Raw genomic sequence first — 72,089 nt, forward strand, 5'->3', positions numbered from 1 at the left:
TGAATAGTGATGCATGTGTGGGTCACGTGTCGCGGAAGCCAGAGTGGTGTCTATGTGGGCCACGTTATATCTTGTGTGGATGATGGCGCCTGTGTGGGCCATATTATATATCCTATATGAATAGTGGTGCTTGTGTAGACCACGTATAGATAAGAAGTACGTAGGTGCCTGTGTGGGCCACATATTAATATGTACGCAACTGCTTTGCATGGGTCACGTACTGAGGACATCAAAAGACGAAGTATGAGATGCATGTTTCCTATGTGGATGTGTTGTGTGCATGTGAATTTAATTATAGCATAAGTATAAGATATTGTGAATGCATGTGTGTGCATGCAGCGAGGTAAACATACCGTCGGGGCTTGCTGAGAAAGGCAAGTGCTCTGATAGGTAGTTTCTTGGTATTAGTGTAAAGGGATGCTACTTGTATGGGCAGGTAATCATCCCGATTATTGAAAACTTTCGCCTTTAAAAATAAAAATAAAGATGTGTATATTGGCGGCGAGATAATTCTTTGCCTGAAGGCTTACTGAGTAAGGTGAGTGCACTGGTAGGTATCTTTTAGGAACTAGAGTAAAGGGAAACTACTTGTATGGATGGGTAATCTTCCCTATCCTCAGGGACTTTCATCTCCATAAAAATTATGTACTTGTGCATATTGGATGTGTGTGCGATATCAGATGTCAGTGATGTTAATAATGATGCATTTTATTAGTTGTTATTGATATTATATGAGAAACAGTTTATTTTGAAACTTATCTACCACGCACTATTATAATTTACTTCTACCCTTACTGAGAAGTGTTTCACCCTAGTGAATTATCAACTTTTTAGGTTCTTCTGGAGATCGGGCTTGAACGAATAGGCTGAGATTGTTTTTGGTAGTTTTCTTTTTAGGGTATTGTGAGATACTAGTAAATATACAAATATATTTGTGTGGGATGATGTTTTAAATGCTGGCTGTAGATACGGATATCTAGATATTGTAGTGTTCATTTTTGAGAAGTTATATAGAACTTTAGTACTTATTTGAGGTTATTTATTTATATTTCGCTGCGTGTATGTTAATTATGGTATCAAAGATGGAGGATTGAACAGCGTGGCACTCGGGTCCCACCTGGTGGGTTTGGGGGCATCACATACTCCGAGATCGAGCGGGACTCTCATTGAATGAGAGTTAACTTCTCCTTAAGTTGCATAACACGAGTGTGTGAATGATTGGCGTACAATCATTGCAACTTGGACCAAGCATCATGAGCAGTGGTGGAAGCGGCAATGAGTGGCATGACTGGCTCGGAGACATATGCAAGGATGGCATGGAGGACTAGCTTATCTTGTCGAAGCCGATGTCAGAAAGTCGGATTGGAGACATCTGCAGAAGATGAGCCGGCAGAGGAGGTGCTAGGAGAAAGGGTTCGTGACGGACAAATGGTTGTACCATCAAGATAGCCCTGAAGGTCATAGACCAATGAGCAATGAGGTCAGTTGGGAGCGCCAAGAAGGGAAGTTGGAAGAGGTAAGCTTTAAGGGAAGCTGGGAACCGGCATTGATGGCAATAAGAGAAGAGTTACCACTGCTGGGATTGTCGAGGGTGGTGACAATAATTGATTCAAAAGAAACAACCATTAGGAAAAAGAGTTAAAAAAAAACTCGTTAGAGAAAGAACTCTTATACCATATAGAAAATGCATGATACTTTCATTGATGTAGAGATGTCCAATATATAGGACTTGTACAATGTGTAGTTGTTACAAATTTAAAAATATTTAAATACTAAATCAAAGGTATTCTAGATTATCAAATACAAATAGATATTCAAGTAATACAATCTGAAAAATCTCAGATCGCTGCATTCAATCGGATATTCATAAATTTTCAACTGTTAGGTTTTCCGATAGTTCGGCAACAAGTGAAACCATCGACGGTTTAATCACAGTAACTATTATGTCTTAATCCGTTAAAACAACCGTCGAATGAATTATTGAAACCATCAATGATTTACTGGAAAACTAAGTAATTTCCTTAATAACATGCACCGCGATATATTCTTCGTAGATGCAAAATCAACTTGAAGGATAGTAATCTTTTTACGCTTCAACTTTTGATAAATGTGTATAATTTATTTGTCTTTAATTTTATTAATATTTATTTCTTCCTTCTACCATTTTTTCCAACATTTCTTATCAGTCTCATCATGTGTGGATGCAGTCGTCAGAGTCTAACCAGGATTTTGGTGTATCCAAGCATCCATGGATAATCAATAGAGAGTGTATGCCTGCCCCACTCAGGCCTCATACTCTTAAGATTAAGCTTGCGTCGATGTCATGTATTCGATATGCATGAATGATACAGTCTATTCATCAAATATTCAGCAGCTTCTTCTTCTTCTTCTTCTTCTTCTTCTTCTTCTTCTTTTTTGTTCTTCCTCTTTCTCTGTTCATTTTGGGCCGCCGCCTATCCATTGAAATTATTGTATGCTGCTTATAATGTTATCTCATGCGATTTTTTTTTCTTTTTATTTTCTTGTAATTTGAATTAAGATCTGTGAATCTAATATAAATTTGAATTAAATTAGAATTTGCAGATTTGATTAATTTCCGTGTTGAAATTAAATTATTGTTGGCAGTGGCAGACCGCCAGACCCACATTCATGTGAGTGGGGGAACCTACGTAACCCCCCCACTAAATTTTAAAAATTAAAAATTGCTTTTAGTAAGAACCTACTTCTTTGTTTCAACTCTTAAGAATAAAACAAAAACTTCAGAATTTTAAATAAAAGAAAATAATAATAGGACATATTAAGAAGTGTTTCTTTTTTCCTTTTTGAAGTATCGATGTTATTTGATACTTATGTGAATTAAAAATATGTGCATTTTAATTACATATTTTGAAAAATATTAAAAAATTTATTTATCTTTATTCTTTATATATTTATTTACCTCCACAAAAGAAAATTTTTGTATCCATTATTTGTTGTCTTGATTCAACATCACTAGGGTTGGTTCTCGTAATTTGAACATTTTATGGTTAAAAAATTTTCGATTCATGCAAAGTCACTTTATTCAATTTTTCAAATTCTTGAATTATTCATTTCCATTGGTTCGCTACTCTTTTTTCTTTGTTATTATTAATTTAAATTTTATTATAATTATTTTATTTTTAAGTATAGAAATTTTAGGAACCAAACGCTACCTAAGCCTTGACTTATTAGTTGATAATTTTAAATTTCCAAGTATGTGGTGTATAAATATCATATCTTCCCATAATTTCTTGACAAGTGAGTGTTATACTTTAATTGGTTGGGATTGATGACTTGATTGAGGGTAATTGGGTAATTTCGAAAGCAAAGTGGACTTATGTTTTTCTATTTCTCTAACAAATTAAGGCTTAATTAAAGTATAGTTTGGTAGTATTAAATGGGTTAATTAACAAGGTGGGTGGACCGTCGGCCCTCGGGGGGCTTGGAGGACCGACCAAAAGCTAAATAAATACATTATAAAATAAAGCAAGCTGGGACCAGAAATTGTTGGAACATTCAAGAAGAATCTCACAAGATAAGAAGGAATAGGCAGTAGGGACACTTGGCAGACCCCTACTGCATATTAAGGTACAGTTTATGAATAATTAATTAGGCATAATTATGATTAATCTACTTAAACTAATCTTAAAATATAAAAGCTTTTTACTTTTTTTCCGGTCAAGTGATACATTGTTCATCTCTAATCTTTTACTCTCGCAAAAAAATACTGACTTTCCTAGGGTTTGGTAAAATGACATTTATCTTTCATAAGATTTTAAAAATTTCAAGAAGTTTCCTTGAGATTTTGAAATTTGTATAAACCTTCATTGACATTTGATATTTGGGATAGTTATATCTCATAAAATATTTATCTTTTTAAAATACAAAGAGATGTTTGTGTCTCTTTAACAAATCTAAGGAAGGTGTCTGGAATTTTATGTAAGATTACATTGTTTTGGTACAAAATTTTTATGTGTTTTTAAGAAAGTTTATGAATACTCAAAACGCGTAATAATGATAATATTTTGTAAATTCTTGTAACTTTCTTATAATAATAACAATAATAATAATAATAATAATAATAATAATAGTTTTATTAATAGAAAAGGCATAACGAAAAATAAATATAGTAATAATTATAACAAAATCCACAGCAATACAACTTTTTTAATTGCAATAATTCAAAGAAATGATGATGATATCTATATAATAAAAAAATTAATTAGAATTACAATTAGAAGAAGTAGATAAAAATATTGGGAAATAATAATAAATAATAAATAAATAATGACAACAAGAAAAGATAAAATTATTATTTTAATATTGAATAATAAAAGTGAACAAGAAGAGGTAATGTCTTGCCAGAGCAATGAGCGTAGTAATAATTTTATCGTATGACATTAGATACCCACCGAGCTTTCTTGAATCATTCAAACAAGGTGTTGTTGTCAAAAGCCTTGTTTACTCGCTCTCTAGCAAGCATCATATGGCTCCTAGTAATCTAATGGGAATTAAAATCCATTTAACTCTAAATCAATTAAGAAACAACTATTAAGAAATTTTTTTAAAAATTTGTGATTCTACGATATATGAATGATTTCGTTATCTACGACCTATTTGATACTTTTATTAAAATCTATAATTAAACATTGTGACATTTTAAATATATACAGTTCTACCTATTAAAGAACTCAAATTCTAGCACTATGTTTAAGTTTTGGTTGTCCATTTACCATATCTAGTAGTAACTTGATGATTATATAAAAATCCACAAATTTTGTATGCAAATACAACTTTTCTCTCAAACAAATCTACAAGCCTCCACTTCTTCATTCTAGTTCAACTCCAAAGCCATTAACAAAATTTACTATCTAGTAATAACTTTTTTTTTTGCCTTTGTCTTCATATATATATATATATATAAGGCCTAATGTTGGCCTAATAAGGTTTAATCTCATTTTGATAATGACAAATCAAGACATCTAATTGTGTCATTAAGTGTGTATACATGTATTAACGTATTAATGCACAATGGAAGAGGCAAAATGGAAAGCCATGAAGCATACAAGACAATCATGTATGACTGTTAACATTAAACTTGGATGAAGACCCGGCTTAAGGACGTGAAGACCTAAATAGTTTGTTATGTGTATTGTAAGATAGGATTCATGTAAGTACATCTCACTTGATTATTGTGACGAAACTCTTAGGTGACCTAGTTGGACCTTAGGTACTTTGAAATACTTGGAAAATATTTTTACAAGGTCAAAAAGTTATTTCGAAAGGTTAAAATCATTTTTGAAATGAAAAATATAAAGGAACTTATATTTCAGGAAGTTCGGGTGCCTGAGGCATGTGCTCAGTCGACCGAAGCAATACTGTATGAACACTGGTCTGGTTCTAGGGAGTTTGAGCGACCGAACCTCAGGGTTCAATCTATCGAAGGGTTAGTTCATGCGACCAAGCTTTAGAGTTCAGTTGATCGAATGACTACTGTCACTTTGGAAATTTCTGATTTAATTGGTTTGGGTGACGGAACATTCAGTTCATTCAACTGAAGCGCTCACGATAAGTTTCACAATGGCATAAAATCTTTAAGATTTCCAAATAATAAGTCATTAAAACATGCACAATGGCTATAATTCAAAAGATGATATAAATAACTAACCCTAAACATGTTTTAGATAAGTGACTACACATTATCAATAGAGATTCATATCGTTCCTCTGAAAAACTTTTTTTGAGTTCATTTTTTCAAGCACACAACTTTTCAAAATCAGAAAACTCTTACTAACTCTTTGAGCTTCGTTGCAATCTTATTTTGAGAGTGTATTAGAGTTTTGATTGTGTACATATTTACTCTATTTAAAAATTTTCTATTTGTACAACTCTGCTGTTACTATTTCTTTATATTTTGACGGTTCTGGTATTAAATCATTGAAAAACAGAAACGGGATTTTCTCTTGAGAGGTGACTTCGCCTATTGAAGGAGAGAGGCTGTTAGATCGTCCCAACCCGGGAGTATATAGTCCAGAGGGGGGTGAATAGACTCTTTCCGCGTAATACGTATTTTTCTCTACTCTTGACAAGATTCAAGCAAATATATCACAATATATGAAATGCAAATCATGCACAAGATAAACAATAAAGAGTAGGGTAGAGAGAAATAAACACCGGTATTTTTACATGGTTCGGCACCAAGCCTATGTCCATGCCTTAGCACCAAATCAAGGATTCCACAATCCACTATGAATACTTCTTCACCGGCGGTGTAAGCTTTACAACTCGGGAACAAATCCCTACATTCAGGACCAAATCCCTACCCACTCACAAAGAGCCTCTGGTTCACCAAGAATGTTCACCAAATGGTTCACAAAGAACCTTTACAACCAAAAAGATGATTTCAAAGAAATGCTCCTCAAATGAGCTAATATGATATACAATCAAATCCTCACTCTTATCTCTCAAGGAATGATTTACACAAGATCAATAGGCAAGAGAGGATTGAGCACTTTGTGAATTAATAACTAAAATGCAAGTGCAAAGTGCTAGGATTAGATTCAAATATATTTTTCACACATATGATCAACAATAATCAAAAACCTTGCTAAATAAGTCTATGAATTTGTATATATAGCCAAAAACCCTTATATCCGTTAACTAGCCGTTAGGAGCAACTCCCAAACAAAACTAGCTATTTTCTAGGCATTTTTTACAGTCTGCACGAAACCGCTAGTCGACCATTCCCTTGTACTGGTCGACCAATCATCTGGCCTGCGAGAAGAAATTAGCTACTGGTTAAGCTGGTCGACCATTCCTATTGGAATTGGTGTATTCCCAAGAGAGGGGGGTGAACCATTCCTGTTGGAATTGGTGTATTCCCAAAAGGAGGGGTGAATTGGGTAATAAAATTTTTTGCCTGCTAGGTTTGACTAACTAGCAGCAGTATAAATGCACAACTTAGGGTTTTTCTAAGCATAGACCAATTCAATAGATATGCAAAATATACAGAAATTAAATTAAGCACAGTAAACCCAATATATCAAGTATAACATATAAGGGTAGGAAATAAAGTGCGGAAATTAAAGAGTATGCACAAGATATGTTATCGGGGTTCGGTCAATACTGCCTACGTCCCCACCTTAAGTCGTAGCTGAAGGATTCCACTAATTGCTCGTTTAACGGATGGAGTGACACCTAATTACAACACCTAATAGGATAGTGCACCTAGTTCTCCTGACCGAGTTTGAACCAATCCAGGACTTTCTTAATCGGGCCTAAGTCTATTCGGTGCTCTCCTAACCGAATCTGAGCAATTCGGGACTATGCATAGGGCTAGCCTCCCTCTTCCGACCATGCGTCGGGAATACAACAAGATAACAATATTTGTGTACAAATATAATGCTTCTAGCACAAGCAGATGTGTTGGCTTAACATGACTTTCAAATCTTATTTTGATGATAACAAATCAAGGTAAATTTAACATGTTATGGTTTAAGTAATGATGTTTCAGGAAATCAAGTATATGAAGTTCAAAAGTTCAAGTATTAAGAGTTCAAGATCACAAAGTGATTATTAAAAGCTCATACTCCAACAACAAGTGAACAAAAGGAAGCTTAAAAGGTCAAATACAGATGAATCTTATGGAAGCTTAAAGGATATTGAGGCTCAAGACAAAATGGACTCAAAGCAAACATATACATGAAGACTTCAAGTTTAGAAAGTTTTAAAGTGTTAAGGAAGCCTTGTGTAAGTACTTCAACTAAATATCAAAATGAATGCTTTGAAGCTCATTAGGGTTAATCATGGACCTAGAGACCTTATTTTGAAAACCCTTGAAAATATCTTTCAAAAGTATTAAAACAAGTTGGCAAGAGTTTTTGGAAACAAGGTTTAAAAAACAATGTTTTAACTGCGCATGCGACTGACCCTTTTCTGGTTAGGCGACTAACAATTTTGCTGAATTAAAATGGGATGATAGTATAGGCACATGCAATTGACCCCTATGAGTTTAGGCATCTGACCCTGTTCTGACTGTGATAATACGCTGTATTTAAAGTCAAGGAGACTGACCCTGATGAGTTCAGGCGCCTGACCTTCGTAATGACTATTTTAAAACAGCTTTTAAATGTTTCCAAATTAAGTTGTTTGTGCCCCAAACTTTGTAAAAACTTGGGCAACACTCCAAGTAACTTGAGCAAAATTAAAATATGACTTTTTAAGCCTATAAATACATAATTCCACAAATCAAATCTCACCAAGAATTCATAACAGCAATCATGAAGTATTCTTAGCTGTGCTATTACTTGTACTAATCTGCTCTTTTTGAGAGTAATTCTTGTACACAAGAAGTTCTTTCTTGTTTTCTTGATGATTCAGGGCTATTAAATCGTTGTACCGAGTGTGGGGTATCGCTTGAAGAGGAGGGCTCCAACCTATTGAAGGAGTATTGTAAGGTTGCTCCTACCCGTTAAGGAGTGGTATAGTGGAATCCTTAGGCGTGTTGCCTAAGGCGAGGATGTAGGTGGGTATAGCCGAACCTCGTAAAAAACTCAGTCTCACTCTCTTCCCTACTCTTTAACTTTCTGCATATATGAATTGTGTGGATGTTTATTTAAGTGCTGGAAATTAAATTGATATTGAGATTGAGGAAAACTTTTAATTAAAAGGAGTACGTTGATTGATCTTTTGCGGAAACCTTAGAGGGAGTACATTGACTAATCATTCGCGAAAACCTTGATTAAAGGAAGAACATTGATCAAGAAACCTAATGGATAACAAAGTTTGAATCTTGAATGCACTGCTGCAATTCATATATTATTTAAGTAACTTGTGGATTGTGTTAGCTTATTGATTGATCGATTGATTGGGTGTGGATTTAAATTGCTGCAAGATCAAGTTAATATACTTTCTAATTAAGATTTAGAAGTAAATTTGGTTTTTAGCTGATATTGTAATTGAAATTCATACTTCATTTAATTGTCTAACTTGTGAATTGAGATTGGCTTATTATTTGGGTATTAAGTTAAAATTGCTGCAAGATCAATATACTCATTCATGAAGTTTTAAAAGTAAATATTGATTCCTGTAAATCAAATCATCCTTGTGTGATTACTAAACTTACTATAAGTTGGGAATTTATAAAAAAGAGTTCAAATAAATTTTTAAAAACCCAATTCACCCCCCTTTTGGGACTACCCCGTACTTTTCAATTGGTATCAAAGTGAGGTTGTAACAAATCTTAACCTAGAATCTACACAAAGATCTTTATGGCACACCTAGGCATAGCTCCCTTTGCTGAAGGTCCATCCTTAACTAGGACTCCTATCTTTTGTGGTCTTAACTATACTTTTTTTAAACGAAAAATAAGAATCTACCTACAAACTATGGATTGAAAAGAATGGAGGGTTATCACACATGGTGATCCTATCCCCACCAAACTTGTAGATGGAAAAGAAGTTCCCAAAGAAGAAAAAGAAATGAGAAAAAATGATCATAAGATGTTGCAAGTAAACTCAAGTGTTATAAATGCATTATATTGTGCCCTTGATATAAATGAATTCAATAGGATCACGGCATGCAAAATAGCCAAAGAAATATGGGATAAATTAGAAGTAACCTATGAAGAAACGGTTGATGTGAGAGACAATAGAATTGACATGCTCACTAGTGAATATGAAGCCTTTAGGATGAACCCAGATGAAACCATTACTAATATGTACACTAGGTTCACTCATATAATAAACTCCCTAAATGTCTTAGGGAAAAACTACTCTACATACGAGACGATCCAAAAAATCCTTAGAGGTCTTCCACCCATTTGGGAACTTAAAGCCACAACAATTACGGAAGGAAGAAATATCAAAACTACCTCCTTAGACGAATTAATTGGATCACTTCTCACCTATGAGATGGCAATGAATGAAAGGAATGCTGAAAGAAAAAACAAGAAATCTATAGCTCTTAAAGCTGTAAAAGAAAGCTCTTGTGAAAAAGAGGAAGATGAAAACAAATTAGATAATGATGAGATAGCACTACTCACCAGAAGACTTGGAAAGTTCTTTAAAATAAGAGAATGATGAGATAGTACTACTCACTAGAAGACTTGGAAAGTTCTTTAAAAGAAATAAGAAATTTGCTAGAAAGTTTAGAGGTTCAAAATCTGAAAAAGGAGAAACAAGTTAAAAGGAAAATAACAATGAACTCCCTAATTGTTAAAATTGTAAAAAGGTTGGACATATTAAATCTGATTGTCCACAGCTGAAGAAAGACAAAAAGACAATGAAAGTTACATGAGATGATACAAGGTCAAGTGAATTAGAGAACGAATCAAGTGAACAATAGATGCCAAACATATGCTTCATGGCTCATAATGTTGAGGTAAACTCCTACTATAGTTCATCTGTAGAATCCAGTGATGAGTCATGTAGTGAATCATGTAATAGATGTGTGACGACCTCAAAATTAAGACATTTTTTTTCCACATAAATTGCTCTGATAACCCTGCTATGAAGTCTCGGACCCCAAAGGACATTAGGGTATTCCTGTATACAATAAACATACATACGTAGTGGAAACATAAATCATATAACCATGTATACTATACAATAACAGAATCCAGTATTTACAGACCATAGTCATACAAAATAATTTCCTCCAGTACCATCTACCCCAAAAGTACAAAACTCTGTCAAAAACTCACCATATAACCAGGATAATCAAATAAACTCCCTATTCGCGAGCTTAATTTGTTCGCCTAGCTGGCTCACCTGAAAAATGATAAAGTAATGGGGTGAGTCGACGCTCAGTAAGTGGAAATATGCTATTACTAGTGTGTGGTGACTGAATTGCATACTGTTAAAATAACAACTGAAATGTAATAAAGTAGTAAATCAGTAAAGCATGTCTTTTATTTTCACAATTTAAAATATAACTGTATCATCTGTATTTTCTACTTTTCATACTGCTAATATCATACTATACTCATCATATACTGTAAAACTGTATACATATACATAACTGTGCTTTATTCCTGAAACTCTGTATGTCATGATTTGACCCCTCGTGACAGGGTTGTGTGGCCCATAGGCGGGACTTAATCTGGTCGGCCCTCCAGATAAGTCAATATACTCTACACTACCTCAGCCCGGCCAAATTGCATACTCTTCTAGGCGCGGGACTGGCTGCTACCTCATCAAACTAGCCCCCTTAACCCATCGAACTGGGGAGCCGCATCTTCTCCAAGCACAGTTTGACGGTACCCACACACTATCTGAGATATGTGGTTGCACTCTATCTGTATATAGCAATGACACCATACTCTATATTCTTTAATTGTATCTATTTGTAATCATTCCTCAAGGATCTGATACTATATATATACATATATACTCTTTTACTGTTTTCATCATGTTTCCAAAATTACCATAACGTTATCTTTTGTACTGTAAATACTGTAATCTCTGTATGTTGTATTTGTAGCATCTTGATGCTATCTCTATATATCTGTCTGTATACTTTGTCTATATACTCTGTCTGTATACTCTGTATGTTATGGTAATAGGAAACATGACATACTGTAAATACTGCATATACTGTTCTGTATAAAGCTATAATATATATACTGATCTGAGTAAAACTGTAATATACTATTCTGGATAAATATCTGTGATATACTGATCTGTATAAAACTATAACATATTGATCTGAGTAAAACTGTAATATACTATTCTGGATAAATATCTGTGATATACTGTCTATATCTATGTATTTAGTATAGTATAATATACTGTTAAAACTATATAAGTTCTTCATCACATAAATATTCACTCAGGCCACACAAACATTTAAAACTCATATTCTGTAAAATTGGGTAATAAATTGGTATATACATATGTGTAAAATCTCTGATAACATTATAAAAATTCCTAGCATAGCATATTTCCTTCACCTTAAATCTGAAAAGCCTTTCACTGAACTCTAGCCTTACACCCATAAGGTCCTCCACTCAACACCTTGAAAACAACATCCCCAATAACAAAAGATTAGTATTTTCTTGCCTACAACATTTCTTATAACTACAAGGAAGACATGATCTGAAAGAATATCTTACCCTGAATTTGGGATGATTTTCAAATCGACTTCCCCCACGATTAGCTCTAGCAGACTTGCAGATAACTTCGCCAGGAGCGTCGTGGTGGCCTCAGATCTTCAATACGGCGAGAAATAGATCTGAAATCGAAGAGAGAAGGGGAGAGGGGCGTAGAGAGAGAAAAAGGAGGTTTCTTGCGCCTACTGCCTCCTTCTGTTTCTGTTTCCATTCTCCCCCCTCCCCCCTCTTCATTATTTAAAACCATAATTTTTTGGGTCATTACAGTATGCCTTCATATAAAGAAATCTAGGCTGAATTATTTACCTTACACAATAGGTTCATAAAAGTAACTAAAAGAAACATTGCCTTGAAGGAACAAAATGAAAAGCTAAAGAATCAACAAGAAACTCCAATATTGACTGAAAAAGAAAAAGACTCACATATTGATGATCTTATGAAGAAAATAAATGAGATGTCTCAAGATTTAGTTAAATTACAAGTGAATGGTGAAAGTAAGAAGGACCTAGAAATAAAAGATTTTAAAAGTAAAATTGAGGATAAGGATAGAATCATCTATAATTTTACAAAAGAAAAAGAGAACTTTGAAAAGTTGATTGGAACTCAAAGAATGTCTTTAGACAAAGAACGAATAGGATACAATGGAATTGAGAACAAAAAGAAAAAGAATTTATGTATGAGATACTTTGTAAAAGAATCAAAACATTATGCAAGCACATCCTCCACTAATATCTATGAACACACTATGTGCTTCTTTTGTAAGAAAAAGGGACATATAAAATTTGAATGCTCATTTAAAAGAAAAAATGTCAAAATCAAGAAAGTATGGAAAGTCAAAGAAAATAAATCTGAAATAAAAAGATCTAAGAAGGTTTGGGTACCTAAGAGTAACACATTAAACCCTTCTTGTAGGTTTGCTTTAGGACAACACCATCAAAAGACAAATGGTACTTGGACAACGGGTGTTTTAGGCACATGACCGGGGACAAATCCAAGTTCACGACATTAAGGCAAAAAGATGGTGGGCACGTCACATTCAGAGACAATGCCAAAGGCAAAATCATTGGAATTAGTAAAATAGGTAAAGAACCTTCCCTCACCATTGATGTTGTGTTATTGGTAGATGGATTAAAACATAACCTTATTCAAATACCCTAACTTATCAAGATATTGGTTTCCATGAAGATTATAGTGAGTCAATCTCATGAACCTCTAAGTTGTTTTATGCTTGGGGATTTATGCCAATAAAGTAACTTAAATTTGTTGACAAAACTGCACTTTTCACATCTAAGATTGTTTGGATTTCATTATTTGTACCCCTTGGCTTAAACAATAGCAAGCATGCCGTGAAACAACTTTGTGCCCTCTCATACATTTTTTTTTTTTTCCAAAGATAGAGTTCAAATTGTTTTTTAAGGAATTTGACTTTCCTTCACTACCTGTACACACCCCATTTTGTCCAAGATCTAATTTAACAAAATTGTACAACAAAAAATAAAAAAGAAAGTCCAGAATACATCAGAAAATACAAAGAATGGAGAATTATGAGGAAAGTCCGGAATACGGCAAAAAATACAAAAATATAGGGGAATTCAGTTATACAAAAAAAAGAAAAGAAAAATACAAAAATAATGTGCAAGGAATATTTGGTTGTCCTTGCTAGCACCTACACGCATGCACAAAGAGAGGGATTAAAGAAAAATTGGAAATTAAAGATAAGATGATTTCTTTCTTAAAATTAATTGATCTACAATAAAATTGAATGAGTTGTTTCTCAAAATTTGAATGAGTTGTAATAAAGTGGGAGGATTTGCTTCCTAAAATTGACTGATTCATTAGAGATTCACATGGAAAGAAATCAGTAAGGGAAATCCAGTTTCAATGATCCTAAGTCTACAGTGGAAATTTTCTATTAAAAGGCAAGCACGTGCATGAAAAGGCAGAAAATTAGGAAATCAACAATGGGGAAGGATCAATTTACTTCCTATATGGTTTGATTTGGGTTTTAATGCTGACCAAGACCCTAAACCTATAAATAGAGGCTTACATAAGACAATTGAGGGACACAAACAAGATAAAGAAGCTATTCAAGTAATAGACAGAGATACATAGTGAGATTGTGAAGTTACACTGAGAGAATATCTAGAGAGACTTACACATTCAATGTTCCTTGAGAGAGTCCCTTTGAGAGGTCTTCTGAGGGATACGTAGAGAGTCGGTTGGGGAATAAAGAAACTCATACGGCCTGAAAGACTTTCAAGTAGACTAGGGAGCAGAAATTGAAGATAGGGGCATATAAGAGACCAATACGAAAGAGGAGCAACTAAAGGATTGGAATCGAACTAGAAGACCGGAGGAGTTGAAAACCAAAAGGTTGTTGTTTTTTTTTTTTTTTCATGTTTTATTTTCATGCAAGTTTACAAATCTGATAATGCAAAAATTATTATGAGAAATTGAACCATCAAAATGGATTTGATCCATTGACTTGACCCATTTGATCCGTGGACACAGAGACCCCAGACCCGAGTCCAATTCGGACCTGGGTCCATTGGCCGTCGACTTTGCTCTTGACCTAATATCTTAGGACCCAAGAGTAGGCCCAAATCCCTTTCAAAATGCCCAAAGCCCATTTTTAAAAGCCTCGTTTTTTTTTTTTAAAGAAGCCCAAAATACACTCTCGAAAGCCCAAGGCCCAAAGTCATTTTAAAAGCCCAAGGCCCTAGCCTCATATAAAGAAGCCCAAAGCCCATTTTTAAAAGTCTTGTTTTTGTTTTTGAAAAAAAAAATAAAAGAAAAGAAAAGCTCAAGACCCGTTTTCAAAAGCCCTAAGCAAAGAGTCATTTTAAAAGCCCAAGGTCCTAGCTCTTTTGAAGAAGCTCAGAACCCATTTTAAAAGCCCCAACCCAAGTTCATTTTCTTTAAAGCCTAATGCCAAGCCTATGTTTAAAAGTCCAAATCCAAGGATCAAGTGGTTTTTGGCCCAATCATGAGTCGGGCCCAACCATTTGATCCAAAACTTAACCTAACTCAGCCCAAGCCCTAACCTGGCCCAAACCTTAACCGTACCCCTAACCCTAGTTCTAACGTAAGAAAATGGGAAGAGTTTTTCCCAAGAAAATACCAAAAAATCCAAAAAAAAACCACAAATAACAAAGGAAAAGGCATCCAAAAAAAAAAAAAAACAGAATAGGGCTTATCTGCATCCTTTAAGAGGCTCGAACAATTCCCTCACTGTTTTGTTTCAAACTTGCAAAAAAAAAAAAAAAAGTAAGAATTCAAAAGAGAAGAGAGAGAGAATGCCAAGAAGAGAGAAGAGAGAGAATGTAGAGGAAGAGAAAGAGAAAAGAGAAGAAAGAAGAGAGAGAGAGAGAGAGAGAGAGAGAGAGAGAGAGAGAGAGAGAGAGAGAGAGAATAGATAGAATAACCGAGAGAAATTAAAAGAGAAGAGAGAAGAGAAAAAAAAAGAGCAGAATGAGAGAATGAGAGAGAATTCTGAGCTCATAGGTCACAGAGAGAGAGAGAGAGAGAGAGGATTTGCAGAGAGAATAGAGAAGGGAGGAGAGAGAAAGAGAACGGGAAAAAGGGGAAGAAAAGAGAAAAAAATGGTTTTTATACTTAGGGTTAGCGGGACACGTGTCACCACACGGCTGGTGACATGTGTCACAACCTTGTTTGAGTATTTTGGGGCGACATGGAGAAATCTTGACCATCCAATTTGTGTTTTCTCTAGACGGCCGAATTTCAACCACGTCAGCAATCTTGGCTAAAATTTCTGAACCAATCGGATTCTAACATGTGGTAAGTGATGTCATGTTGACATCACCTTGATACAGTAAAAAAAAAAAAAAAAAAAAAAAAGAGAAGTGATTGGAGGCTAACACATGGCAGGTGACATCATGCTGACGTTAACCGTGCCACAATAAATTCAAAAAAAAGAAAAGAAAAAAGGCAGCCACGTGTCCCTACTGTGGGTGGACACGTGACCCACCAAGCCAACCAGTCTTAACTTAGTTCAGATTGGTTCAAATCGGTCTGGTTTTTCCTAGAACCTTTTTTTTTTTTTTTTACTATTTATTTTATTTTATTTTATTAATTTTAATTCGATTTTTTAATTTTAAAAGTTAGGAAAAATTAGAGAAAAATCAGGGAAAAAATGGGGAAAAATATTTTGGAAGTCAAAAAATTAAAAAAAAAATATTTGAGTGGTTTTAAGTCAAAATAAAGGAGGAAAAGGTCTTTAAAAATCCTCAAAAATTTTAGAAAAATATTGAAAAATCTCAGAAATTTTTTATAAATTTTGAAAAAAATATGGGCATATTCTTAAAGACTCTTTTGCTCAAAATTTTACAATTTTTCCAGATTTTTGCATGGGTGTGTCCCAATGATCTTGAAAAGGGTAAAGAGATATTTCAGATCTCACATGTATTAGCTATAAGTGGTGTTTATCTAACAAGATCTACTCGTTTGGAGGTCTTATTAGACATTCCAAAATCACACTTTAATTTTGAATCCCCTTCTAAATTCTTATTTATTTAGTTGTTTATTTTATTTTAAAAGGGGTTAATTAGAGACTATTAAATTTAATTTAGGGATAATTCATAATTAATTAGGTACCGTTCGAGAATGAGTATGTAGCAGGTGCTGATACATTTCCCTTGCATAACTGAACTCCTGATCTCAACTATGGTAAAAACAGATCGAGATTACTAGTTCCTTAACCTAAGATTAGTTTAGAGATCAATCAAATGTGTAGCAATTAAGTATCCTAATCGTACCTAGGTAAATAATAGATTAATAATGACTCCATCAAATTTCCAACATTTATTACCCCTCGCCCATCCCGAGGACACTTTTGCCCGCCGAGGCACGTCGGGACACTACCACTTTTTATTACCATGCCAAGTTATTTCATTACTTTTTGCTGGATTGACATGTGAAGAAAGCATTTGGCTTTCTCAAAATGATATATTCATTAACATTAGAGAAAAGTAGTCGCATCAAACTATAGATTCAATTTTTAATAATAAAAAATAAAAAAATTCATAAAATTATTACATCATTAAGTGGGATGTCTTTTATAATCATTTCTTTCTTTGAACACTTTTTTTTTTTCTTTTTTTCTTTTTTGTTAATACCTATACATATATGTTGTAAGTTATATTTTAGGTTTGCCAACTCAATCATTTGACCTCAAACCTATTGTATAATTTAATTAACTGCATATTTTCAGGCGCATATTAAGTTTGTTTTTCATTTTCTTAATTATGACCTCTATCAAACTAAGCACACCAAAGCATTTTGCATAAGTAAGAATAAATTAGAGTATATATAATAAATATTAAAAGTGTTTTTTATTTTTTGTCCCATCTACTAGAAAGTTCATTAAATTAAGAATTCCTTCTCCACTCTTTATTCCTTTTACCGTTTCTCAAAATTGGACCCAACAACTTCAAATACTAAGGGGGTCTTTTCAATCAAATACTTTTTTCATTTTTTTCATTTCCTAAAAAGTGTCATTAGGGCAACAAACAAATTTCTTAGAGTATTCTTTCATAGGCATTAATGAATGAGAAATAGACCTAGACTTGTTAATTAGCCTTCTATTCTTGCGACGCGTGGCAGGGCTATGGCCTCATACATTTGGCATACGTGGGCTCACAATCACATGAAAGATGATTTGTGGTCCGAGAAACACGGAGACCGAGCATGTGCGGAGTGCGTGACCTACAAGGGAGAAAAATTGGTGGTGCATGTGGGCGGAAACACCAAGCATGCTGAGTCAGCACTGCCACGTGGGGCTGTTATCGGTAAATTAAAATTCCCAGAAAATAATAATAATTGAAACGACAAGCAGCATGGGAAATCAACTTAGAGACCCGCCCCGTTCGCGTCTCTCCTCTGTCGTTTCGCCAATAATGAGAGGCGAGTGGGGCCCGGCGCAATTCTTTAATCGTGGACGCAAAGGCGGTGGGCCAGCGATTTTGTGTCACCGCCAGGAGGGCTTGTTTCGTCCGGTCCAACTCGATCGTGGGGCCCGCTCTGTGGACTGGGCTGCCAGATGACGTGGCCCAGCAAAGGCCCCGGTGGACACTTATCAATAATGGGTGTTTAGGAGAGAGCAGCCGAACAGATGAGACGCGAACATGAGGGAAAAGGAGAGAGGCTGAGGGAAGAGAAATTGTCCAAATTCCAAAAGGGATTTTGATTGGAGAAAATTCATTAAGTTACGTGTAAAGGTGTCGAAAAAATGTGAATAATTTAGTGCAAATCCAAATCTAAATGATTTTGAAATGTAATAGTTTCATTTGGCCACGTAAGGGAGCCATAATGGAATTAAACTACAACTCTTTTATTGGCCATTGTTAATTTGCTGCCTTCTCAAGTCTACGTGGCTATCATTATTTATGCATATAATGCAAGTATTTTATTTATAATTATTGTAGGTTATGTGGATAGAAATTTGACCATAATTGAGTTGGTGAGAAGACCAAAAATGTTTTTTTTTATTTTTTTATTTATTTGTGTGAAGGGAGGGAGGAAGGGAAAAAAAAAAATTAGGTCACTAGCGTGGTCCTTACAAAATTTACTATTTGAAGTGTTTTTATTTGATAAAAAAGATTGATGAGAGAACTATGCCGGTGTTTTTAGAAAGCATAATTTTTTTTTGGGAAATAGAAAAAGAGAGAGATGATTATTTTACTAATTATATGTATATTAATTTTTTAAAAAAATGGTTTGATTGCTCTAGCAAAAGACGTGGACAAGTTAAACCGTAATAGTGAATTGTAATGATTTGTTGAATGTGGGTGGATTATTGATCAACACGTTGTCCAAGTGTTAAACCAGGTCCTTTTCAAAGACCAAAAAAAAAAAAAAAATGGTTATTTGCTGGGTCAAAATTTGATTTGGCAGGGAGGGATATAGAGTTATAGGTCATGATCACGTTAGATTTACTTGTCATGCCTATATTTATGGACTTATATGCTTGTATAAATAATAAAAAACGTTTATATTAAATTGACCATTTTCTTTGAGAGACAGTTTTTGGTAAGGTTGAGCATTAAAGTGCACATTTATTTCATCAACATTTGCACACCATGTAACCTATCTTTTTCTTTTCTTGGGGTATCAAGACTTCTCAAGAGCCACCAAAGGTATCCATTTAAATATTTCTTTAACTTATTTTTGGCGTAACAAAAGTATAGAATAGGATTGGTCGAGAACTGTTAAGAGTGTTCATTTAAATACCTGTATCTTTAACCTATATTTGGGATCATACTAATCAAGAAGGAGGGTCTTAAGTTATTGAATGCCATAATTAAGGTTAGGAAATCCCTCCTTATGGATTAGCTAAACAGAAAAAAGACTAAACTACCCTGACTAAATTGTCCTTTATAAATGAAAATTCAATCTGGGGAGATAAAAACTATCATAGACAATACAACCCAATACTATTGAAATCCATTCTAATCCTACTAGTCTTTTTTTCTTTTCATCGAAACAAACACACCCTTAAAGCACATTAGACTCGCGATTATGTATCGATGACAAGAGTATTATCAATGCTCAAACCTCTTAAACCTCTTATTACTGCCTTATTTACCCTTCAATATCAACATTTTAATTTAAGAAAAAATTTATGGCAACTAAAATATATCATATTGATTTGGTAAGCTTGCATAATTCCTCCCCTAATATCAGTAGGGGTTACAACTATTATTTAGATGGGCATGTGAAATTTGTAGCTTGGTCAAGAGTATGATTGGATGAGCACATGGCAGCTAGCCTGGTATCCCGATCTCATTCAGCAGTTTTAATACTGTTAATAAATGTGTAGAAATTTCAAGGCCGCCGACCCATATTTGGCCATGCATTGCATGCATTATCCCAAATATTCTTAACATTGATTATTCAATGGTCAAGATCTTGTCCATTCAACGCCTTGTATGGGGCAACTTGCCATTGCATGTACTTTTCTTGGCTTTGGAATTGAAGTCCCTTCCTCAATTCCATTCTTTGCGTTTTTTTTAAGTAATGTTTAACATATGTACTAAAATCAAATTCATTAATAAAGGAAATTTAAAAAGTATTTTTCGCGTCGATGGAATTGGATAATCCAACTTTATGCTCTAAAAGAAGTATACGTATGATCTTTTATTGTGTATAGTAAAAGATACTGATAAATACATAATCTGTTTGAGTGCGTGCGAATATTTTGGATAATTTGATTCTTGAAAGCTAATTGAGTGATTGGATGAAATATATTAATGTTGCTCTTATAATATGATCTACATCAATATGTGTAAACTGTGCCAAAGAAAACAATAATGATACTCAAATAGTGCCCTAAATTTTAGGTAGTACTGATTCTATATATATATATATATATATATATATATATATATATATATATATATATATATATCCTAATTGTATACTAGTAGGCACCAAATGATATAGTACTCTTTATATTTTTAAAGGAAGTTGTGTAAAACAATTGTAAACTCGGGCTGTTCTGAGGTGAGATTGATATGTGTGAAGGATCTTCTTAGGGATAAGGTGAAAATTATATTGGAGAAATTTTTTCTTTTATTGAAATTTTTCGTATTGGGCCCTGATTATAGGATTGCAGCACCATTTCCTATTCGCATCTCTTCCGTTCCTCATAGAATTTAAATTTCAGACCTCCAACATAGAACTCTGTCACCTTAATTATTGAGATGCCTCTCCTAACATCTAGACGAAAATATCAATAAATGTAATTATTGAGTTGTGCATACATTTATGTATTTATCAAGAGTTATCTATTGCTTAATTACTTGGGAATGAGGGTACAAGAGCATTATTTTGAAATATTTATTAAAAGAAATATTAATAAGTAATTTTCTCATAATTATTTATTATATATTTATACTCTATGTAAGTATGTATCTCGGTAAATGACTACAGTTTGATTTGAGGTTATATTTATCATTATATCCGTAAATGACGGTTTGATTTGAGGTTATATTTGTCATTTTATTGAACAACTTAATCATTTCACTCACAAGCATTTGGGCATTAATTAGCATAAAATTGAAGATCATGCATAATTTAACACCTGTTTCAATAGGCAAGTAGCCAAATGCTACAACTAAGTCAAGGCCAAATTGATGACATAATAAGAAGCTAACCACAAATTTGATAACATAATAAGTGCTCCAACTCCAAATACTTGTAACTTCTTTTGTTCTATTTTTTAAAAAATAGAAATTGAACTACACCATACATTTGTAAATGCAATAATTTTATACCAATCAGTTGTCTAAAAGTCACAAAGCCCTCAAATACTTGGGCTCATCATTGACAATGAGGATAACACCAACAATAATATATTAATTATATCAAAACATTTATTTTTCTTCAAAAATTATGCTTAAAATATCAATTAAAAATGTACTTATCTAATTATGTAGTTATCTAAAAAGGTAAAAGAAAAATAAGAAATTTCCAATTATATGATCAAAATATGTGTGCCAATGAATGACACGTCAAAAATTAGAACATGAATCTATCAGGGTCCAAAGAATTCATTGATGGCTGAAATTCTTTTATAATAAAAAAAAATTAATTATAAAATGAAAATATGTGTACCAAATGATACATTAGAAAAAAGAATAGATCTATGTATATTTAATAATTTCACATAACCAAAACCTTCACCTAATTCTCTCTCTCTCTCTCTCTCTCTCTCCACCGCTCGATCCATGCAGGAAAACCATCCAAACAGTCCCTACATATATGGTTACATGCCCCACAATGTAAGGGCAGTTTATAGTTATTACCCTGAAAAACAACGAAGAAAGAGAGCAGCCTTTAGCCCATAGGCATTGGCAGCTGCCAATCCGACACGAACCAACCTGTCTTCTGACACCCTCCCTCCCTCCTATTTATACTCCCCTCTATTTTAAGCTTCTTCAATTCTCATCCCTCCCCTATATCTGCCTCCCTCTCCCCCCAGTCTCCACCCCCCACACCAAGATGGCTGCCACCTTCTCTGACCCAGAGAACCTTGCCCCCGTGCAATGCTCCTACGCCCCTCTGCCGGAATTCAGCGACGGCGCCGGCCAACCTGGGCCTACGTCTCCCGGTCGTCGGCTAACCAAGCAAATAGCTCTATACGTATGCAGCGGGTTACTGCTGTTTGGGTTGGTTCAGGCTATCCTGTACGGGTTGCCGTCCGCCCCTAGTTCTGGCGTATATGTGGCGCAGGAGTCTTCGGCGTCGCCGGCTTTGGGGGCCGTTTTGAGGCCGGCTTCGAGAGGGCCGTCGGCCGGCGTGTCGGAGAAGACATTCCGGTTGAAGTCCGGCTTGCTTAGAGGGTACCCTTGGAGTTCTGACCTGTTGTTTTGGCAGAGGACGGCTTTCCATTTTCAACCGGAGAAGAATTGGATGAACGGTAGGCCCTTTTCCTTCCTCTTACACTTTTTTATTCTTGGTTCTTTTCGTGTTCCTTTTTTGTTTTTTTTGGGTGTCTTTTTTACTCTGTGTTTTGTTCTATTTGATCAGTAGTTTTCAATGAAAATGTCGATTTACTTTATGAGGAATATTGTTCATTTGCAGTGGTATTATTCAAGATTTTTTTTATTTTTTTAAAGAAAAAAAAAAAAAGAAAAAGAAAAGAATGCTTGATGCTGTTTTATTGAATGGCCATTGGGATTTAAGTCTCTAAGGGGTTTATTTAGAAATTCATGAGGGCAATTGCATGCCTCTCAGAATTTGACACGCTTAGGAGTTGGCAGGATTCCAAGCTCATCATTTAATAAAATAAGAATAAAATATGACATTATTGTTGGAGTTGATCCCAATTGCTTTCAATCGCAGTTCTTCACATGCAGAAACCCAAGTTAATCATTTGAATCTGGAAATTGCATATTCCTTTTTTATAATAAAATTGCTTATAGGCGATACCCAGGGCCATCCTGTTGGCGGCGTATGGCAAAGGCACTCATGAAAAATTTCTATTATTGGCCAGAGATTTGAATCCCATACCGTTATTTTGCTATTGGCCTATTCGGTCCCGAGTTCGGAACAGCAATCAAAATTTGCGTATAGGGTGTAAATTATGCACAAAAGAGGAACTCAAGATGTGCAAAATGCCAAAAGCATACTTAGGCTATTTTTGGGTACTTATAATTCAACGGTATGTTTATTTTGATGCGGAGTTAGCGATGAGAATGTTATTGCAGTTTATCTTTCTCTAAATAAGTTTCCTATCTTTGAAGCTTTCTAATTTCCTTGCACTGTTATTTGCGCACTTGCTTTTCTTCCATTTATAAAAAAAATGTTTTTGCTGATGTTTTTCCTTCTCTTGGCTGTGCTGGTGTTCATCACTCTTATGGCGGAATTCTGCTGGTTGGGCTGCTTCAGATCCCAATGGTAAGATCATCCTCTTTCACGAATGTTTTAAATTTCACGTTCTTATAATTTCTCTAATCACATTCATGTTGCATTTAATCTCATATGAGAAGTAGCTGGGGATGGGAAGGTGATCAATATTTAGAATGAAAATTTTACCCTGTTTTTGAGAAACAATTTATAATAATTATTGTTTTGGAGATTTCTACCTTGCAGAAAAGGAAAAACATGAACTTTTGTTCAAGAATTTGATAATTTACAATTATGATAGGTTAAAGAATGAATGGGTGGCAAAGGTTGAAAGGAAATTTCAAATCCTGGTCAACCCAAGGCTTGCTTTGGACTAAGAATTTTGCAAAGATCGAAAGAAAACAGAATTAGGTTTTCATTATATTTTCTCTCTATCTCAAATATGATCAACTTATTCAAATAAGAATTCAAATTAAGAAAATGGTGCTGATGTGGCGAGCATGGGCTCATGCCCTGCCTCCTCGCCACATCAGCCAGATACAAGCTGAGTTTTCCAATATACGCTGGGCACTTAGCAGCAAATTTGATTTTGGTTTCACCTGAGTTGGTAAACAAAGTTGGGTGATATTTAGCTTAACCATTAGGGAGAGAATCATATGTTAAGTGAGACGACAGATAAAAATGAAATTTGAGAAACTTACTCTGGTTGATCTCCTTCAATTTAGGACTTTCATTTCGAAGAGAGTTCTTGTCAAACTCAAATTTCAAATCTGGAGAAAGAATTTAAAGTGAGTCCTTAAATTGAGTAAACAAAAAAATAAAAATAAAAACACTTGAACTATATATATATATGCCCTTTTATACGTAGGACATATGTAAGTTTTAAAATTATCAGAAAGGGTAGAATCATGTTTAGTTTATGATTGTCCATAAATTTAATACCCTCTCTTTTGCTTCTCCATAAAACATGTTCTAATTAGCATTCATTTGTACAAAACTATTGCAGGGCCTATGTTCTACAAGGGTTGGTACCACTTCTTCTACCAGTATAATCCAGATGCTGCAGTGTGGGGCAACATTGTTTGGGGCCATGCAGTGTCAAAAGACTTGATAAACTGGATTCACCTCCCTCTGGCAATGGTCGCTGATCAATGGTATGATGTCAACGGTGTCTGGACCGGCTCTGCCACCATCCTCCCCAATGGCGAACTTGTAATGCTATACACTGGATCCACTAATGAGTCAGTGCAGGTACAGAACCTTGCATACCCTGCAGACCCTAATGATCCTCTCCTCATCAACTGGGTCAAGTACTCAGGCAACCCTATTCTTGTTCCTCCTCCTGGCATCGATGTTAAGGACTTCCGTGACCCAACCACAGCCTGGTACACGCCTGACGGAAAGTGGCGGATCGCCATCGGGTCCAAGGTTAATAAGACTGGCATTTCTCTGCTCTATGACACAGAGGACTTCAAGAGCTTTGAGTTTGTAGACGAGGTGCTTCATGCTGTTAATGGCACTGGCATGTGGGAGTGTGTGGACTTCTATCCAGTTTCAGAGATAGGTAAAAAGGGCTTGGACACTTCGGTCAACGGACCTGGAGTGAAGTATGTGCTCAAGGCGAGCCTTGACGATGACAAGAATGATTATTATGCACTTGGAACTTACATACATGCCATGAGTAAATGGACTCCCGATGATGCTAAGAATGATGTTGGAATTGGATTGAGGTACGACTATGGAAAATTCTATGCATCAAAGACGTTCTATGATCAGAACAAGGAGAGGAGAGTGTTGTGGGGTTGGATTATGGAAGCTGATAGTGAAAATGCAGATGTGCAGAAAGGATGGGCATCACTTCAGGTACCCTTTTGTTTCCTGTTTACAGTATGAATCATACATTGATGACCACATATATTTTCCATTATATCATTGTTTTTGTCATGCCCTTTCTACTATTATCGTGCGGGCTTCATATTGTCATTTCATCCCTTTAGACCATATGAATATGGGCGGGCTGTTAATTCGAAACTACAGATATGGCATTTATCTTGCCTATCACTTGTCTGACACCCAAGCATGATATATCTGGTGGTGTGTTACAGGCCATTCCAAGAACAATTTTGTTTGACAAAAGGACAGGCGGCAATATAATTCAGTGGCCAGTAGAGGAGATAAAGAGTTTGAGAACAAGTGTCAAGAAGTTTAACAAGGTTAAGGTTGGACCGGGATCAGTGATGCCCCTTGACGTAGGCACAGCCACGCAGGTTTGTGTTTCATTTTTAATTTTACTAGTGTATGTAGTTAATTGGCATGATAGAATTGGGGTTTGACTCTTAGCTTACAAGGAAAAGCCTGGCATTGTGACAGCTAGACATCATGGCTGAGTTTGAGGTAGACAAGAAGGCCCTGAAGAGGATAGCAGGTGCTGATGCGGGCTACAGCTGCAGTGCCAGTGGCGGAGCTGCTCAACGGGGCGCTTTGGGACCATTTGGTCTTCTGGTTCTCGCTGATGGAGCCCTTTCTGAGCAGACCCCTGTGTACTTCTATGTCGCCAAAGGAGCTGACAGCAATCTCAAGACTTTCTTCTGTGCCGATGAATCAAGGTTTGTTGCTATTCTGCTCAATCATCATGCTGCTCTAACATTGAAATTTGATTATTCTTGGATCGATCAATTGACGTATGTACTCTTTTATAGGTCATCTAAGGCAACTGATGTCGATAAAGGAATTTATGGTAGCACAGTTCCAGTTCTAGAAGGCGAAAAGTTGTCTGTGAGGATACTGGTAAGTGAATAAGCTGCATCTTTTCTCAGGACTTTGGTAAAAAAACATTTCAAAGAAACAATCAACCTAATTTTTGGGGAAATGGTTCCAGGTTGATCATTCAATTCTTGAAAGCTTTGCTCAAGGTGGTAGGACATGCATTACATCTCGAGTGTATCCAACAAGGGCAATCCATGGAGCGGCTCGCCTCTTCTTGTTCAACAATGCTACTGAGGCCCACGTTACTGCCTCATTGAAGATTTGGCAAATGAATTCTGCAACAACGCAGTCCAACACCCATGTGATGTAAAAAATTCCCATTCAACATCTGCCACATTTGTGTCAATCCCCAAATGGGGATTCCCCATTTGCTGCCCATTTTGTATCAAAATGCAAATATCCTAATCATTCTTTGGCCTTATGTAGCCTTTCTTTTTTTCTTTTTCTTTTTTTCCTGGGGTATCAATTTTTTTTTTCCCCTTGTTGGGTAGAATGTGAATCTATTAAACAGAACAAAACAGTACAGCTCCAACCAATCAACAACTAAAACTAAAAGAGCAGCTCACATCACCCCATACCATTGAAGGGAAAGAAAAAAAAAGAGAAACTAAATTTCAGGAGACAAGTAAAACAGCAACGAAGCAGAACTCCTGTTCTATCGTTCCGGTAAAAGTACCTCACCTATGAAAACCCCATTCTTCCTTCCTTCCCAAAGATGGTAAAACAGTGGGCACAAGGAATTTGCATTTTTTTTTTTTTTTTTTAAAAAAGGGCAGCACCTCCATTTTTTATTTTTATTTTTTTAAAGAAGGGCGGCACCTCCATTTATTTATTGATAACCCCTCACTTTTGGTGGAGGAATACCGTGGTTACAAGACAATCAATGAGAGATAACAAAAGATAACACGTTAAAAACCTCCCAAAGAATAACACCAACATCCAACCAAAAACCAGGTTACAAGTCCAAACAAAACAAAACAAAACAAAACAGGACCTACATAACAAACCTCATGTAACAAAACAAAACAAAAGATAAACATCATAAAGCATAAACTAAAATCAAAAGGAAATCAGTTAAACATACCTCATATAAGTCGTACTCATCTTCTCCAATTTATACAAACCATTGCTAATCTTAGGGAGTTGACTACTATTTGTAAACAAATTATTCCTCCCCATTGCACCTTGTCGAGCCAAGGCATCTGCCACTTTGTTCCCTTCTTTATACCAATGATTTATTGAAGAATCTACTCCCTCCAATAAACCAATAAGCTGCTCCCAAAAATCCCACAAATACCACAAGGAGCATTTCTTGACTCTTATCCAATTAACTATAATATTCGAATCACATTCAATATCAATACAGGTATGACCCAAATGTTTGCAAATCTTTATTCCCTCCAATACAACTCTCAATTCAGCTTCATTATTTGAACAAGAATCAAAATATTTTGAAAAACCAATCACAAAAGAACCTGTATGGTCTATAAGGATGCCACCACCACCCGCCGGCCCTGGGTTCCCCAGGCTGCTCCCATCCAAATTAAGTTTCAACCTCCCTTACCTCGGTTTTAACCATCTCATACTTTGCATTGTTTTAATTCTTTTATTCACAATTTGCACTTCCAGATTCTGTAATACCCGAAAATCAACATCCTCTAACTGAACCATTTCTGTAATGTTCCTACTCATAACCCTCACCCAATACTTAATGGAAAGCCACACATCAGTACTACTCTCTAATTTTCCTCCCATTCTAGCCACACATTTCCTTCTCCACAACCTCCAAACTACTAAACAAAGAATCAAACCCCATCAATGAACCCAGTTAAGAGAACCTGGAAGCCCTATTAAACCACATTTGCACTCTTTCTTTCCAACTTTGTTGCCTAAGGAAAGGAACACCTACCTCCACCGAAGCCTTCCTCCAAACCTCAGAAGCAAGGTCTCCCTTATTTAACACATGCTCCAAATCTTCTGATTGCCTCATCTCACAACAATTACACGCCGAAACAAGTGAAACCCCCACCCTTCTCACCTTTTCATCAACACTTAGGCACTCAAAAGCAGTCTTCCACATACAAATAGAAATTTTCTTCGGTAACGATTTGTTCCAGACCCACTTAGCCCAATCAAATTTTGGAACTCTAACTCTAATAACATCCCATGCGGATTTTGTATTAAAGCAACCATCCTTTTCCGGGAGCCATAACAGAATGTCCGAAGAATTTCTAAGATTTCCCACCTTTTCCATCACTTCAACCGCTTTACTAAACCCTAGAATCCTCTCCAAATTTTCCACATCTCACGCATTATTGATAACCAAATCTTTTAATTTGATATGAGATTGTGCACCATTTGGACAATCTACAAACAAAGGTCCCAAATCTAAACTTATCATATCACAATTTTACATCTCCTTCTCTAACTTTTCACTTAGATTTACTTAACAGCTCAGGCATACCCTGCAGAACTTTCCTCCAAAAGTAAGAATTCGAACCATGCAATCTGCAAAGAGCAATATGTCCACCTTTAACATATTTAACTTTAAAAAATCTAGCCTATAAAGAATTTTGCGTTAATAAATGCCAACCAAACTTCATGAACAAAGACCGTTACACTTCCGAAATGTCCCTTACTCCTATGCCCCCCTCCTCCACAGGAACACACAATTTCTTCCAAGCCCTCCATTTCATTTTTTCTTTTCCATCCTTAAATCCCTAGAAAAAAGAAGCAAACATACCTTGTATCTTTTTAATCACCAGTTTCGGTACATTTAGAACAGCTAACAGATACAATGACATACTTGAAAGCACATGTCTCAACAAAACAAGACAACCTCCTTGAGACAATAGTCCTCCTTGAGACAACAGTCTACTTTTCCAGCTCTCAACTCTCTTACTGATTTTTTGGATTAAATGGTCAAAATGACAGTCTTTCAATTTACCATCCACTATTGGCACACCCAAATATGTAAAAGGAAATTTACCCTCACTAAAACCAGTCTCTTTAAGAATTTCTCCTTTCCCTCAATTTATTTATTGATATACCATCACTTTTGGAGAAGGAATACCGTGATTACAAGACAAACATTGGGAGATTATAGATAAAAAATTTAAATGCCTCCCAAAAACAATGTTGGAGCTTACAAAGATGACCTGGAGCAAGATCAAGAACCAAACAAAATACATAAAGCTGTTATAACTAATATGTGTAGTTAGATTAGTTGTTCAATGGTTGTTATTGTATCTATATATATATATAAGAAGCCTACTTGTATACTAGACATTCATTCAGTTTCTCAATGAAGAGAAGATAGATGATTCTTCTTCTTGCTTTTATCTTTGTTTTCAAAAGTTTTCCTGCATTTTACATGGTATTAGAGCTATTAGCTTCTGACAGACATTAATTGAACTTCACAGGGAAATGCTTATTGCAGAAGAAGCATAGTCATCTTCAAATTTCGAATTTCAACTGCAAACAAAGCTGTGGTTGATCAAGGGAGTTTCAAATTTCAGAAATTAATTGATTCAATTTTTGCTATTTTCTTAAAAAAATTTTCTTTCCTCTCTTTACTGTTCCATTTCAATGGTGGAACCTGAATCTTCTATGCATTCTGCTTCTATGGCAAATGTTGATGAATCTTCAAGAAATTCATCGGATGATTCTTCAAGTGTCTATTACTTGCATCCATCGGATAACCTTGGAGCTCTTCTAGTCTCCGAAATCTTGACTGGTGCAAATTATGTTGCGTGGAGTAGATCTATCTCCATTGCTCTTACAGTTAAGAATAAAATCGCATTTATAGATGGTACTCTGCCTCAATCCAATTCTGGTGATTCTCGGATTCGAATTGCCTGGTTGAGAGCAAATAATCTCGTTTTATCTTGGCTAATGAATTCAATAACAAAAGAAATTTCTGGAAGTCTGTTGTACTTCACAGCTGCGTGTGATGTTTGGGAAGAACTCAAAACAAGGTATCTTCGAAGTGATGGTCCAAGAGTCTTTACCCTAGAAAAATCTCTCAGTTCGATTTCTCAAGGAGCAAGATCAGTCACTGAATACTTCAATGAATTCAAGACACTCTGGGATGATTATATAAGCTGGAGACCAATTCCAAGTTGCAGATGTGGAATTCTTGATAGATGTTCTTGTAATCTTTTAAAGAATTTTACAGATAGGTAGCAATCAGATTATGCGATGAAGTTTCTCATTGGTTTGCATGATTCTCACTCTATGATGCGAAGTCAATTACTTTTCCAATCACCTTTGCCTTCTATGAGCAAAGTTTTTTCTGTGTTACTGCAAGAAGAAAGTCAAAGATCATTGTCTAATGCTGTTGGTTTATGATTGCTACACAAACACAAAAGTTTGTTACTACTAATGGTACTCGTTTCACAAAATCAAAAGCCGAAGGAAATATTATTTGTTCCCATTGTGGATATACTGGTCACCTTGCAGATAAGTGTTTCCATTTGATTGGATTTCCACCTGGATGGAAAGGTCCACAAGCCAAGAAAATTATTACTCCTCAAAATGGAAATACAAATACAAATTTGTCCAATGCAAATGTTGCTTCTTCTTTGGAATTAAATTCAAGCATCTCAAATTTATTTTCTCAAGAGCAAATTCAAAACTTGTTGTCCCTTGCAAATAGCCTTTCTAATACAAATGTAACCTTCATAGCAAATACTATCTCTACATCAGGTATCATTTCATGTCATGTTGTTTCAGCCGACAAAAATAATTCTCCATGGATTCTTGATACAGGAGCTACAGATCATATGATTTGTTCTCCTTATTTTTTCACTTCAATTCATCTACCAAAACAATCATCTGCAGTCCATTTACCAAATGGTCAATCTGCTCCTGTTATTTTCACTAGAACTATACATTTTTCAACTGATATTATCTTACATAATACTCTTTACATTCCTTCATTCAGTGTTTATCTCATATTTGCTTCAAAACTTACTAAAGAAAAATCTATTGGTTTGTTTTTTCTTCAATCCAAATGTATTTTGCAGAACCTAATCAGCTGAAAGATGATTGGTCTTGCTGAAGTGAAATCTGGCCTATATCACGTACAACAATCTCCTGTTCTAGCAAGGAATAAATCTGATCTCAAGTGTATATCTTCTATTTCTTCAGCAAATAATTGTACTACCAATGCTGATAGTTGGCATTTTCACCAACAACCAGTCAAAATAGAATTACAAATTCAATCAAAGCTAAATAAGAAACAAAATCTAAACAAGACTATCGAAAACAAAAATATAAATTAAACTCACAAAATCTAAACCAACCAAACAAAAATCGAATGGTTGAACTAATGACGAAAGGAAGTGAGACCCAACCTATCCATTCAAAGGATACATTTCAAATAACGTGATAAAAAATATTATTTTTCGTGAATAATATTATTTCCCATTTTTCTTTTTCTAACGAAAAAATCAGCGTCACCATTTTTCCCATTTTGTATGTCCCAACTGCGAATAGATGTACTAATGCGGAAAGCATCCATCTTTCTCCAAAGCTGATTTAGAAAAGGAACAATCAAAGAACTGATTAACACTTCATCATTTTGTTTATTAAATTAAAATGCATGTGTCCGCAATCTAATCCTCCAAGCTGGCCACATGATGGGCATTTCTGTTGCGCCAAATTCACTCTCTTAATTCATCCAAATGGGGCTCTGACATTGGTAATGCCAAGGTCACACGGTTTTGCACATGATGTTGATTAATTTTCAAGGATCTTAATTTGATACGCAGTTGGGTTGATTGCTCAACTGCTGCATGGATTGGGATATATATTAACCATGTGAAAAGGTTAGAATAACATAATAATATTATGTAGTTCGCTAATATGCCACTTTGGCTAAGTTCATAGGAGTCTTAGCCAAATTTCTACCATGTCATAAACGAAATCCCAGGTTTGAACCTTGAAATACAAATACAAATAGCATTAGTGACGATTTTGAAATAGTCGTCATAACTGCGGCTACTAATAATTATTAGTAACGAATTTTAAAAGCGTGACTACTAATAAAGTATTAGTGACGGATTATAACTGTCATTAAAACCCTAATACCGTCACTATATATTTTACATTAGCTCCACTCAAAATCGTCACTAATAGTAAAGTAGTAGTAACGAATTTCAAAACCGTCACTAATAGTAGAGTAGTAGTGACGAATTTCAAAACCGTCACTAATAATAGAGTGATAGTGACGAATTTGAAATTCGCCAAACTGCACTGCATTCCCTATGAACCTCACAAACACTTCTTGAATCTACAAACCCAAACCCAATTCCTCTAAAAACACAATCACAAAATAATAAAAATCACCAATAACTCAATCAAAATCCACCAAAATAATCAAACACCTCATTTGACTGAGAAAAAATGTAGGATAAGCAAAGAACAACAAAACCAAAAAATAAAAAAGAAAAAAAAATATTTCATCTTCAAATGTTTCCATTCGGACTAATCAAATTTAGGATTTATTTTTCTAAATAAATAAATAAAAATAAAATTTTAGAAGCCAACAACTACAACAAAATGAAATTGGAACTTCATTAATTCATTCCAAAAAAAAAAACAATCTTTATATGTCCACAACTTAGATTTAAGTAGAAAAATCCTCACCAAAAATTCCAGAAATCACAATGTGCCTACCAGGAGCCTGTCCTCCTGACAGAACCACGCCAATCTTGAAACTTTGACCCAATTCACCATCTCCCGCCACCACCATTGCCGATGGCTATCCAAACAGATTCGGAAACAGCTTTGCAATCTCATCTGCAATGTTCTCACTCGTTAGAAGACCTAACTAAATCGTCACAAATATTCCTCCATTTTTCATTCAAGAAAAATATTACAGAGATTAAAAAAAATCAAATTTTTATGCTCTTCTTTAAAGTTTCGCACTCGAACATGAAAAAACACCAACTTTTGCGTTAAAAGCACAAAATACGACCTGAGTTTCTGGCAGTAGAGCTCGGCGGACCGTCGATGACGTTAAAGGAGCCTCTGAGGACGGAAGGGAACCGGGGGGAGTGGTTGAGGTGGCCTGTTTGAACTCCAGAAAAAATTTTCTCTTGAGCAACTGCTGAAAAAATTTCAGCAATGACAAGAAGAAGAAGAACCTGACGGAATGACCTCGGGGGAGCGGCGGCAAGCAACGAGGCGGGCAGTGACGGTGACGACGAGAATGGCTGGAGGGGGATTCGACCTGGGAGATTGGGGAAAAAGAGAGATTGGGAAAGGAGAGAGGAGGGAAAGGAAAAATGGACGTTGATTGGGAAATCGTGCGGGGAAGGCGAATTTAATAGCTGAGAGAGTATTAGTCACGGTTTATTAAACCATCAATAATACTAGATGACGAATGTTTTAAATCATTACTAATATTCTTAATTAAATTTTTTTTATATTTTTTAAATCAAAACATTATTAGTGACGGTTTTCATAAACCTTCACTACTAATAGACTAATAGTGACAAATTTTGAGAATCGTCACTAATACTTAAATAAATTATTTTAATATTTTTTAAATAAAAAAAATTATTACTGACGGTTTATAAAACCGTCACTACTACTAGACTATTAGTAACAAATTTTCCAAAGTATCACTAATATTGTTAACTAAATTATTTTTACTTTACTTAATACTTTAAATTTTTTTCCATTGCCGATGGAGAAAAGTAGTTGAAAAATTAAAAAAAAAAAAAAAAGTCAGAAGAACTAGAGAAAATATTTTTGAAGCCAATAAAAATATTTTGAGTTATTTTGACTTAAAAGTAGAAAATAAAATACTAAAAAAAGATAAAGAAAAATATTTAAAAAACCCTAGAACATTTTAGAGAGGTATTTGAAAAAATTTTAGAAAAATTTTTATAAGGATTTTTTTAAAAAAATGGGGATGTTTTTCAAAAATGATTTTTATGATTTTCTTGATTTTTATGCATCTCGATGATTTCAAAAAAGGTAAAGAAGTAATTTGAGATCTTACCTATATTAACTTCGGTTTTCCCGCGATGGTTTGCTAGTGAAGATTATTACAATTCAGATGGGCCAACATAACACTATCTTCATAGAAGTGGATAGATAAGAATAGTTTATGATATTGTTCAGGAAGCAAAACAAAATATAAATAATGTTGTGGCTAACCTAACTAGTGTGCGTACACCACAAATGAAAATCTTGATGAATTGAAGATAAAATATAACAAGAAGAACATTTCCTTAAGTATAATGCTTAAAGAGAAAGACCTGTTGGGTTGGTTTTCCCTCACTGTGAACGGTGGAGATTGGATTTTGAGCATTCGGTTGTCAGCTTTCAGCCCATGAATAGTAACCTCGGTTTTTTTTGCCACCATAGAGAAAGAAAGTTGTCCATTCTTAATCAACTGCTTTGATCAATGACCATTCGTGGTTTGATTGAGCTAAAAATTTATAGGGATGTTCATGACACGTGAAACTTCATTGTGAATGGTGGAGATGGGATTCTAAGCATTTAGTGTCAGTTTTCAGCTCATGAACAGTAGCCTTAATTTTTTCCGCCACCATAGAGAAAGAAAACTGTCCAGTTTTAATCAACTACTCCGATCAACGACCATTTGTGGTCTGATTGAGCTAAAGATTTATAGGGATGTTCATGACACATGAAACTTCATTTTGAATGGTGGATATGGGATTCTGAGCGTTCAGTGTTGGTTTTCAGCCCATGCATAGTAGCCTCGGTTTTTCTGTCACCATAGAGAGAGAAAGCTGTCCAGTCTTGATCAACTACTCCGATCAATGAGCATTTGTGGTCCGATTGAGCTAAAATTTTTTTGGGATGTCCATAACACGTGAATCTTCATTGTGAATGGTGGAGATTGGAGTCTGAGCATTCGTTATTGTTTTCTTCTCAGCCCATGAACAGACTTATGTATTCCTGCAATTATTGATAGTGGAATTATTTGAATGGAATACGGTCCCGTGGCTTTTCCTTCTCACATTGAGAAGGTTTTCCACGTGAAAATCATGTGTTTTGTGCTTGTGGTGTTTGGATATATATTTTCTGCATATATATATAGATTGTTCTATTTTATAGTTTCCTACAAATTCACACAAAGAGGGAGTTTTAGTATTATTGTTTCTCCCAACAAGATCGTCACTAGTAGTCTTATATTAGTGACAGTTTTAGAGTATTCATTGATGTGACTGGGTCATGACAACTGCTTTCACCCTTTTTTGGTGGAACCATTAATGCCACTTTTGATTTCACATTAGAGTCACCCTAGCACTAGATTGAACCTCCGTATCCGGAGGGAAATCTTCCTCCTTATTGCTCTATTCACTTACCGGCTTTACCTTGATCTTAGAAGGTCCTTCACTAGGATTGTTAGGATTCTTCAATGCAGAGACATTGCAACATTTCCTGTGCATTCTTGTTTGATCAGATGGAAAAGTCTTAAAATTACTCATCTTCATAAACACATACTTCAGTACATTTGCTCGAGTCAACATATGACTCTTCCACTAGTTGTAGTACTTAATGGAAACTCCAACTTGGAATGATCTTGGCGTGACAAACAAGAATTCAACTTTCTCCCAGCTAAATTCAAGCCAGAAAAATTGCTCGAAAGTTCTTGATCCATTCTGAATTGTTTTTTATTTTAGTTTTTCAACATACAAAAACATAAACTAACTATTTTTGCATTTTTATAACATTTATGAGATAAATAAATGACAATAAATAATTTTCACACTATATGCTTATGGAAATAATTTTATTCTCTCATTTTTTAGTTGTTGAAAATAGTTTTTATTTCAAAACTTTCAAATTTATATATAAAATTTAGAAAATATATTTTTAATTATTTTATAGATTTCTAACTCTTACATTGTGAATAAGATAATAAAGTTCAGATTTCAGATTTTAATTATATTGACCATATGTAAAGTTTTTTCTATTACATAAATTCAAATCAAAACTCCAAAATAAATGATTTCAAATTTTATTTTATATAATTTTTAAAAAATTGAAAACAAGTTATCTTTTTAGTAATTACATTGAAATCTATAAATAAATTTTTTTAAAAATATATTTTACACATTTAACCAAACTATTGATTTTCTAAATTTTTAATAAGAATCTTTTTAAAAAAAATTAATAAAAAACACTCATAATGACAAATCCTAAACCGTCACTAAAACTCTATTATTAGTGACGAATTTTACAAACCATCACTAATATTGTTAACTAAATTTTTTAAATAAAAACACTAATAGTAACGAATCCCTAAACTGTCACTAATATTCGATTATTAGTGACGAATTTTCCAAACCGTCACTAATATTGTTAACAAAATTATTTTTATATTTTTTAAATAAAAATACTAATAGTGACGAATCCCTAAACCGTCACTAATACCCCAATAATAGTGACGAATTTTCCAAACCATCACTAATATTGTTAACTAAATTATTTTTATATTTTTTTAAATAAAAACACTAATAGTAACGAATCCCTAAACCGTCACTAATACCCCATTATTAGTGACGAATTTTCCAAACCATCACTAATATTGTTAACTAAATTATTTTTATATTTTTTAAATAAAAGCATTAATAGTGACGAATCCCTAAACCGTCACTAATACCCTATTATTAGTGATGAATTTTCCAAACCGTCACTAATATTGTTAACTAAATTATTTTTATATTTTTTAAATAAAAACGCTAATAGTGACGAATCCCTAAATCATAACCAATATCTCATTATTAGTGACGAATTTTTGAAACCGTCACTAATATTATAAATATTTTTTTTTTATATTTTGTAAATAAAAACACTAATAGTGATGAATCCCCAAACCGTCACTAATACCATATTATTAGTGACGAATTTTCCAAACCATCACTAATAATAGGCTAGTAGTGACAGTTACTTAATCGTCACTAATAAGCGACTTTTAGTGATAGATTTAATTCGTCTTTAATACCCCAAGAATCGTCGTTAATATTTTCTCGAGATAATTTCTGCGTGAAAAATGGTTTATTTTCCCAGGATAATTTAGTGATGAAATTATTAGTGACGGTTTTAAAATAGTTACTAATAGTGCTTTATTAGTGATGGTTGTTAAAACTGTCACTAATACTTAGACTATCAGTGATGATTCTTAAAAATCGTTACTAATACCCACTTTTAGTAATGAAATTGAATCCGTCACTAATATTTTCATCACTAAAAATCAGTTTTTTTTTTTTTTTTTTTGTAGTGATGGTACATAGAAGGACTTCAAACTCAAAAAGTAGAACAATAATAGTGTGAATCCATGGGGCAAGTGATTTTTATTTTACTTAAGATTGAGGCTTATTCTCCCCTGTAAAATCTCAGGCACACATAAGTGCATTTACATTCAAGGTTGAATTTCATTTAAGCACATCCATTATATATTCACCCTTTTTAATAAAACTTAGCATGCAAGATATTATAGACATTAAGCACTTATTCATTTTTCCTAAAAGTAGGGCTTAAGCCCCTCTTGTATGTTTGCATGCATACATACTTGCATTAAGTTCAAGAATGATGTCCATTTAAGTGCATTCCTCATATGTTTATCCTTTCAAAGAATTTCAGGATGTAGCAAATAATAAGCATTCAGCACATAAGCATGATATATTGCATTTCATTTTAATACACGATAGTCAATCAAGGTTATACTCAAAGGTAATACAATAGGGGTTCAAAACAAGGATAACACAACTCAGAATACTCAATGAGTGTGTGACAAAATGAAAGACTCCCCCCAAGTCATGCAATTTTCCTAGTCACATGGACTTGAAATTTATGAAATGATCATCATCCATTTAGATCCAAGTTGAAAGTACATATTCCAAAGATTTGGACCAAATGGTGTCCATGAACTAGTTCATCCTAAGACACAAAAAACAATATGTACATGTTTTTCAAATTTTATAGCATTTTAGATTTTACATGTACTAACCTATTTATTTACTATGCATTCTAGGAAGAGAAATGTATTGCTTATACTAATCAAGAATTAATTTCACTAAGTATACCAGATAGTATAAGCACTCTTTTTAATGCAACTACACTAGTTATCTATTAAAAAATTTTATCATGTGACCAATGCAGTCTTCCATATATGATCATGTGCATGCATCTTCTACTGAGGATGAAAAATTAATATTCTTCTATAATTCACTCATCCTTTCAAAAATATTGTAGCATGCTTTGATTGTTATCTCAATACATGGTTTTATTCTTGAGAAAAGTTCTACCTAAATTTTGGCAGCATACCGTCTGTAAATTAAACATTTCTCATTTTAACCATGTACCTAAAACTTGATAGATTCAAGTAAGCAGTTTAAAATAATCTGCATCATGCAGATTCAATTCAGATTGAGTATGCGAGAACCTATAATATCTACCAGCATGCAATTCATATCACTGTAGCAGCCATGTAGGAGGCATTTGCACATTAGTAAAGCAGGCAAAAATATTTGTCCATTAAATGAAATTTTCATTTAAGCGAAGAATGGACAGAAGGCATTTAGTTCAAAGCAGTTAAAAGAAATTATCCATTCATCAAAGAATATAATCATTTAGCACAAATAGATATTTGCATTCAACACCAACAAATCATCCAATAAATATAATAAGATAAGTATAATACAATTCATTGCTTATTGGACGAGTTTTAAATTTTCTGCTCCCCCTTAGTTATGCAGCTAAAGAGTTTTATTTTCAATTAAGTATCTGGCATAACTAATATTTTCAAACGGGAGGATGAGCTTATGAATGTGATTGAATATGATTAAGTGTTTAAGCTCCATGATAATTAAGTTTAGAGTTGCATGATATATAGTACTATGATAAATTCCCTAAACCTCAATATGTGTGATGGACAAAACATGCTATTATTCAAGAATTTTAAAATTTAAGCATATACATAGCATCAAGATTCTTTTAACAATTAAAACATTTTGTCCCTTCGAAGGGGATAGCCAATATTATCATGTAATATATATATAGATGTTAAGCTTAGATTGGATATATAAAAAAGACTCACGTATTTGCAGGATTTTCTTAGGGCTCTTAGTATGACAATAGTGTATATTAAGGCTTAGAATTTTAAGCATTATACACTATTTAGGCATTTAAAGTATTCTAACCCTATTTACAATAATCTCTAAGATCTTATGAGTATAAAATTTCCTTGAAGTATTTCTCATAAGATGACTTGTTAGCATTATCCAATATATCATGATTCATAAAGATTTAACACAACACATCATACAAATAATGACATAGAATATCAATAAAGTTGAAGGAGAAAGATATACCTTTATAATTTACTCCTTTATAATAGTTTATGCTCAGAGTGGTGTCTTTTTCTCTCTCGATTTTTCAAAATTCTTATGATTCCCAAAATCCTTATCACTTAGAAAGATATAAACTTGTAAAAGCATTAGTGACTAAGGCACGGTTAAAATATGCGTAGCATACAAGATGGTATGCATTAAGAAACAGGTCATACACATTATTAAGTCATTTTTAGGTGTGGGAAACTTTGAATTTTAAAATAATTTTCAATGGGATATGATAAACTTTGACAAACACTTTCCAAATCCTCCAATCATTTAATTCTCTAAAAATCATTTTCAATATTCAAACAGTAAAATCTAAGCAATGAAACCAATGGAGGATTTGCAAAGGGTTGCTCCTCAAAATAAGGATACACAGAAGATGAGTTGTTGTAATCTTTATGCAAATAGCGGTTAAGCTTTTTGCAACCTCACTCTGATACCAATTGGTGGAATTGGTGTATTCCCAAGAGGGGGGTGAATTGGAATTTTAAAACTTTTTGACTAATTTAAATATTTGCCGATTCACCACAGTTCATATCCTATTCAATATATACACGTGTATGTAAAATAATTTTAACAATGAAAACAAGCATACATGTGTGCAGTATATCTTATTTAAATCAAATGTGTGTATGCAAATAATTATTACATTAAATAAACATTTATATACATGCTGAAATTAAAGTGCCAGAATTTAAATAAGATAAAAAGAGAGCGACACACGATATTTGTTATCGATATTTGGCCAAACCAGCCTACGTCCCTGCCTTTAACATGATGGGTGGAGAGGAATGCTCAGTCACTGGTTGTGACTGAAACTCAACGAGAATAAATGCAAATATATTGTATTTCAATCTTAAATGAATTCAGAGAACTTTCAACTCACAATTCTTTTTCTCTCTCTCGCTCACTGGTTTTACTATCTCTACACACCATATTACATTGCACACACACATAACTATTTATAACAAATACAAAAACACAATAATCAACAAATACAGCTGGTAGGTGAGGTTGGTGACTGTTGTTCAACAGAAGTAGCTGGTCGGCAGCCATCATTAACCATTGCTGCCACTGTCCACCATCAAGTTTATTATTTCAACATCCCCCATTAAACTTGACTCTCCTAACTTTGTCATTCCGAGCATTGTCTTCAGTCTTACAAAAATATCATGCTTGAGTTGCTTCGTGAAAATATCAGCAATCCGATCATACATTCTACAAGATATCAATTCCACTTCTTTATTCTTGACATGCTCCCTGATAAAATGATACCGAGTGTCAATATGTTTGCTTCTTTCATGGTAAACTGGATTTTTCGCAAGTGCAATCGCTGATCGGTTGTCAATGTAGACTTCTGTGGGGTTATCTTAAAGAAATCCCAGATACCTCAGTACATTCCTAATCCATATATCATGACAAACAGCTAAGCTGGCAGCAACATACTCAACTTCACATGATGACAACGTTACAATAGGTTGCTTCTTTGAAGACCATGTAAACGCTGTATCTCCCATGAAAAATGTGAATCACATCATGCTTTATCTTTCATCAAGATCTCTTCCCCAATCGCTATCTGAATAGCCGATAAGTTTGCAATCACATCTTGATGAATAGAACATACCATTAGTGATAGTACCCTTGACATATCGGAGTATCCTTTTCACTGCATTCAGGTGGGACTGGTCAGGAGTCTCCATGTACCTGCTAACAAGCCCAACTCCATAGAGTATATCTGGTCTGGTGCACATCAAATACCTCAAGCTTCCAACTAGACTCTTGAAATACGTGGGGTCAACATCTCCTTCCTCATTCTTTCTTAATTCCAATCCAGTTTCAACCGGCATTGTCACAGGATTGCATTTGTCCATCAAAAACTTCTTCAGTACTTCTTTTGCATAGTGGCTCTGGGAGATGAAGATTCCCTTCTCGCTTTGCACGACTTCTATGCCAAGGAAGTGAGCCATCTAGCCAATATCCGTCATTTCGAATTCTTTGACCATGCTTCTCTTGAAAGCAGCAAACATCTCTGGATTGTTGCCGGTGAAGATCAGATCATCAACACATAGGCAGGCAATTAGCATGCTTTCATCTGTCTCCATCTTCATGTATAGCGCATGCTCGTAGGGACACTTCTCAAATCCATTATTCTGGAAGTAGTCATCAATCCTTATGTTCCACGCACGAGGTGTCTGCTTCAAGCCATAGAGTGCTTTCTTCAACTTGTACACTTTATCTTCTTTGCCCTTCTTCACATATCCAGGTGTTTGATCGATATAAATCTTTTATTCTAGAAAACCGTTCAGAAATGCTGATTTCACGTCCGGCTGGTAAATCTTCCATCCATTTTGTGCTGATAGTGAAATTAGTAATCTAATGGTTTCAAGCCTGGCAACTAGGGCAAAGATTTCTCTATGATAAATCCCTTCTTTCTACTTGTAGTCTTTGGCGACAAGTCTTGCTTTGTATCTCTGAACTTCTCCTTGAGCGTTCTTTTTGGTCTTGTAGACCCATTTCACATCAATAGTTTTGCGGCCCTTCGGGAGATTTGTCAACTCCCAAGTCTTGTTCTTCTTGATGGATTGAATCTCCTTATCCATAGCTTTTCTCCATTTGTCTTCTTTGTTAGCTTCCTCAAAGCTAACAGGGTCGCTGGTTAACAATAGACAGTATAGAGTAACATACTCTTTTATTGGTTCCGTACTTTCATACAGGTCAACTAGATTTCGAGCTCCTCCAGGTCTCATGTCTGAGATTTCATGCTCTATTAGTGATGGAGCTTCATTCCTTTATAGTGAACCATGTGGAGGTATCTGCAACTTGAGAACTTGTGACTCGGTAGCCACTTCTCTTGTCTGTGTAGGTTCTTCTCATTCAAGTGCCAATTCCGCATCTTTGGAACATTCAGCCTGGTTCCATTTCTAGGATTCATTTTCTTCAAAAATGACATCCCGACTATGAAAGACTTTCTTGTTGATGGGATTATAGAGTCGATATCCCATGGTGCTATCACCATATCCAACAAGAATACACTTCTCTCCTTTATCATCCAGCTTTGACCTTTTTGCTTTTAGGATCTTGGCGTAGGCTATGGAGCCAAATACCCTAAGATGAATCACACTGGGCTTGTGAGTACTTTAGGCTTCATGTGGTGTCTTTGCATCAAAACACTTCGTAGGACACCAATTGAGTAGATAGACTGCGTATAACACTGCTTTTGCCTAAAAACTCTTGGGCACATTCTTATCTTTTAACATGCTCCTGGCCATGTTAAGGATTGTGCGGTTCTTCCTTTCGGCTACACCATTCAACTGGGGAGTGTAGGTTAGTGTGAACTAAGTTTGAATCCCTTGATGCCTAAGGAATTCGAGGAAAGCTTCGTCTTTGTACTCTCCTCCTTGGTTTGACCGGAGTGACTTGATGCGGTAGCCACTTTGTTTCTCCACAAGAGCTTTGAACTCTTTGAACTTGTCGAACACCTCTGACTTCCTTTTTAGGAAGTTGACCCAGGTCTTCCTGCTGTAGTCGTCGATGAAGGTAGGGAAGTATCGATTCTATCCATTTGAAAATGGTCTTAGTGGACCACACACGTCTGTGTGTATTAGCTGAAGCGGCATGGTAGTTCTACAGTTAGCTTGTTTTCCAAAGCTGTTTCTGTGTTACTTACTCAGAATACAACTTTCACATATCACATTTGGATGGTGGATTTTTGGTAAGCCTTTCACCATCTTTTTGCTTCCCAACTATTTTAAATTTTCAAAATTCAGATGTCTATACCTTAGATGTCATAGCCAATCTTTGTCTTTGATGATAGTGCTCAAACATCTCAGCGTATCATGTTGGATGGCAAGCGAAAACATTCAATTCTTTGCCATTTGTACTCTAGTAACAAGCTTTCCTCGAGCATCTGTTATCACCATATGCTTATTACTAAGGCTAATTTGGTAGCCTCTCTCCACAAGTTGTCCGAGACTCAAGATGTTAGTCATCATATTTGGTACATAATAGACGTTGGAGATGTAAGCATGATCTTTGGACTTCTGTTTGATCAAAATATCTCCTCTCCCTCAGACTGGGATTTTAGAATTGCCAAAAGAGATCTCGCCCTGAACTTTCTCATTAAGTTCAAAGAATAGGTTCTTTCTGCCAGTTATATGGTTGCTGACTCCAGAATCAAGGTACCAAACACTTTGGTCCTGGAGAGTTGAATTGTGTGCCACAGCATTAACAACTCTCCATCAGCATGTTCAGTTTCGGCAAGGTTAGCCTCCTTGCTAACCTTTTCTTGTTGTTGTCCCTAACACTCATTACTATAGTGTCTATACTTATGACAGTTGTAGCATTGAATGTTTCTTTTGTCTACTTTCGAGTGGTTATTGTATCCTCCTTTTCTTCCCTGTCCTCTGCCTCATAGGACATAGTTCTATTGATTGCGTCCTCCACTAGTGGGACCTCTTCCGCCTCTACCACCTCATCTGGAGTCAAAATTTCCATAATTTCTTCCATGGGATCCTCGGCCTTGTCCTCTTCCTTGCTGTGACGTCCCCCCTTTGTCGTATCTATCTGCAGTAAGGGACAACTTTGTTTGGAAGGCTTGCTCTAGTGCTTTATCATCACTCCTTCTATTGACTTTTTGCTCATGGGCTTGGAGTGAGCCCACAAGTTCTTCTACGAACATGGTTTCCAAATCTTTTGTTTCTTCCAAGGTCACAACTATATAATCATATTTTGAATTTAGAAATCGCAAAATTTTCTCACAAATTCTCTCATCATTGAGAGTCTCTCCATTTCTTCTCAATTGATTTGATACTACCATAACTCGTGTATAGTAGTCAGCAATAGATTCAATAGATTTTATTTTAGAGATTTGAAATCACCTCGCAATATTTGAAGACGAATCTTATTTACTTTGTTCGCACCTTTGTGTGTTCGCTAGAGAGAGTCCCAAACTTCTTTGAATGTCTCGGCGGAGGCGATGATTTTGAATGTAGCCTCTTCAAGGCCTTGGTAGATTATGAACTTCGCCTTGTAATCCTTCTTTCGATCAGCTCGCAAGGTCGTTCTTTGAGCATCCAACATAGCTGCTTCAGCTTCTTTTGATGGGCTTTCTTTATACTCATCTTCAACGATGTCCATGACATCTTGAGCACCTAGAAGGGCTCTCATTTGAATAGACCAGTTGTCATAATTCTCCCGGGTCAATTTTGGAATGACCGCTTGGGTAGCACTATTCGCCATTAAATTTAATATATAAAAAACAAAGATATGGGGGCTGATTTTGGCAAATCTGATGCCACCAATGTGTTCAGAAGGTCAAAAAACCTAAGGAACCGGTTTTGGGATGCAAAGAACCGGTCTAAAAATCACTGAACTGACCAAAACTTCTAAATCGGTTTTTTTATAAAAAAAAATGATTTGACATAATGGGAAATAACAATGTTAGTTGTTACCGTTAAGCACACGTGGAGGATTCTACGTATGTCGCGTGTCAGCGGTTAGACGCAAGTCAGTCAAGCGGGTCGGGTCGTGTGGATGAAGTCGGTTGCGGGTTGTTGAGCCGGGTCGCTGATCGGGTGACCGGGTTGGGTCTCACCAATCAGGCGAGGAAGACGCGTGCGGGGCGCGTGTCACCGGCACCGGAGTTTATGTCGGTGCATGTGGCACCTGGGAAAGGCGTTGACAACGCTGGAGGCGCATGTGAGCGCGTGCGACATTTCTCGATGTCCGTTTGAGATGTGGTTTCCATCGTTGGAATCGTCTCAATGCGAATTTCACAATGGTAGGCTCAATTTTGATTTTTGAGCAACTTCAAATATAAGAGGAAAATGAATTTTTTCTCTGTTCGTCTCTGTTTGGCAAATTTCAATGTTCTTGGACACTTTGATACCACTGATGGGTGGAGAGGAACGCTCAGTCACTGGTTGTGATTGAAACTCAATGAGAATAAATGCAAATATATTGTATTTCAATCTAAAATGAATACAGAGAACTTTCAACTCACAATTCTCTTTCTCTCTCTCGCTCACTGGTTTTACTCTCTCTACACACCATATTACATTGCACACACACATAACTATTTATAGCAGATACAAAGACACAATAATCAACAAATGCAGCTAGTAGGTTAGGTTGGTGACCATCGTTCAACAGAAGCGGCTGGTCGGCAGCCGTCGTCAACCATTGCTACCACCGTCTACCGTCAAGTTTACTATTTTAACAGGACATACCCTCCAAGGATTACACTATCCATGCATACTTAAATGGGTGGAGTACAAGCTATTACAACTTTTCCTTACGGGTCAAGGTAAACCCAAACTCAATTATCAGGTTGAGCCCAACTGGTCTCCCTTACGAACCCATAAGGGAGTGGAGACACCCTAGTTCAATTTTTGGGCTGAACCGAATTGGTCTCACTTGCGGGTGCAATTCACGGGCTGAACCCAATCGGTACAATAAAAACATTTTCGTACATATAAATATGCTTTTGAATACAAGAAGAAACGTATAACATTAAAGATCTTAAAATGCACACTCTAATGACATAAAATGATGCTCAGTGGAGTATGGGTGTTTTTCAAAATAGATATTTTCAATCTTTGAATAATGAAGTATATGATAAAGTATTTCAAAGATTTGAACCATAATGAAATATTTCTTCGGAACCAAATAAACAGGAGAAACTCAAAAATTACTCTCAAAATGATTTTCTAAAAATGTGAGTTCAAGTGAGAGTAAATGCACTTTGATATGCAAATGTATGCCTAGATAAAATACTCTCCTTAAAATGTTTCCAAATAAAGAATCAAAGAGAGTTTGGAGAGTATGAAGAGATTTGCCCCAAAGAAAAGATTTTTGTAATAAAAATAGATTTGGGGGAACTTTGATTAGGAAAATCCAAAATAAATTTGAGAGAAAATTATGGCAAATTAAAGTTACTAATCTAAGCAAATGAAGGGGTATTTATAGATTTTCAAGAAAATATGACTGTTGGGGACATATTGAAAATTTTAAAAAAGTTTAATTAATTTTAACCCCTAATTACCACGGTAAAAACACAGCAACTCGAGAGGTTCGGTCACCAAATGCCTAGGGTCGGTAGCCCAAACACTCATAATGCCCCTCAGGCAATTTTCCAGTTCGATCGACTGTGGACATGCTCAGTCAGTTGAGCCAGGCAGTTTCCCAAGAGCTTCGTGGTTTCAATTGCTCAGTGAGGGGTTCAGTTTGCCGAGATTTGAACACAGTCGACCGAGGTTAATTTGAACTACCAGTTCGGTCGGCTGAGGAAGGTGAGGAAAGTCACATATCAGCTTTGGTCGACCGTGGACGATACGTTCAAATTATGTTCGGTCACCCAAGTCAAGTCAAACTTTTGACTCTGGGCTAGTTCGGTCGACCGAGCTGATTAAAGCTTGAATTGGTTGGTCGACCGAGGGTATCAAAATTCTTGTTTTGCCCTTGAATTTGACCTTAAATTATTTTAAAACCTTTCATATGATTTTATCTTTTTATGAAAAGGTTTTGTATGAAATGTAGGTGCCCTAAGGTTAGTCCAAGGTCGTTTTGAGCTTTCAAACATATCATGTAGATGCCTACATTATTACAGACAAAAAATATGAAAACTAAATGCAAATACAAATGAAATAAACAAATGTCTTCTTTCTTTTTTACTCTTCTGCATGGAATTCGCTTGAAAGGCATAATCTTTAAGTCCATTAGGCTTCCATTTTCTTGTATCTTATGTCCGTGTTAAAATGCAAACCTATTGACACACTAAGTGCACACATAAGATACAAATGCTTTCTCAGCATCAAAGTAGGGATCAAACTTAAAAAGCCAACACTTTCTCTTATATTTTGTAAAAAGCAAGTCTTTTGAGTCTTATAAGTATCCCAAAAATCAAATGTCAAGGAAGGTCTATGTTATTTTCTAAACCTCAAGAGAGATCGATGAGATTTTTGAAACCTCAAGGGATCTTAATGTCTTTTATCCTACAAAATAATAAATAAAATAACAATTAAGCATAAAACAAATTTGAATAAACTAGTTTAACTAACAAATGATAATTAACTAATAACTATATAAAAATTGATAGATGTAATATATTAGTTTATATATATAATTATATAGAAATTTAGTTTATTTAGTTAATTAATTGATTAAAATTTTGTTAATCTAGGCAATAACTCAATCAAAAATTAATAAATAATGAACTAAACCAAATCAATTGATTAATGAAGCAAAATTAACTAATTTTTTTGCTTCAATTGATTTATTCAATATGGATTCAGTTTGTCGACCCTACTTCTAGTGAAAAGATAATTTACTTTTAAGGATCTAACATGGAAGATATCTTCAAACACTATTAGACATTGTATTATTTTCCCTATTTTTCAAGAGATTTTTGTTTGTTCAGAGGTCAATCTTAGCCCTCACAAGAATCCAATATGTTTTTTTTTTAGCACCAATTGAGATAATGAAATGTATGAGGAAAAACACATGTTTGTCGTAACGTTTCAGAAAAGGATCTGGAATGGCGAGGAATAATAATAATAATATAAGTTTGATGAAGTCGCTACTAACCAATTATTTACCTATGTTTGGTTAGCTCACCTAATTACTACTTGTCAATTGGTCTCTAGACTAATCGTAGGTCAAGGAACCAGTAGTCTTGTCCTGCTTTTACCAGAGTTAGGATCTTAAGTTCAGTTATATGAGGGAAAGGTACTAGCACCCCCTACGCATATGTTCTATGAACAATACCAAATTAATTATGAATTATCTTTAAATTGAATCTAATGGTCTTTAATTACCTCTCATAAAAAAATAAAAAAATATTAAAATTTTAAAATAAAATGTGAAATAAGGTATGATTTAGAAATTTCTAATAAAATCTCAAAAGGAGAAAATCTTATTAGATAAATCCCCACTTAAAACTAATATAGGTGAGGTCTGAAATACCTCTTTACCGTTTGTTTAGTCAATGAAACACACTTAACATAAAAATAAATTATATATAGATAATAAATTCATCAAATTTGATAAAAAAAAAAAGTCTTCAAAATATTCTTAGATTTTTTTCAATTTTTTTTTAGAATGTTATGAAAAACTTCCACAATTTTTTTTTTTGTAATTTTTTTGGGATTTTTAAGACTTTTTCCTTTGTTTTTTATATTTTTATTTTCTTAATTTTTTATCTGAGTCAAAATAACTCAAATAATTTTTATTTGTTTTTTTTATTTTTAAAAATATTTTCTTGATTTTTTTAATTTTTTACTATTTTTTTAATTTTTAAATTAAAAATTAATTAAAAATAAAATTTGAAATTAAATAAATGAACCAGTGGTTCAGAAATGTTAGACCAGTCCAATGGGTTTAAATTGGGTCAATAGCCGATTAGGAAAAGATGGCCATCCATGTGTCAACCAATAATTGTGACACATGACACTGCTTATTTATTTATTTTATTTATTTATTTTTAATTTTCTACAGCAGGGTGACATCAACATGATGTTACCCACCACGTGGCGGAACACGATTCAAATTTGGGTTATTGGATCCATATATGAGTATTTGGATGAGGGTTAATATTTAGGTCTAAGCAATTTCGGGTTAAATACCCGAATTTTATTTGATATATATTCAGAGAAATTTTTTTTCCCTATATTATGAATTTTTCCCTATATTGGGTTCTTTTTCAATTTATTATTTTCAATGTAAAAATTCATTTTCCCTATATTATGAATTTTTCCCTATATTTTTCTCAATTAATGAAATTAATAAATGTTGCCTAATTTTTGTTACATAAGCCTCATATAAAACGACTAGTTGGGAAAAGATGGTCCTCCACGTGTTAGCCAATAATGTGACAACCCAAATAATAATGAGATTTAAATAATAAAGAGGAAGGGAAATGGAAACAGTAACAGAAAGAGGAGGTCGACAACATTGCACTTTCGAAGAAATAAACCGAGAGAAATTATCAGGACCTCGTCTACGAACACAAGGGATTCGTCGACGAGGGTATAAGAGGGCCTCGTCGACGAAGCCAAGTTTCGTTGACGAGGAAATACTGAGAGAGGTTTTGAGCAGTCTGAATTTCGTCGACGAGGAGTGGGTTTCATCGACGAAATTATTAAAGAACTCTTCGACAAGATGACATGGCTCGTCGACGAATCGAGCCCTATAATAGTGAAAAACTTGGATTTTTTATGGAAATTTAGTGCAGAACCCTCTTTTTCTCTCCCATTCGGTTCCCTCTCCTTCTCTCTTCGATTTCGGGCTGGATTTTCGCTAGTTCGACTATCTGAAGCCACCACGACGCCCCTGTGAAAGTTCTCTACAAGTATGCCAGAGCAAATCGTCGGTGGGGCTGAGTTGGAGACCATCCCAAATCCAGGGTAAGGCTTTCTATTCAGTATTTGGTTAATTGATAGTTGTAGGAAGTGATATACGCGTAAAAATACTGAACTTTAGTTCTGGGGAATGTTGTTTTCAGGGTGTTGAACGGGGAACCCTGTGGGTGTAGGACATATTTTCTTAGGGGCTTTTCAGGAATCAGGTAAGGGGACAAACTAAACTAGTTTTTTTTTAAGAAAATGTATGTATATATAGCATTTGATTTCAAGAAAGTAAATATGTTCATATATATGATTTATATTTGAGAAAACACTGTTGAAAATGATGATATGTTGAATATATGAAAAACTTGTTTAGTGTGGCATGAGTAGAAATTGTTATGAAATATTATTTTCTGGAAATGTGATTATGATACAGATTTTTATAATGGAAAACCAGCGTACGGGCCGAGATTTTTATATATGTTCAGGGGCATACGGGCCAAGCTATGTGTATGATTTGCCAGCATACGGGTTGTGCCATGGATATGATTTGCCAGTGTACGAGCTGCGCTATGTGTATGATTTTCCGGCGTCTGGGCCAAGCTATGGAAATGATTTGCCAGCGTACGGGCTATGCTATGATATGATTTGCCGACGTACTGACCGAGCTATGGTAAAATGTGAAATATCGGCGTACAGGCCGATGATTTTTCATGATATACGTAAAAATGCAAAATGATATGATTGATCTGATAATTAATGATATGAGATATTCATGTATCACAGTTTCAGTATATGTTATATGATATTAGAACTTCATTGGCTTGGTTTAAGCTAGCACTTGCACGGTACCGTTGCTATGTGTCCATGGTCTTCATGATCATGATATTTGTGTTAACGCCGCTGTATAGAGTGGTGTGAGATTGGATGGTCGATGTGGTTTTTAAGAAGTGTGTGAGCGCCCCTGGTGTACGGACCAGGTCTGGCAGACCCATTAGACTTACAGACTGTACTTTTGACTTGGCAGTGGTCGGCCAACCATTGTCAGGTCCCACCGTCGGGCCACACAACCCAGTCACGTGGGGGTAATACATGACAACAGCCAGCTAACCTACCAGGAATGTTTTTATTTGCATTATTATATTTTATGAGATGAAATATAATTATGAAAATGCAGTATGTTCTGTCATGTTATGATGATATATATGTTTTCTCAGATATGACATAACAGTTGTTAAATATGTTTCTATACGATATATGTATAACACAGAATACTCATGTTGTCAGACACTAGTATTAGTTTATTTCCCTTATTAAGAGGTGTCTCACCCTAAAATTTTATAAACTTTTCAGGAGCCCCAGATAGGAGAGCGGGAAAAGTCCCGCTGATCTAGTGCTATTTGTCTGCCCTCTTTGAAGGGTAAGTGTTAGTAGGGACATTTGGATTTTGTGGGAAATGTCCATAGATCTTGTTTTTGGGATGTATATACTGAAATACAGTGGTTATAGTGACTCTGGTATTCATGGTAATGTGATGGATGTTTTCATATTTATAATATTGTGATTGTATGTTTCCTGTTGCTTAGGCTTTCGTTATGTGTTCTGATGTATCCCTGGTACCCACGGGTCTAGGTGGATTATGATCTGTCGAGATTTGTGATATTGATTTTATTATATTTTGAAAAAAATATATATAGGGAAATTAAGCAGGTCGTCACAGTTTGGTATCAGAGCTTAGGTTGCTAGGTTCTGTAGACTTTAGAATGCAGCAGAAACAATACCAGAGTTTAGGAAATGATTTGAGGTTTTGTTCTACAGTCTAGAAGCAGGAGTTCCGTGGTAGTTTCTGTGCTTTTCCTAGGGTGACGATTTCAGAAAAACCATAGTAAGCTATTGTCGGGTTGTGTTCCTAGAATGTTAGACTGGGGATTAGAAATGAGTTAGAAATGTTGAGATAAGTGGTGAGAATAAGTGGGTAAATTATAAGGATAGGAATACTGAGTTGCAACTGCTATTTTTCAGGATAGATCTAGAAGGAAATAGTGCCCATGCGAGTGGCGGTGATGGAGCAAGACCATCAGGTGTAGCTGGGACCGAATTTGACACGGTATTACGTAGTGTGGCTCAGCAGGTTATGGCTGAGATCTTTAGGAGCTCAAGGGAGCATAGTGGTCCATCTGTAGGTCATGGGTGCATTATAGAAAAGTTTATGAAGATGAATCCTCCGGCATTCTCAGGTGAAGTTGATCCTGCAGCCTTTGAGAACTAGATGTAGAAGACCGAGAAAATCTTGGCTGTATTGCAGTGTACTGAGGAATAGAGAGTCCTCTTTGCCACCTATAGACTGGCAGGAGAGGTCGAGAGGTGGTGGACTACGGTAAGACTATTGGAGCAGCAGAGGCTGACTCCGATAGCCATGACATGGGACCGGTTTAAAGAATTGTCATTCGATAGATATTTTTCGGCTATTGTCAGGGAGGCTAAAGTAGAAGAGTTCCCGAGTCTGAAGCAGGGACAACTATCCATCCAGCAATATGCGGTGCATTTCATTGAGCTCTCTCGTTTCGCCCCGTACATTGTTCTTGATGAAGTGAAGAAGGCGAGGCAGTTTGAGAGAGGCTTGAGGTGGAGCATATTCAAGCAGGTGGTGGTGCTGCGGATCTAGAACTTTGCTGAGTTAGTTGATAGGGCAGCCTTGGTAGAGATTAGTGAGCGTCTCATTTCAGAGGAGCAGAGACAGAGGAAGAGATCTGCATCTACGGGCTACCAGCAGGGTCATAGACCAGGTCAGCAGAGGAGAGGTAATCATGGTAGAGGGTGAAAGCAGGAGATGGGAGGATGCGAGGCACAGGCAGGGTAGGGTCCTTCAGTCTGTCAGACTTGTGGTAGGAGGCACTGGGGAGAGTGTCAAGCTGGTGGTGTGGTGTGCTATCGCTGCAGTAGATCACAGCACATGGTGCGAGACTGCCCTACCCCACCAGATGCAGTTCCAGGTCCCAGACCATATCGGGGAGGTTATCAGGCGCCACGTGGTGGCCAATAGAGGAATACGGCTGACGCCGAGTGAGGCTAAAACAGCAGGTGACGTGGTGATAGGTATGGTTATTATGCTTTCTTTTAAAGTTATTGCATTATTTGATTTAGGAGCTACACACTCGTTCATGTCTTCAAGGTGTGTTAAATTATGTGGGGCTAAAACACAATTATTAGATGTTGAATTGTTGGTATCTACACTGACTAGGTCAGCAGTGAGGTGTAGTGGGGTGCTCCGAGGTTGTCCAGTTGATATTCAAGGAAAGACTTTGTCTGTTGATCTGATAGTGCTAGACATGCGTAGGTTTGATGTTATATTTGGCATGGATTGGCTAGCAGCACATTTTTCTAGCATAGATTGCCGAGCATGAGAAGTGATATTCAGATCTCTGGGGGAAGCAGAATTCAAGTTTGTAGGGTCACGAGTGCAATCCTCGCCTCATCTAGTTTTAGCTATTCAAGCCAGAAGACTACTGCTGAGTGGTTATCAGGGGTTTGTGGCTGTTGTGAAGGAGATGTCAGAGAATGAATTGAAACTTGCTAGTACGCTTGTAGTAAAGGAGTTTACAGATGTTTTCCCAGACGAGTTACTAGGCTTGACACCCAATCGTGAGGTAGATTTTCCTATTGATCTACCTTCTAGTACAGCGCCGATTTCTAAAGTACCTTATCGGATGGCGCCTGCAGAATTTGCATAATTGAAGAATCAGTTGCAAGATCTCTTGATAAAGGCTTCATATGACCCAATGTATCTCCGTGGGGAGCTCCAGTTTTATTTGTAAAGAAGAAAGACGGGACTATGAGGATGTGTATAGACTATAGGGAGATTAATAAAGTAACAATCAAGAACAAGTATCCTCTACCCAGTATTGATGATTTGTTTGACCAGCTCCAAGGTACACGGGTGTATTCGAAGATTGACCTCAGATTCGGCTACCATCAGGTAAAAGTGAAAGCAGAAGACATCTCGTAGATGACCTTCAAGATCAGGTACATGAATTACAAATTTCTTGTTATGCCGTTTGGTTTGACGAATGTTCCTGCGGTATTTATGGACTTGATGAACAGAGTCTTCCACCAATACCTATACCAGTTTGTTGTTGTTTTTATTGATGATGTACTAGTCTATTCGAGGAGCTATGAGGAGCATGAGACGCACTTGAGGCAGGTTTTGCAGACACTTCGGGAAAAAAAATTGTATGCAAAGTTTAGTAAATGTGAATTTTGGCTTGAGAAGGTCGTGTTCTTAGGGCATGTTGTATCTGGAAATGGTAATTCTGTGGATCCTAGCAAGATTGAGGTGGTAGTGAATTGGGCTAGACCGCGAAATGTCCAGGACATAAGGAGTTTCTTGGGGCTAATTGGTTATTACCACCGTTTCGTTGAAGGATTCTCAGCTTTGTCAGGACCTTTGGCACGAATGACGAGGAAGAATGTCAGATTTGAGTGGGACGACAGCTGTGAGCAGAGTTTTCAAGAATTGAAGAAAAGATTAGTCACAGCATCAGTATTGGTTATCCTATCAAGGGGTGAGGGGTATGTCATTTACAATAATGCGTCCTTGAAAGGACTTGGCTGTGTATTGATGCAGCATGGCAAGGTAGTGGCATATGCATCTAGGCAGTTGAAAGAATACGAAAAGAACTACCCTATACATGATCTTGAAATGGCTGCAGTGGTACACGCATTGAAAATTTGGAGACATTACCTGTACGGCGAGCAGTGTGAGATTTTCTCCGACCACAAGAGCTTAAAGTATTTCTTCACGTAGAAGGAATTGAATATGAGGCAGAGATGGTGGTTGGAGCTGATTAAGGATTTTGATTGTACCATCAGTTATCACCCGGGGAAAGTAAATGAGGTAGCTGATGTGTTGAGCAGGAAATCTAGGGAACAAGTGTTGGTGGCTATGGAGATCCAGTATCTGATCATGATGGATCTGGAGAGACTCAGCATAGAGTTGGTAGAGAGTGATCCTCCAGTGTGTATTTCCAGCATAGTAGTACAGCCTACTCTGCAAGAAAGAATTAAAGCCGCTCAAAAGGAAGACCCAAAATTAGCTGAGGTGATGGATAAGAGTGTAGAATGGTCAGGGGCAGGAATTATCTATTTCATATGACGGAGCTTTGCGGTTTCGTTCCAGACTGTGTGTTCCGGATAATGTTGACATCAGAAGGACCATTCTAGAGGAGGCTCATAGATCTTTGTATACAGTTCATCCTGGCAGTACAAAGATGTACATGGATCTGCAAGAGTCATACTGGTGGAGTGGTATGAAGAGAGAGATTGCTGAGTATGTAGCGCATTGTCTGACGTGCCAGTAGGTAAAGGCTGAGTACAGGAGGCCGGCAGGGCAATTGCAGCCGTTATTTATCCCAAAGTGGAAGTGGGATCATATATCTATGGACTTCGTGTCAGGACTGCCAATGGCATTACATGGCCAGAATGCCATCTAGGTGATTGTTGACCGTTTGACTAAGACCACCCACTTTCTACCTATCAAGATCAGTTACTCCTTCAACCGTTTAGTAGAGATCTACATTCAGGAGATAGTTCGTTCTCATGGTGTGCCAATATCGATTGGGTTAGATCGAGACCCGCATTTTTTGTCATTTTTTTGGAAGAGTCTGCAGGAAGCACTAGGATCTCAATTGTCATTTAGCACGACATTCCATCTGCAGTCAGATGGGCAGACTGAGGATGATATAGACATTATGGGATATGCTCCGTGCGTGCGTATTGGATTTTGGGGGTAGTTAGACTTAGTTTATGCCACTGGTAGAGTTTGCGTATAATAACAGTTATCAAACCAGCATTGGCATGACACCGTTTGAGGCTTTATACGATAGGAGATGTCGTTCTCCTTTATTTTGGGATAAAGTGGGTGAGCGGCGAGTAGTGGGGCTAGAGCTTGTGCAGCAAGCGCATGATAAGGTTCGGCTTATCAGAAACAGGATCATTGCAGCTCAGAGCCGACAGAAAAGTTATACTGATAATCATCGCAGAAATCTGGAATTTGATGTAAGTAATCATGTGTTTTTGAAGATAGCTCCGATAAAAGGGGTTATGCGATTTGGGAAGAAGGGTAAACTTAGTCTTAGGTTTATTGGTCCATTTGAGATTCTAGATAAAGTAGGGCCGGTAACCTACAGGCTAGCTTTACCACCTGTGTTGTCCAAGATCCACGACGTATTCCATATTGCTATATTAAGGAAATACGTCTCATATCCTTCTCATATCATTAGTTATGATGAATTAGAACTTAGTGATTCACTGGTGTATGAAGAGGTACCCATACAGATTCTGGATAGGAAAGTACAGAAGCTACGTAACAAGAAGATTCCTCAAGTAAAAGTTTTGTGAAAGAATCATGTAATTGAAGAGGCTTCTTGGGAATCCGAGGAACAGATGAAACAGAAGTATCCGCATTTATTCTAAAGAGTCTAAATAGGTAAAATATAAGTAGATAGGTAGTATTTCTTTTACAAGTACATGTAATGGTTTAATTAGTGTAGCATTTTAGTTTTGGGAGAATTTTTCTTTTATTTATGTGTAATCTCCTAGGACTCGGAATGTAACCACGGTTTTCATCCACCATAAGTAAGAGTAAGTAATAAAATAAGTAAACCATTTTGCCTAATAATGGATGATAAATTATATGAATAGTAAATTTCGAGGACGAAATTTTATAAGGAGGGGAGAATGTGACAACCTGAATAATAATGAGATTTAAATAATAAAGAGGAAGGGAAATGGAAGCAGTAACAGAAGGAGGAGGTCGACGACATTGCACTTTTGAAGGAATAAACCGAAAGAAATTATCAGGACCTCGTTGACGAACACAGGGGATTCGTCGACGAGGGTATAAGAGGGCCTCATCGACGAAGCAAAGTTTCGTCGACGAGGAAATACAGAGAGACGTTTTGAGCAGTCTGAATTTCGTTAATGAGGAGTGGGTTTCATCAACGAAATTATTAAAGGATTCATCGACGAGATTACGTGGCTCGTCGACAAATTTAGCCCTATAAATAGTGAAAAACTCGGAGTTTTGGTGGAAATTTAACACAAAACCCTCTTTTCTCCCATTCGGTTCCTTATTTTTCTCTCTTCGATTTTGGGCTAGATTTCCACTGGTTCGACGATCTGAAGCCACCACGACGCTCCTGGGAAAGTTCTTTGCAAGTCTGTTGGAGCGGATCGTCAGTGGGGTTAAGTTGGAAACCATCCCAAATCCAGGGTAAGGTCTTCTACTCAGTATTTGGTTAATTGACAGTTGTAGGAAGTGATATACGCGTAGAAATACTAAACTTTAGTTTTGGGGAATGTTGTTTTCAGGGTGTTGAATGGGAAACGTTGTAGGTGCAGGACAAATTTTCTTAGAGGCTTTTCAAGAATCAGGTAAGGGGACAAATTAAGCTAGTTTTTTTAAGAAAATGTATGTATATATAGCATTTGATTTCAGGAAAGTAAATATGTTCATATATATGATTTATATTTGAGAAAACACTGTTGAAAATGATGGTATGTTGAATACATGAAAAACTTGTTCAGTGTGGCATGAGTAGAAATTGTTATGAAATACTGTTTTTTGAAAATGTGATTATGATACGGATTTTTATAATGGAAAATCGACGTATGGGCCGAGATTTTTATATATGTTTGTCGGTGTACGGGCTGAGCTATGTGCATGATTTGCCAATGTACGGGCTGTGCCATAGATATGATTTGCCAGCGTATGGGCTATGCTATGTGTATGATTTGCCAGCGTACAGGCCAAGCTATGGAAATGATTTGCTAGCGTACGAGATGTGCTATGATATGATTTGCCAGCGTACGAACCGAGCTGTGGTAAAATATGAAATACCGGTGTATGGACCGATAATTTTTCATGATATACGTAAAAGTGCAAAATGATATGATTGATCTAATAATTAATGATATGAGATATCCATGTATCACAGTTTCAGTATATGTTATATGATATCAGAACCTGATTGGCTTGGTCTAGGTTAGCACTTGCATGGTACCGTTGCTATGTGTCCATGTTCTTCATGATCATGATATTTGTGTTAACGCCGCTGTACGGAGTGGTGTGAGATTGGATGGTCGATGTGGTTTTTAAAAAGTGTGTGAGCACCCCTGGTGTACGGACTAGGTCTGGTAGACCCATCAGACTTACAGACTGTACTTTTGACTTAGCAGTGGTCGGCCAACCATTGTCAGGTCCCACCGTCGGGCCACACAACCCAGTCACGTGGGGGTAATACATGACAACAGCCAGCTAACCTACCAGGAATGTTTTTTTTTTTGCATTATTATATTTTATGAGATGAAATATGATTATGAAAATGCAGTATGTTCTATCATGTTATGATGATATATATGTTTTCTCAGATATGACATAACAGTTGTTAAATATGTTTCTATACGATATATGTATAACACAGAATACTCATGTTGTCATACACCAATATTAGTTTATTTCCCTTACTGAGAGGTGTCTCACCCTAAAATTTTATAAACTTTTCAGGAACCCTAGATAAGAGAGCAGGAAAAGCCCCGCTGATCTAGTGCTATTTGTCTGCCCTCTTTAAAGGGTAAGTATTAGTAGGGACAGTTGGATTTTAGGGGAAATGTCCATAGATCTTGTTTTTGGGATATATATACTGAAATATAGTGGTTATAGTGACTCTGGTATTCATGGTAATGTAATGGATGTTTTCGTATTTATAATATTATGATTGTATGTTTCCTGCTGCTTAAACTTCCGTTATGTGTTCTGATGTATTTCTGGTTCCCACGGGTCTAGATGGATTATGATCCGCTGAGATTTGTGATATTGATTTTATTATATTTTGAAAAAAATATATGAGGAAATTAAGCACGTCGTCACAAATAAGGTGACACGTGATACTGTTTTATTATTTATTAATTTTTTTGAATTTTCTGTAGCAGGATGACGTCACTCACCATGAGTATAATGTAATAAAAATTGATTTTTTTTTTACCATAGGAGGGTAGGTCAAAAGGCTCTTGTCTAGCCTAGTAACCACCCTAGTAAATCTAAAAGAGAAAAAGAGAATGCATGAAGTCTAGTTGTTTGAATTGGAAAAACCTAGGATTTACAAATTCAAATCTTTAATATCCGCACTAGAAACAAAAAAGAATTTTCGTTTCTACTTTTGATTGCATATCCCTATAATATATCATTTTAATATTAAAAATATCAAACCCTTTTCAGAGAAGGAATCTCATTTTTGTTCCTTAATCATGTAACGAATAAACATTATATGCTTTAAATAATCAAGATTCATTTTACCTTCTTTCACACATCTATGTTCATGCCCATCTCCTTTCAATGACTTTTTATATGGCATGTGCCTAAGACTAGCTTTTTATGATAAATAGTGTGTATTCAATATTTCTTTTAATTATGAAATTAAATTGAGTAAACTAAAACTCCAACAAAGAAATTAAAAGCTTGCATATATGTGTTTATACATGCATCCATGATATAAACATACACACACACACACACATGCCATGTGTGGTACCTATAAAAATATTTTAATTTTTTTAAAAAAAGTTTAAATATATATATATTTTAAAATTGATGATATATTGTCATAATTATGTTTACAAATATTCACTATGGATTTTCAAAATTTTTACAAGATATAGATATATATATATATATATATATATATATTTAAAACTATAAGATACCAACATAGACAATAAATATTATAATCGCATCATGTGCACACAAAGACATGAAAAAATATTTATCATAGGATATGATAGGATATAATAAAAAATCCCTCATTAAACACTCTAAATAATTCTATTTTAATATTATATGGTAGATGAAAAAACTTAATAAATGCCCATACATTTTTTTATTTTTGTAAAAAAAAAAAAAAAAAACCAAAATATGACTTCCTCCATTGAAAACATCAATAAGTTTATTACAATTTCTAAATTGTGATTTGCTAACCAAAATCTATATGTTATAATTTTTAGTTTACTTAATGTTCAAATTTTTTTTTAAAAAAATTTAAATGATGTTAGACATTTCACAATAATTTTAAAGATGACATAGCAATTTGCATATTTTATTTTTGGATATACCTTTTATTTAGTATTTATAATAGCATTATATTTATTTTATTTTTAGTCAAATGATATTGTATTTAAATCTTAACCTATTTAAAAATAAAATTTCAACATGTATTATTTTATCTAACTTTTATTGAACTCATTTTAGTTTTTAAAAATGCTTTGTCACCTATAAAAAACAATGATTTCTTTTAAAAAAAAAACATATATATACACAAACACATTGTTTTTTTATTTTGTTTTCAACCAAAGGAAGTTTCTTTCTTGATGTTTAAATATTTTATTTATCTAATATAAAATTTTCAAATTCATTTTTTAATTCGATAACATTAATTTTTTAGGAATATTTGATTTTACTTTTAAAAAGTAGGAATAATTTTGTGTCAAACTAGTTTACCCTATTTTTAAAAGAATAATTTTGTGTCAAACTAGTTTACCCAATTTTTAATTTTATCAGTTTATAGTATAGAAGATATAGATATACACATAAAAACATGTGTGTATATATAAATATATATATATATAATTTTATTTTTTAATCAAATAATAAGTTTTTTTCTTTTACGTTGATGTTAAATTTTCTAATATAGAAAGTATAAATGTAATTTTTAATGTAATTTCTAGAATTTATTTTTAAACAATATTTTTTTTATCTTACTTTCATGAGATAAAAATATTTTTATTCATAAAATAATTTAAATTATTATTGTTTTTATATTATAGTAAGAAAATTTACTTTTTTAGAGATGTTTAATCTTATTTTTAAAAAATAAAAGCATTTTATTCACAAAATAGTTTATACAATTCACACTTAAAATAGCTAAAACAATCATTAATCATTATTTAGTCAGTCCTAGTATGCAATAATTATATCTAGGAGCAGACTGATTTTTTTATTTTTTTTTACAAATTCCACACAATTTCAAACCCAACATCTAAATTTCATGTTCTAAATCACAACCCAAGCATAATCACTATCAATCATTTTTTTTTTTTTAATTATCGGCTAGTTAAAATATATTTTACTGAAAACTAATCCAAGTTTCCAGGGTCTCCTGCTTGCATCCATTACCCAAGTGGGTACCCCATTGAAAAGAAGAAGTTTGCATATCTGGGTCTCATCTGTTAATTTCTACATTTGAATTAATCCGCAATGCCAACATATTCTGAAAGCAAGCACATAATGGATCTACTTGAACTCCTCAGGAGCCCCCTTCAGTCCAGCTGGGCCTAGTTGGTTTTTCCTAAAGCTGACTCATTACCAATGAGTTCCATCCAACCGCCAGCAGAGTTTAACCAGTGGCTGGTATAGGCTCCTGTCTTCTTTCTTTTATCATAGTTTTTGAATGATAACTAGAAATTGCGGCAGAGGGAAGATCTGATGGGTGGAGGGGACGCTCAGTCACTAGTTGTGACTGAAACTTAGTGAGTATTTGCTGCACGATAAACACTTATCAATTTATTTCACAAAAACTAAATTACAGAGAAATCAAAATCATTCTTGCTCACTGGCTATTCACCCTCTACACCACACTACATTGCACACGCACACACAACTATTTATAGCAGATATAAAAAACACAATAATCAACAAATGTAACTGGTAGGTGAGGTTGGTGACCGAAGAAGCGGCTGGTCGGCAACCGTTGTCAACCATTGCTGCCACCGTCCACCGTCAAGTTTACTATTTCAACATCCTCCCTTAAACTTGACTCTCCTAACTTTGTCATTCCGAGCATTATCTTCAGTCTTGCAAAAATATCATGTCTGAGTGGCTTCGTGAAACTATTAGCAATCTGATCATACGTTCTGCAAGATATCAACTTCACTTCTTTATTCTTGACATGCTCCCTAATAAAATGATACTGAGTATCAATATATTTGCTTCTTTCATGGTAAACTAGATTTTTTGCAAGTGCAATCGCTGATCAGTTGTCGATGTAGACTTCTATGGGGTTATCTTGAAGAAATCCCAGATACCTCAGTACATTCCTAATCCATATACCATAACAAACAATTGAGCTGATAACAACATACTCAGCTTCACATGATGACAACGTTACAATGAGTTGCTTCTTTGAAGACCATGTAAATGCTGTATCTCCCATGAAAAATGTGAATCCCATCGTGCTTTTTTTTTCATCAAGATTTCTTCCCAATCGCTATCTGAATAACCTATAAGTTTGCAATCACCTCTTGATGAATAGAACATACCATCGGTGATGGTACCCTTGACATATCAGAGTATCCTTTTTGCTACATTCAGGTGGGATTGGTCAGGAGTCTCCATGTACCTGCTAACAAGTCCAACTCCATAGAGTATGTCTGGTCTAGTGCACGTCAAATATCTCAAACTTCCAACCAGACTCTTGAAATGTGTGGGCTCAACATCTCCTTCCTCTTTCTTTTTCAATTCCAATCCCGTTTCAATTGGAGTTGTCACAGGGTTACATTTTTCCATCCCAAACTTCTTGAGTACTTCTTTTGCATAGTGGCTCTAGGAGATGAAGATTTCCTTCTCGCTTTGTACGACTTCTATGCTAAGGAAGTGAGCCATTTGGCCAATATCCGTCATTTCGAATTCTTTGACCATGCCCCTTTTGAAAGCGGCAAACATCTATGGATTGTTGCTGGTGAAGATCAGATCATCAACATATAGGCAGGAAATTAACATGCTTCCATCTGTCTTTATCTTCATGTATAACGCATGCTTATAGGGACACTTCTCAAATCCATTCTTCTAGAAGTAGTCATCAATCCTTATATTCCATGCACGAGGTGTCTGCTTCAAGTCATAGAGTGTTTTCTTTAACTTGTACACTTTATTTTCTTTTCCCTCCTTCACATATCCAAGTGGTTGATCGATATAGATCTCTTCTTCTAGAAAACCATTCAGAAATACTAATTTAACGTCCAACTGGTAAATCTTCCATCCATTTTGTGCTGATAGTGAAATTAGTAATCTAATGGTTTCAAGCCTGGTAATTGGGGCAAAGATTTCTCCATAATCAATCCCTTAATTCTGGTTGTAGCCTTTGGCGACAAGTCTTACTTTGTATCTCTAAACTTCTCATTGAGCATTCTTCTTGGTCTTGTAGACCCATTTCACACCAATAGTTTTGCGGCCCTTTGAGAGATTTGTCAACTCCCAAGTCTTGTTCTTCTCGATGGATTTAATCTCCTCATTCATTGCTTTTCTCCATTTGTCTTCTTTGTTAGCTTCGTCAAAGCTAACCGGATCACTGGTCAACAAAAGATAGTATAGAGTAACATACTCTTTTATTGGTTCTGTAGTTTTATATAGGTCAGCTAGATTTCGAGCTCCTCTAGGTCTCATGTATGAGATTTCACACTCTATTGGTGATTGAGCTTCATTCCTTTGTGATGAACCATGTGGAGGTGTCTGTAGCTCAAAAATTTGTGACTCAATAGCCACTTCTCTTGTCTGTGTAGGTTCTTCTCCTTCAAGTTTCAATTTCGCATCTTTGGAACATTCAGCCTGGTCCCATTTCCAGGATTCATTTTCTTCAAAAACGACATCCCGACTATGAATGACTTTCTTATTGATGGGATTATAGAGTCGATATCCCATGGTGCTATCGCCGTATCCAATAAGGATACACTTCTCTCCTTTATCATCTAGTTTTGTCCTTCTTGCTTCTAGGATCTTGGCGTAGGTTATGGAGCCAAACACCCTAAGATGACTCACACTGGGCTTGTGAATACTCCAGGCTTGATGTGGTGTCTTTGTATCAAAACTCTTCGTAGGACACCGATTGAGCAGATAGACTGCACATGACACTGCTTCTTCCTAAAAACTCTTGGGCACATTTTTATCCTTTAACATGCTCCTGGCCATGTTAAGGATTGTGCGGTTCTTTCTTTCGGCTACACCATTCAACTGGGGAGTGTAGGTCGGTGTGAACTGTTTTTGAATCCCTTGTTGCCTAAAGAATTCAGGAAAGCTTTGTCTTTGTACTCTTCTCCTTGGTCTGACCGGAGTGACTTGATGCAGTAGCCACTTCGTTTCTCCACAAGAGTTTTGAACTCTTTGAACTTGTCGAACACCTCTGACCTCCTTTTCAGGAAGTAGACCCAGGTCTTCTTGTTGTAGTCATCGATGAAGGTGATAAAGTATCGATTCTATTAATTTGAAAATGGTCTTAGTGGACCACACACATCTGTGTGTATTAGCTGGAGCGGCATGGTAGATCTCCAGTCGGCTTGCTTTCCAAAGTTATTTCTATGTTTCTTGCTTAGAATACAACTTTCACATATTACATTTGGATGGTGGATGTTGGGTAAGCCTTTCACCATCTTCTTGCTTCCCAACTGTTTCAAACTTTCAAAATTTAGATGTCCATACCTTAGATGCGATAACCAGTCATTGTCTTTAATGATAGCGCTCAAACACCTTGGCGTATCATATTGGATGGTGAGTAGAAACATTCGATTCTTTGCCATTTGTACTCGAGTAACAAGCTTTCCTCGAGCATCTGTTATCACCCTCTATTTATCACTAAAGCTAATTCGATAGCCTTTCTCGACAAGTTGTCCAAGACTTAAGATGTTAGTCATCATATCTGGCACGTAATTGACATTGGAGATGTAATCATGATCTACGGACTTCTGGTTGATCAAAACATCTCCTCTCCCTCAGACCGGGATTTTAGAATTATTGGCAAAAGGGATATCCCCCTGAACTTTCTCATCAATTTCAAAGAATAGGTTCTTTCTGCCAGTCATATGGTTGCTGGCTCTAGAATCAAGGTACCAAAACTTTGGTATTGAGGAGTTGAATCGTGTGCCATCAACATCAATGACTCTCCATCTGCATGTTCAGTTTCGGGAAGGTTAGCCTCCTCGCTAACCTTTTCTTATTGTCGCCCCCAACACTCATTGCTATAGTGTCCATACTTATGAAAGTTGTAACATTGAACGTTTCTTTTATCAACATTCGGGCGGTTATTGTATCCCCATCTTCTTCCTTGTCCTCTGCCTCGTGGAACATAGTTCTATTGATTGCGTCCTTCTCTAGTGAGACCTCTTCCACCTCTGCCACCTCCCCTGGAGTCAAAATTTTCATAATTTCTTCCACGAGATCCTTGCCTCGTCCTCTTCCTTGCCATGACGTCTCCCCTTTGTCGTATCTATCTGTAGTAAAAGACAACTTTGTTTGGAGGGCTTGCTCTAGTGCTTTATCATCACTCCTTCTGTTGACTTTTTGCTCATGGGCTTGGAGTGAGCCCACTAGTTCTTCTATGGACATGGTTTCCAAATCTTTTGTTTCTTCCAAGGTCACAGCTATATAATCATATTTTGGATCTAAAGATCGCAAAAATTTCTCATAAATTCTCTCTTCATTGAGAGTCTTTCTATTTCTTCTCAATTGATTTGATACTACCATAACTCGTGTATAGTAGTCAGCAATATATTCAGTAGATTTCATTTTTAGAGATTCGAAATCACCTTACAATATTTGAAGACGAATCTTCTTTACTTTGTCTGCACCTTTGTGTGTTCTCTAGAGAGAGTCCCAAACTTCTTTGGATGTCTTGGCGGAGGCAATGATTTCAAATGTGGCCTTATCAAGACCTTGGTAGATTATGGACTTCGCCTTGCAATTCTTCTTTCGATCGGCTCGCAAGTTTTTTCTTTGAGCATTGGACATAGTTGTTTTGGCTTTTTTTGATGGGCTTTCTCTGTACCCATCTTCAATGATATCCATGACATCCTGAGCACCTAGAAGGGCTCTCATTTGAATAGACTAGTTGTCATAATTCTCTCGGGTCATTTTTGGAATGACCACTTGGGTAGCACCATTCGCCATTGAGTTTAATATATAAAAACAGAGAGATGAGGGTTGATTTTAGCAAATCTGATGCCACCAATGTGTTTAGAAGGTTGAAAAACCTTAAGAACCGATTATGGGTTGCAAAGAACCAGTCCAAAAAACATTTAACCGGCTATAGGAATTTTAGGTGGTTTTTTTTAAACTAGTCGGTTTAACTTAACGACCGTTTTAATGGCGTTAATTCTTACCATAGGGCCACGTGGCAGCTTCTGCACATGCCGCGTGTCAATGGTTGGACGCGGGTCGGAAGGCAGGTTGGGTCTTGGGGATGGAGCTGGGTTGCGGGTTGCAGGTAGTTGAGCTGGGTCTCGGATCGGGTTCCTAGGTCAGATCGGGAAATCGGGTTGGATTTCACCAACCAAGCAAAGAAGACGCGTGCGGGGCGCGTGTCGCCAATGGTCGGAGTCTTCATCAGCGCTTGTGGTGTGTGGGAAAGGCACTAAAACCGCTGGAGGCGCGTGTGAGCATGTGCAGCATTTCCTAGTGTTCGTTTGAGACGTGGTTTTCATCGTTGGAATCGTCTCGACGCGAATTTCACAATGGTAGGCTCAATTTTGGATTTTGAGCAACTTCAAATCTGGGAGAAAATTGAATTTTTTTTTTTTTCTGTTTGTCTCTAGCGGATTTCGGTGTTCCTGGACGCTCTAATACTACTGATGGGTGGAGGGGACACTTAGTCACTAGTTGTGACTGAAACTCATTGAGTATTTGCTGCACAATAAACACTTATCAATTTATTTCACAAAAACTGAGTTATAGAGGAATCAAAATCACTCTCGCTCACTATCTATTCACCCTCTACACCACACTACATTGCACACACACACAACTATTTATAGCATATATAAAAACACAATATTCAACAAATGCAGCTGGGAAGTGAGGTTGGTGACTAAAGAAGCGGCTGGTCGGCAGCCGTCGTCAACCATTGCTGCCACCATCTACCGTCAAGTTTACTATTTCAACAAGATCAGCATCAACTGGTCATTCATGCAATAGGCAATGGGAACTTTATAGCCATGCAACATGGTATCAAGATTAGGGTTTGATGTGCTCCCATGGGCATGGCGCAGTGAAAAGGCATCAGCGCATAAGAAGGAGCATCGGAAGTTCAATTCCAAGTAGATACACTTACGGAGCCTGCGGTACCTGTGAATAGTGAGAATTTACTCTGTGAGCCAGTAGGGATCGTGGATGGTGAGAGTTCTCTATGAGCCAGTGAGGACCGTCAATGGTGAGAGTTCTCTGTGAGTCAATGGGGACCGTGGATGGTAATGGAGATATGTCATGAGGGTCAAGTTGGCCGACAGTACAACTAATGCACGGAAGCCGTGTCCGTATTTTGAATTTTATTTTATTAGAGAGACCTAGGAGGAGGACGTTGATCCGTAGGTTTGGTGCCATACCAAGGGGTTCGAATGACTTGTTGGTGACTGAAGTTCCTATGAAATAAAAAAGAAAAAAGAAAAAAAAATTAGGGTTTCACTCGAGTGAGCACTATCAGGTCTCGTTGGAAACTTAAAAAATATTAGAGAATGTAAATGAACGTTTTCATGTTTGGTTATGGAGGTAAGTATAAGAAAATTAAAAATATATTAAATTTACAAATAAAAATTTGATTTTAACTTACATTTTTAATAAAATATAATATAGAAGGAAAGAAAATCTTCATATTTTCCTTTTCTTTCCTTTTTCCTACATCCAAACAGATCATTAGGATTTGGGGTAAAAAAAAAAAAACGTTCAGCTCATCACCGTTGTGGGCTGAGACATAAGCAATTAGAGAGAGCCTTGCCCAAGCCATCAACTTTGGATGAAATGATTTTTTCTTGATTTCGGAGGCCAAAAATATTTTCAATGATCTACGCTCTAATTTGTGTGTTGATTATGAAATATCCACTCTTTTTAATGATATTGTTATTATTAAAAACAGACGTTCTAATATTCATGTTAAGTAGGGGTGGCAAAGCTATCTTTTGTGTGTGCAGGTGCAAGAGTCATCGTCTCCGATGCGTCTCAGATTCGTCCTTCTCAGTTTCCGGTGGAATCTCTGCTTGTTTTTTTCTCAGTTCGCCGCTCGTCTCGCCGATCTCTCGTTTTAGTTCTCAGCAAACTAGTTTTTCTGGCGTTCGTCTCACTGCTCATCTCTCATCGTCGTCTTCTCCGGCCATATCTCAGTTCTCTCAGAGCTTCCATCTCTCAGTCTCTGGCGTTCGCGGTCCTTGTCTTAGTTCTCCGGCTGTGTCTCAGTTAGTCTTATTTGTTCATCTCAGCTCGCAGTTTCTCTCAGTCCGTATCTCTCAGTTCGTCTTCTCCGGTAGTCTCTCTCAGATTTTCTCTTCACCAGCGATTTGTCTGCTCTCTGCTCTCATCTCTCGTCGTCTTCGGCTGGCGTTCGTCTTCTTCGGCTGGTCTTCTCTGGCATTTCACACACGGCGTTGGTGAGAGAGGATCGGCAAATCTGAGCAGGCTTTCGCTCGTGTCTGCGAATCTGCCTCAGTCGCAGGACCCCACTGAGAGAGGAACCGTCGCCGGACCGAATGACAATTTCTGATAGAGGCAGCCTTCAACGAACCAATGCCCTAGCAGGAGCAAAGGTACAGATCTCTTTTCAACCAATAAAAAAAATAAAAATAAAATTTTAAAAAAAAGGCCCAATAAATCACATTTTGTATAGTGTTCACTTGGTTTTCATCCTTCCCTTCATGGGCAGCCCTTCGGTGACTCTTGTTGATAGAGGGAATGTGAGGGCTCCTGGAACTTAGGTGGATGGGTCAAACTCTGTACGGGATGGGAAAATGGTTGAGGAGGATAACAACGCCTTTGGTGGGAGACGTAATTTTGCACAGGCTCTCCAAAGATCTGCACCTCAATCCAAATTTCGATTACCATTAAGGAAACTGAGATAATAAATGGAGAATTGGGTTTCATTTTTACGAATATTGAGATGAACAAAGTAGCAAAGAATTAGAAGTTTGCTCATGTTGTCAAATTCTTATTGAAGAGACCATCAATAGATGTGTTGTGGCTTTAGATTATTAAGATGTGGGGTTTTAGTGAGGTTCCGATGATTAGTTTTTTGGATGAATATCACGTGTTACTGCACCTGGCGAATGAAAAATATTATTTACACGCATGGGCGAGCGAGAGATGGGTTGTTAGTTCCGTTTGTTCAACTGGACGATTGACTTTGATGTTAAGAAGGAATCATCCATGACCCCACAATGGATCTTCCTACCAGGCTTGCCATTGCTCTTATATTGAGTGCATTGTCTTCAAATTCTGGCAACAAGGTTTGCAAAATTTCTTGGAACGAATAATGCCACACTATATAGAACTCGCGCGACGGAGGCGAGAATTTGTGTGGAAGTTGATTTGCAGGATGAGCCAGTTAGTGGCTTCCCTTTGATGGCAGGTAAAAAACATCAAGTTTGGTAGAAAGTGGTGTATGAGAAGCAGGGTTACTATTTCAAAAAGTGTTTTCATCAAGGTTATATAGAGGTCGTTTGTAGGTTGGGTGATCGTATCAAGGCGAAAACAGTCAAGAAGAATGAGATGATGATTGAAGGGAAGAAAGAGGAGGTCAAAGCTTGGAAGGAGGTGCAAAGAAAGGACAAAAGTTTAAAATAATGTGCAAGTAAAAATGTGAAAGTGGATCCTATTATTGTGTTTGGAAATAAGGAGATTGGAAATGAGGTAAAGTTAATTTCAGATAAAGGAAGATAGGTTTTAGAGGAGTGTAGCCCTCACCTGTCCCTCATTGATGAGGGATTGCATGCGGGTGGGGTCGAGCAATAATGTTGAGGCAATTAGGAAGAGCGAGTTGGTACACATTGAAGGGCAAAGAAAGTGTAACACATTGGTCCACTATGGCTTGATTTGCTCAATTTTTAGATTTCCCTAACTATTTTTTGAATGAAACAATGGGAGGTAAAGTTTGGGTAATGTGGAATGAGCATGATGATTTTGAAGTAGTGAGCATGTTGAATCAAATGATAGCGGGTTGGGTGGTCTTAAATGGGACAAAAGTGCTAGTCACCTTCGTTTGTACGAAATGCTCCTTTTATGAGCATAGGAGTGTTTAGAAATATTTAGAAACTCTTTAAGTAGGGTGTAATCCTTGTCTTATTGTGGGGGAATTTAACATTATTCGGGATGGGGAACATATTGTGTAAGAACCCGAACCGTGATATATGGGTTTAAGTAAATAAGAGAGGGGCAAATTGGGAATTTAGTAATATTTGCAAACCAAGTCCACATAAGTCTCGTCAACGAAGTTCAGAGGCTCGTTGATGAGGAGAAGCCAAGGGGTTTCGAAAAATCGGAGATCCCAGACTCGTCAACGAGCTCTTGGTCTCGTCGACGAGAAGACTATAGAGCCTCGTCAACGAGGACGCAATTCTTTGACGAGAAGTGGTCGGGTCAAAGGGCTATAAATAGAAGTTTTCATTACTTCTCAACTAAGAAAACTAAATCCTATCTCTCTCTCTCTCTCTCTCAAGAACTCTCCCTACTCTCTATCTCTCTAGATTTCTTCGTTGTTTGTTGCTAGAATCGTGAATCTGAAGTTACCACGAAGATCGTGGAAGGATTCTCTACAAGTTCTATGGATTGGAATCCCATTTCGGAGATTTTTAGGTTTTGGCGAAAAATCGAGGTAAGGTTCGATTTTCAATTATGATTCGGTAGTTTAGTAGATAACAGTGTTATGAGTATCTACTGTACTGTGATTTGTAGGTTTTGGAACTCGGTTCACTGTTTAGGGGCCTTAGAGTTCGAGATTTTCTATTTGTGGGAAGGTAAGAGAAATTATGTTTATATCAGTTATTTTTAAAATTAGACTCGATGGAACTGTGGTCCACGGTTTTATGTGTGTTTTGACTACTCATTTGGGGGGGGGGGGATCTAACGGGGAAAACTATGGATTTTTCATGATTACAGTTTGGGAAAAAGGGGGCGACGGGCTACAGCCTTGGTTTTGTTGAAAACCAAACGTATGTGTTGGTTTATACTGTGTTATAGGGATGGTCATGCCTTGACTTGTTTAAATTGTATTTGTTTGGAAAACCATGATTCTAGATTACCAAATGAATGTGGTTTGTTTGGTTATATGAGTATGCATGTGTGTGTGATTGTTTAAATGCTAGTAGGAACGCGGTTCCGAATCGTTCTAGGTATTGAGAGTGTCCGACTCTATATCACTGGTCATAGATTGGAAGAGGTCTGACTTTATATCCGAGGGTGTGCGCCTATTCCGTCAGATCAGGCCGAAAGGTGTTGATCCATCAGTTTAGCGCCAGTACGATGCCATGGGAGTCGGGGACTAGCCATGTGTCAGTGGCGCCGTGTTCGCGGGTTGGCTACGAGCCAACATCGTATGTCACGGGCCAACTTCGGGCCAATGGGTGTGATGAGACTGGGATTGTTGATCATGTGTATGTGTGCATGTATGCATTGTGTAAACTAGTAGTGGAACTGCATTTAACTGCGTGTATGTTGCATCATGATAACACTCAAATGTTACACACCGATATAACATGTGTTCTTCCTTACTAAGAGGTGTCTTACCCCTACTGTATGTACATTTTTACAGGTATTTCGAGTAACCGGAACTAGTGTCCTAGTGTGGGGAGCGTAGTGGCTGGTGTACTGCGGTTAGCGCTTGGGTAAGTGTTAGGACTGTGTTTTGATGGGTTGCTATTTTGGGATGTGTTGGGCACCCAGTTGTACGTTGTATGATAGAGCCTGTTCTGCTTGTGTATAGACTCTGGTATGATACTATATTTATATATAGGACGACATTTTTTCGCTGCGTATATTCTATTGTGTTTGGATGTGTTTAGGGTGCCTAGGAACCCCACAGGGTCAGACCCTCATCCTTTGTCCTGTATCTGTGGATGGTTTATATGATACAAGGACAGGTTAGATTACATTTTCACCCCTGGGTCCCATTTCTGGGTTCGGGGCATGACAACTTGGTATCAGAGCTAACCAGGTTGTTAGGTCTTATAAACTTAGTTAGGCTTAGCTGTGAGTACATACCAGAATATAGGATCTTGGATATGGGTAGAGTTGGTTGAGGGTTGTTCGGTTGCTAG

At 36.1% G+C, this 72,089-nt stretch overlaps 3 protein-coding genes across 3 annotated transcripts; 2 read left to right on the forward strand and 1 right to left on the reverse strand.

The window, feature by feature from the left end:
• Nucleotides 1–21,972: 21,972 nt before the first annotated feature.
• On the forward strand, nt 21,973–26,681 carry LOC131164292 (acid beta-fructofuranosidase 2, vacuolar-like). Its single transcript, XM_058121375.1, has 6 exons — nt 21,973–22,565; nt 24,501–25,357; nt 25,600–25,761; nt 25,865–26,100; nt 26,194–26,281; nt 26,373–26,681. The coding sequence occupies exons 1-6, from the start codon at nt 22,148–22,150 to the stop codon at nt 26,568–26,570; spliced, it is 1,959 nt and encodes a 652-aa protein (XP_057977358.1). The 5' UTR covers nt 21,973–22,147; the 3' UTR covers nt 26,571–26,681.
• A 3,167-nt stretch (nt 26,682–29,848) lies between these two features.
• Nucleotides 29,849–30,445, forward strand: LOC131163475 (uncharacterized). Its single transcript, XM_058120071.1, has one exon. It carries the CDS (start codon nt 29,849–29,851, stop codon nt 30,443–30,445), a length of 597 nt encoding a protein of 198 aa, XP_057976054.1.
• A 2,370-nt stretch (nt 30,446–32,815) lies between these two features.
• LOC131163476 (uncharacterized) lies at nt 32,816–40,711 on the reverse strand. Its single transcript, XM_058120072.1, has 4 exons — nt 40,645–40,711; nt 33,425–33,597; nt 33,243–33,335; nt 32,816–33,064 (listed from the first exon to the last, which is right to left on the reverse strand). Exons 1-4 carry the CDS (start codon nt 40,709–40,711, stop codon nt 32,927–32,929), a joined length of 471 nt encoding a protein of 156 aa, XP_057976055.1. The 3' UTR covers nt 32,816–32,926.
• Nucleotides 40,712–72,089: the final 31,378 nt, after the last annotated feature.

Source organism: Malania oleifera, chromosome 9, assembly GCF_029873635.1.
Source record: "Malania oleifera isolate guangnan ecotype guangnan chromosome 9, ASM2987363v1, whole genome shotgun sequence".
In the NCBI taxonomy this organism is placed as follows: Eukaryota; Viridiplantae; Streptophyta; class Magnoliopsida; order Santalales; family Ximeniaceae; genus Malania; species Malania oleifera.

Coding starts and splice junctions, on each gene's coding strand:
- LOC131164292 (XM_058121375.1), top strand. CDS start 22,148: ATGGCTGCCACCTTCTCTGACCCAGAGAACCTTGCCCCCGTGCAATGC. Junction 25,358..25,599: donor AAGGATGGGCATCACTTCAG/GTACCCTTTTGT, acceptor GGTGTGTTACAG/GCCATTCCAAGAACAATTTT. Junction 26,282..26,372: donor AGTTGTCTGTGAGGATACTG/GTAAGTGAATAA, acceptor AAATGGTTCCAG/GTTGATCATTCAATTCTTGA.
- LOC131163475 (XM_058120071.1), top strand. CDS start 29,849: ATGGTGGAACCTGAATCTTCTATGCATTCTGCTTCTATGGCAAATGTT.
- LOC131163476 (XM_058120072.1), bottom strand. CDS start 40,711: ATGGTTAATGATGGCTGCCGACCAGCTACTTCTGTTGAACAACAGTCA. Junction 33,598..40,644: donor ACCAACCTCACCTACCAGCT/GTATTTGTTGAT, acceptor ATACTCTCTCAG/CTATTAAATTCGCCTTCCCC. Junction 33,336..33,424: donor CTTGCCGCCGCTCCCCCGAG/GTCATTCCGTCA, acceptor GAGTTCAAACAG/GCCACCTCAACCACTCCCCC.